General features: G+C 41.9%; 1 protein-coding gene across 1 annotated transcript; it reads right to left on the bottom strand.

The window, feature by feature from the left end:
• Positions 1–5,762: 5,762 nt before the first annotated feature.
• LOC138788992 (coagulation factor XIII B chain-like) lies at positions 5,763–40,219 on the bottom strand. Its single transcript, XM_069967466.1, has 12 exons — positions 40,038–40,219; positions 36,997–37,176; positions 31,529–31,702; positions 26,000–26,176; positions 24,175–24,351; positions 21,346–21,528; positions 18,345–18,542; positions 16,068–16,247; positions 13,240–13,410; positions 12,936–13,145; positions 8,953–9,138; positions 5,763–5,933 (listed from the first exon to the last, which is right to left on the bottom strand). Exons 1-12 carry the CDS (start codon positions 40,090–40,092, stop codon positions 5,923–5,925), a joined length of 1,902 nt encoding a protein of 633 aa, XP_069823567.1. The 5' UTR covers positions 40,093–40,219; the 3' UTR covers positions 5,763–5,922.
• Between the last annotated feature and the right edge of the window lie 22,988 nt (positions 40,220–63,207).

Here is a 63,207-nt window from a genome sequence, read left to right as displayed (position 1 = left end):
GGAGCGTCTGTGTGCTACTCCAGTGCTGCCATTTAAGAATGCAGTGAAGCTACTGTGTGTGAACACGGCCTTAGAATTGTTAGTTGTATACTATACACCTGCTGTCTATCAGATGATACAGTGATCATGTGGACCTTCTGTGTGCTGACATTTAAGAATGCAGTGAAGCTACTGTGTGTGAACACTGCCTTAGAATTTAGTCGTGTACTATGTACACCTGCTGTTTAATTACCTTCACTAAGGGTGCGTTTACACAGAAAGATTTATCTGACAGATTTTGGAAGCCAAAGCCAGGAATGGATTAAAAAAGGGGATAGATCCCAGTCTTTCCTTTATGACCTGATCCCTGTTTATAGTCTGCTCCTTGTTTTGGCTTCAAAGATCTGTCAGATAAATCTGTCTGTGTAAACGCACCATTATACTGCTATCAGATGATGGTTATCATGTGGACCTTCTGTGTGCTGCTATTTAAGAATGCAGTGAAGTTATGAAGCCACTGTGTGTGAACATTGCCTTAGAATTGTAGTGTACTGTGTAACACCTGCTGTCTGATTTCTTTCACTATACTGCTATCAGATGATGCAGTGCCCTATGAAGCTACTGTGTGTGAACACAGCCTTAGAGTTGCTAGTTGTGTGCTGGATACATCTATCTGATTACTTTCCCTAATACTGCTATCAGATTATATAGTGACCATATGGAGCTATGTGTGTGGGTACATGCTTAGAGCTGCTGGATGTGTACTGGATACACCTGCTATCTGATTACTTTACCATCAGATGATGCAGTGATTTCTAGGGAGCTTTTTTTTGCGCTGCTCCAGTGCTGCTATTTAAGAATGCAGTAAAGCTACTGTGTGTGAACATGGCCTTAGGATTGTAGATGTGTACATCTGTGTACTATCTGATTAGTACTGTTATCAGATAATGCAGAGACCTATGAAGCTACATGCTTAGAGATGCTGGATGTGTACTGTGTATACCTGCAGTCTATTTACTCTGTAATACTGTGTACACCTGCTGTCTAGTTACACTCTGTAATACTGATATCAGATGATGCAGTGACCCTATGGAGCTTCTGTGTACTGAAGGATGCAGTAAAGCTATGAAGCTGCTATGTGTGAATACCGCCTTAGGATTGCTGGTTGCATATTCAGTGCACCTGTGTGTCTGATTCCAGGCACTCTGCACTAGTCTGTTAGTCGGCCGGTCAGTCTGGCACAATTTCCATCCTTGGATGTAGCAGGATTCTGGTAACAGAACTTCTGGAGGGGAAAAAGCTTTCTTGGCGTACAGATCCTGCAAGATTCCACTTTCAGGTGGCAGGGAATTCATTTGTGGATTACAACTTTTTCTCAGAAGAGACAACGACTGCTTAAGATTTTACATCTGAATGATAATCTACAGGCTGAACTGGATGGAGTCCGAGGTCATGGCTCCTTCAGACGCACAAAGACCTTGTTCAAAATTTTTTTTCTTAGTAATTTAAAATAAATAAATAATAATAAATAAAATAAAATAAATAATTGTCTATATTACTATAGCTGAGCAGTATACTTGGCTGCCCGATCCCCACAGTTTGGAGAGTGGTCCTTTGTTGAAAGGGGGCAGATGGTCACTCCTATATATAGTTGGATCTGTATTGGACATTCTCATGAAAGTTCTTTTTTTTTCTTATGATCAGGTCCATTATCTGCCCCAGTCTAATAAGAAGAGAAGGAACTACTACTTTTGTTCCACATTCCGTAGGAATTCTAGTACGGAAGGTAAAGGAAAGAATCCTGCACAAGAAGGACCAGACTTCTCGGAGGCCTTGGGGATGGGGACAAGAACTTGTGACTACGTCTTTTCTGACAATTTATTTCCATAATGAGAGAGGTCTGTACCAGTGTTATATGATAGGAAAGGCTACCATATTGAATTTTGATCTGTGGGTCCCTCCTAGAAGGATGTTATCTGACCGTGTATACCTGTATACAGCCTCCTCTGAGAAAGCTGCTGTATGTGGGATCTATGATCTGTAGGTCCCTCCTAGAAGAAGGATGTTATCTGACCAGGTATACCTGCATGTACCTGTATACAGCCTCCTCTGAGAAAGCAGTTGTATGGAGGATTTATGCTCTGTAGTTCCCTCCTAGAAGAAGGACGTTATCTGGCCATGTATACCCCCATGTACCTGTCTACAGACAAAAGCTGCATATTCCTTTACATCAAGACCCTTTGTACAAGGCAATTGGCATTCTTTTCAATTTACAGCCCTTCTGTCTGGAATCATCTTGGCTCCATCTACAGTCACCAAGGTGATGTCTATTGTACTTTGACTGTTTGAGAAAATTGAAGCTCATCATTGTTTCTGGCATGGAACAATTCCTAGGGAGGAGAATAGATCCCCAGTCTGTGACTCTCTCTTCCTCCAGAGAGATTACAGAAGTTGACACAAGTCGGGGTTCTCGGCACTCCCCAGTTGCTGTCACTTCATCTGATACCCTTGGGTCTTATGTCTACACTGGAAATAACACCCAGAGACAAGGATAGCTTTCCCTGCTCAATGGCAGCAGTCTCCCAATGAAGTGGGTAGAGAAAACCATTGATATATCAAGCAGTGGGGCGCTTGTATGCAGGAGCAACGAGCAAAGGAGCCTCAATCCCCATTAGAGATGTTGCTGGCATCCAACATATGAAGGGAATACTAGTCCACTCCAGCACATCAATCTATGGGAAGCTATCACTATAAGATCAAAACCGCATCTAGGATGGCGCATATCGATCTTTATAGGAACACTAAATCAGTAGTATTACTACTGGAGGCAGGGGCATTTTGTCTGCTGGCAATCTATGCTGCGATGTAACCCTGTCGGAGGAACGGTCTCTGGACCAGAAGCTTTCTGGTAAATCGCATGGAGAATAGACCTATTCCTATTCAAGGTTCAAACTGGAAAACCTTTTTTTCCTCACTCCTAAAAAGCCCAGAGTCTTGCAGAATCTCAGACAAGGTTGGGCCTTGGTCAGCCTCATTTGCCCCTATTGACCCAAGAGGGCATGGTTCACAATGGTGAGCCCCCTGCCTGAGAATCTTTTGGGAACTATTTCACTCTCCCCAGCTACTGACACAGAGGAGCAGAGATTACTCCCAGCGTCCCTGCCAGGTGTGGGCAGAGTCTAAAAATCTTGCAAGTAGCAAGTCTCTGGTTTCATGATGGCCTCTTATTATCTAAAAGCATGGCGCTCTCTCCTGATGCTAATTCCATAGGAATAATCTGGAGGCTTCTGTATACCCTCAGTTAATAACTCAAGAGGGCAGGCTTGTCCGAAGCTTGACTGCCGTCAACAAGGTGGGAATTGATATGCTGTCAAAGTGGTGACCACTCTTCTGCAGTCCAGAGCCACAACTGCCTACAGAACCTACCTGAAGGTAAAGAAGATGTTTGAAGCCTGGTGGGTGAGTCTCTTCCACATTTCCATTGTTACAATCCATTACTCCTGCCAACACGGGAGAGAAGGAGCTTCATCCCTTAGATGTGGGAAGGGCTTGGAGCATGTATATTGAACGGGCAAACTCCTTCAGGAAATCTAACCACTTGTTTTTATCCTTTGCAGGGAAAAACAAAGGATGCAAGTCATCCAAAGCTTCTCTGTCCAGATGGATAAGGGAAGTCATCTCCATATGCTACCAAGAAGCGGGATTACAGGTACCTGGTGCAATCAAGGCACATTTAATGAGGGCAATATCATCCACATGGGCTGAAAAAAGATCTGTACCCTTGGAACAAATATGCAGGACTGCTTCATGGTCGTCCGTCAATACCTTTGTCAAGCACTATAGACTAGATATTCACGAGTCAACCAGTTTTTGGCTCAGCCATTCTGTCTTCTGTAATGTAATGGCCCTCCCTAGTGTGTTCTCATAGCTTGCTATATCCCTATTTGTGCTGCTGCTAAGGACGTAAGGGAAAGGATAATTTTTTACTCACCGTAAATTTTCTTTCCTGTAGTCCGAAGCAACAGCACAGACTTCCCGCCCTGATTTAAACAAACTATTATTTATGCAGCATAACTTGATTGTTTTAATGCCTTAACTAAGATTTTTATTATGAATTTAAAATTTTTTTGTAGGGCTCCTAATCAATAATCTTTTATTAGTACCATCTGTCCTACCATTGCAGGAAGATAGGATCTTCCCCATTCGTGCTGCTGCTTCGGACTACAGGAAAGAAAATTTGCGGTGAGTAAAAAATTAACCGATATATTTTTTTTATTTTACAAATAGATATATATAATAAAAATGTTTATTAAGTGTAAAAAAAAAAAAAAAGAGAAGAAGAGCTGGAATAGGGGTCATTCATTGCCATACCATGGTAACACAAATAAGTACTACAAATTTATATTAAAAAAAGATACAACGCGTTTTGAGATTGCACCGATCCCTTTCTCAAGTGTCACTTGAGAAAGGGATCGGTGCAATCTCGAAATGCATTGTGACTTTTTTTTTATACATTTTTAGTACTTTTATTTTGCCTTGCTTTTTTACCTGGACCTGCACCCGTTGGACCTAGTTGTGGAGGATTTTGTTGCTGTTACTATCCCGTTGTGGTTGCCTGGGAGTGGCTGCAATTCATATGCCTGCTGTGATCGAGTGTTGTGCCTTGTATTTCCACAACACCATTAGGTGAGAATCTCTCCATTTTCTCTTTTCCCTGATGCCCTTTTGCCGGATTTCTACACTATGGAGCGCTGTTTATTTTTATATTGCTAAAGTTTAAAGAGCCTTTTCTTGTAGGGATAGCTGAAGTGGGACTCATACCTCTCTGTAGATCTGCATCCAACTACCCCATACTGCCTGGTTGCAATGACCGGAGGTGACCAGGATTTGGAAACAGCCAAGCCAGCAGTTTGATGTTGTCTAAGGGTCCTTTTACACTGTACACTGAGCAATAATCGTCCGATTTGTCCTATTAACGCTTTGTGTAATAGAGACATTGATGAGCTGATAACAATGACCATCAGCTGATCATGTCTTTAGGTCCGACATCAAAAGTATGCCGCCCATGCGTCACTACAGTACATGTAATAGTGAATCACTACCAATGGCTAATGATTGAATAAACTGTTATACATTACCTTTCCATGCTCTTGGTCTTCTCCTGCCCTTTGCTTGCATCCGACACGGTAGCAATTCCGGCCAGTGATTGGCTGAGCAGCCTCAGAGACTGCTTTGAAGCTACAGCTGCCCGGGGAAGCAAGCAGAGGGCAGGAGAAGACCGGGAGCGTGGAGAGGTGATGTATCACAGTTTAGGGTAACAGCTGCATGTACAGCCCTTGCTAAATGATCATTAAGCCGTGTAATAGGCTCAGTAAACAAGTGCTGATTTAGCAGATCAGCGCTCGTTTACATTATTGATCGGGCGTCAAATTATAGATTATAGTTTGGCCCATCTAATAGGATCCTAAGTAACTTCTTTTCAAGTACAGTAAATGAGGGTGTGAATCAGTGAGTTAAAGGGGTTGTCCAGGATTAGAAAAAATTAAACAACATAAATCGGCCATGTGGCTATTTACGGAATTCTAGCAATCACCGGCCAACATAGCAGACTGTACAGGTCTGGGAGTCCCAGCCCTAAACATACAGATTCCAGTGTTGGAACATATTAGACGTGCAACAAGAGGGCCTTTCCATTGTACTGTGTTCCAGCTGGGTCTGATACCAGTTCTGTGGATTTAACTGGAAATGTTTAAAGCTCTCTCTGATCTAGGCATGTGCATAGGTTACAGCTCCCTCTAGTTTTATTTTATTTTTTTCCAAAAGACACATAGAAATTACAATATAATAAACAATAAATGCAGTTTATCGATAGTTGTAATTGCAGGTATCTTCTTCCTGTTGCCGGCTGCAGTCACATCCTGTGTTTATTGACCGTAATCAGACTCAAGATCGTGCTGAAAAAGGAGAAAATAGAAAAGAATAACTGCTCTGTAACTAAAGTTAAAAATCATTAATGAAGAAAACAAAGGTACTGTATATGCTAAACAAAAGTTAAAAAGGGTCTCTCTTTGGTTTACAGAAGTATTACTACCAGTAAAGTTTTTAGTAAAGGACCAGGGAAAATATACCAGAGATGGGTCAGTAAGATAAGCCTCCTATCAGAGGATAGCTGGGAGTTAGAGATGAGGGAACCGGGTTCGGGTTCGAGTCCAGCCAAACCCGAACGATCGGCACTTGATTAGCTGGGGCTGCTGAACTTGGATCAAGCTCCAAGGTTGTCTGGAAAACATGGATACAGCCAATGACTATATCCATGTTTTCCACATAGCCTTAGGGCTTTATCCAAGTTCAGCAGCCACCGCTTATCAAATGCCGATCGTTCGGGTTCGGCTGGACTCGAACTCGAACCCGGTTCGCTCATCTCTACTGGGAGTCTATTGGGAAGAATATCCCCCTGGTCTCTTTGTGTCAGGCACATAGGCACATTCGGATGACCTACTGGTGGTGGTGGGGTTTTGTATGTTGTTTTATAATGCCTATGTTTTGAACCGTATTGTTGAGGCCGACCATCGTTCAGTGAGTATATCCTATGGAATACTCTGCCCTTGGGCTCGATCCAGTTTGGGGTGTGCTGGACAACAGGTATTCTTGATAGGAATATGAACTAGCATAGATGTGTTGATGTATAGTATAGGTGGAGATTACAGCCTAGCAGGCTGGAGTCCAGTTTGTGTATATGATGTAATATAGGCATTATGGTATGTTCGTAGGGTCTTTTTTATGTATTTGGAAAAATTTGTTATATTGCATAAAAATTATACAATAAAAAAAGGTATATGCTAAACAATAATTCTCATTAAGTAATCAAATTCCTGATCTTGCACAGTTAAGGGACATAAAGGAAAAAAAAAAAAAGCTGATTTTCGGTCACATCCAGTGATGAGCGAACATCCCGATGTTCGGTTCGGATCCTGAACACGAATATTAAAAAAATGACCATGTTCGACGAATATTCACAAACAAATAACGAATGTACATTAGGAGCATACGTTTTGGTTTACGCACATGTGTTAAGATTATCGGGTACAAAACATAAATTACGTAGTTGCATACAATCGCAAGTTCAAATATGTTCGAAAATAATCGCTATAACCATTGCAAACATGGAACAAATTGTTCAACTGTTCGGCAAACACAAACAATGGATATGTTCACAAAATGTAAAAAAATAGAGAAAAGGCGTCCGATTTTAATATTTTAAAAAGCTTCAGTTTTTGCCACGATTTAACTGACTGCAATACAATGCATTGAAGTCAATGGGAAGACTGACATCCAATGCACACAATACATTTATACAACGGACGTTTTTACTGCGGACGTCAAAATAATGAACATGATCATTATTTATGGACGTCTTTTGCAAATAGTGGCCTTTTTTTATTAGTTGTTCACACGCAGTTTTTCTTTTGTCACCCTTCTTTCTCCGTTTTTACTATTACATTCAATGGACTTTTCAATTAAGCCGCATCCACGGCCAATTAGTAACCCCAAACTAAAATAATGTGCAAATACCAGTCTGCACTAAGGGGAGTCCAGACAGTTGAATGATGTCCGTTATTTTATACTCAAAATAACGGTCATCGGTTTAAACGGAGCTGAAAAAACGTTGTGTGAACATAACCAATTAGCGTCATGTTCATATATATATATATATAGTATATGTGTGTGTGTGTGTGTGTGTGTGTGTGTGTGTGTGTACTGATAAAGACAACACCTAATACAGCCCCACAGACTGAAAGATAAAGTTACAGGAGTAAGAACATGGCAATTTTAGGCACACTTATTTAAAGGGAACCTGTCACCCCCAGTGCCGGGGCAGAGCCTGGCCGACCCCCCGCTAGAGACCTTTATACTTACCCCGTGCATGAAGTCCCGCTCCTGGAGCCGCCTCCACCACCGAGATATCACCCTCTGATGCCCGGCGCACGCATCAGAGATGAGTCCGACGCTCACAGAGAATGAATAGAGCCGTCATTCTCTATGAGCGTCGGACTCAGCTCTGATACCAGCGTGTGCCGGGCTTCAGATGGTGATATCTCAGTGGCGGGAGCGGCTTCAGGACTTCGTGCACGGGGTAAGTATAAGGATCTCGAGCCTGGGGTCGGCCGGGCTCTGTCCCGGCACGGGGGATGACAGGTCCTCTTTAAAGAGGTTGTCGGGCAAAATTACCTTGTCCCCTATCTACAGGATAGGGAACAGTAGGAGATCACGGTGGGACCAACATCCGTACCCTCTGGCTATCTCCATATTGGACCCCCGGCTTCTCTTTTATAAATGAAATCTCGAGTACAGCATGTACCAACAGCTCTCTTCATTCATATGGAGCCGCTGGAAAGATCCAAGTACAGCACTTTCTGGCTTACTTGGCTCCTTCTGGCAGCTTCATAGGAATGAATAGAACCGTGGATCATGACAAAGAAGCAGTGAGTCCGATACAGAGATCAGTGGGGTGCACAAAGGTCGGACCCTGCACAATCTTCTACTTGTCTCCTATCCTGTGGATAGTGGGCAAGTTCATTTTTCCCCTACAACCTCTTAAAAAAAAAAAAAAAAAAAAAAAATATTTATATATATATATATATATATATATATATATATATATATATATATATATATATATATAAAATATATAATGTGTGTGGAGAGAGAGAGAGAATAGACAGTAAAATAAAAGGTACATGTAATTTTGTATTTACCTGTAGAATAAAGATAATATGTCGGTTTTTAACACACAGTAGATGTTGTAAAGCAAAACACCCCAAATTAGAAATGGAAAGATTATGAATGTAATTACAAAGTACAGTATGATTCTCATATGATTCTGTAGGTAGAAAAATAACAGTTATGGCTTTTAAGGAGGCAAAAACAAAAGCCAAAAAATTGCCTGTAGAGTTAAGGGGTTAATTCTTTTACCTGTGCATCTTGGATAGGACAGTGTTTCTTTAGAACATCTTCCGACTAGTCTAGCTTTACTGTAATATCCAGTTTTACATTTAAAGTATACACTTTCATTTTCTTCATAGAATATGTCACTATTACGCATTTCATCCAATTCTAGGTTGTATCTATCAAGCTCATCTTGATTTAAACGACACGTCTCTAGGGAATCAAACAGTAAACATGATGCATGCATGACAATGGTCACATAAAAATAATAATAATAATAATAATAATAATAATAATAATAATAATAATAATAATTATTATTATTATTATTATTATTATTATTATTATTATTATTATTATTATCATCAACAACAACAACGTGATATAGATCAGGAGTACTGTTAATTAAGGTTATCCAGGATTAGTAGAACATGGTTGCTTTCTTCCAGAAACAGCACCACTCATCCTCAGGTTGTGTGTGATTCTACAATTAAGCTCTGTTCACTTCAATGGAACTGAATTGCAAAACCCCACCCCAACTGGAGACAAGAGAGGTGCAGGTTCTAGAAGAAAGACACCCCTTAAACCACTGGCATAGCTATCATGGAGGCAGACCACACAGCTGCTACAGGGTCCTTTCGTGATCTGCCCTCATGGTACAGCTCACACCAGCATCCCTCCAACCTGGACACCCTCCCTGCACCAGCCCCCTGCCCCACACCCCCAGGACACCCCGGACAGCCACCAGAGCAGGGGCGGATTAACTTTACCATAGGCCCCGGGCTGTCCACCAAGCCTGGGCCCCCCCACCCCACTGTAACTATGGAAGCACTAGCCTGGCGTTCATAGTACAGGATAGATAATGTCATGATGTCCTGATTTGTGCAAAATTGCCATAAAAAAACTGTGATTTTTTGCAAATCATGGCAGAAGTGTAGCCAGGAGACAGTACACCATTGAAAGTATAAGTCTTTTTGGGTGGTCATGGGCCCCCCAGGAGCTCAGGGCCCCGGGCTGCCGCCCAAAACGCCCTTATTATAATCCACTACTGCACCAGAGGCGTTTGTTTACTGTAGTTTTGTCCCATTCACGTGAATGAGACTGATCTGCAATACCAAGTGGTGATGCTACTGTAAAGGTTGCAGATAAGAATTGCAGCCAATGAAAAAGAGTTAGAACTCAGAGCATCATAGCTCATCTGTGGTGCTGCTGAGAGTCCTGAGAATCTAAATTCCCCAATCTAGTATTGATAGCCTGTCCTAATAAACAAATATCTAAATTTATCGATAAAAAAACAAAACAAACAAACAAAAAAAAAAAAACAGAGAGAAACCAGAGCACTCTGTTGATTGGGGAAAACAGAACTGGTGTTTTATTGCATTAGGCGCCAAAAAACAAACTTTCCACTGCCTCTCGCAGATTCAAGTCTCAAGATGGCATTTGGATACTGACCTGTACTTTGTTTACCCTTAAGTTGCTGCAAGTTGTTTTGCTATCTCTACATACTAAATCTATAAGCACTTCTCACAAAAAGATATTTTGTTTGGGTTGAAATTTTAGGATGAGCCCAAAATGCCCTCTAACCCTTACAGGTGACCTTAATGTGACTTTCTGTAATCTTCTGAATGCACATACCCAACTGTTCAATGTTACATAAATTTTTGAACAACTTGCTGTCCTCTAACAAGAAGCTTCTTAGGTGGTGCTTGGTGGTGGTGTTACAGTGTTGGCAGGTATGTCTAGTCAATAAAACTGGCCTACATCTTATGAATGGTACAGTGACAAGCTCCACCTTATCGTGGTGAGGCAGTTTACCCTGTTTGCAAATAGTAACCAAGAGACTCATTATTTTTGTGGGAGTTTTTTTTGGCAGTTGGGGGGGCTGCTTTTAACTATTTTCATGACTGTGGTGGGTCTGTATCTTGCTGTTGCGGTGAGCTGTTGCATTTTTCTGTGTTTTTGTGTGTTTGCAATTTCAGCCATGGCAACGTGCTCCTGCCTGGTGTGAACGGTGTTCTAGGAGAGCTGACCAATTTTTTATTTTTTTCTGTGTTCCAGTTGGGGGAGTGGCTGCCTCTATTTGGTCGTGTACTCCACCTGTCTCACCCAGGTGGTGCAATTATTTTTGCAGGTATAAGACGGATCTTGCATGCCCAGAGCATAGGCGTATTACACGCCATGGAGAGGCCATTACAGTGTAGGGCCTGCCTCGATATGAGTTCACCTTATCGTGGTGAGGCAGTTTATGCTGTTTGCAAATCGTAACCAAGAGACTCATTATTTTTGTAGGAGGTTTTTTTGGCAGTTGGGGGGGCTGCTTTTAACTATTTTCATGACTGTGGTGGGTCTGTATCTTGCTGTTGCGGTGAGCTGTTGCATTTTTCTGTGTTTTTGTGTAATTGATGCTTAAGGGCACATGACAAGTTATTGAGACAGTGACATGTTGTTGGGGTATACCCACCACTGTTTTTGACTTTTATTTCACTACATTGTTTGAGATGAGGAAATCACCACTGCTGCTTCTCCTTTAAATGCCCCATAATATAATATCACTGTAGCCTAAACTTTTTAAAATTCTAACTTCTTTAGATCTCAATTTTTGTGAGTAGTGTACATAAATCTACAAATAATATGAGGACAGACTAGACCTTTTCTTTTTTGACAATCTATGTTTTTTTTATAATTTCATTGATTTTAAAAATAGAATGGCCAACATTTTTAAAGGTTTTTTTTTTTTTCTTGATTATAGGGGACAAGCAAGAGATCAGGGATGGGGGTATCCCCCGTCATATGCACCCAGTGTTTTGAATACAGCTGCGGGTAGGACATAAGACCCACGGCTATATTCATTCTCTATGCAACCGCTGGAAAGAGCCGAGTTGGACCCCCCCCCCCCTCCCATCTCTTACTTGTCTTCTATCCTATAGATAGGAGAAAAGTAAATTTTAATTGGAAAACCCTGTTAATAATTGCATATTTTGCACCAAGTTGTCAAGAACAGCACTTTATTTATTAAAGGGTCTATTATTAGGCTATGTTCCTACAATGTAAAAATAAGGGCAAATATTGATGATCATGATCAGTAATAAAACTTGCTGCTATTTGCTTTATTAAAGGGGTTGTCCAGTGAAAATCTTTTTCTTTTAAATCAACTGGTGTCAGAAATTGATATAGATTTGTAATTTACTTCTATTTAAAAATCTCCAGTCTTCCATTACTTATCAGCTGCTGTATGTCCAGCAAGAAGTGGTGTATTCTTTCCAGTCTGACACAGTGCTCTCTGCTGCCACCTCTGTTCATGTCAGGAACTGTCCAGAGCAGCAGCAAATTCCCAAAAACCTCTCCTGCTCTGGACAGTTCCTGACATGGACAAGAGGTGGCAGCAGAGAGCACTGGGTCAGCCTGAAAAGAAAACATTTCCAGCAGAGCATACAGCAGCTGATAATTACTATAAGTAAGATTTTTAAATAATAAAAAAAATTGTAAAACTTTCTGAAAACATTTTTTTTTAAATGGCAAAAACAAATGATGTAATTAATAAAGCGAAAAGTGGCAACTTCTAAACATAACAGTCATGTAACAATTCACATTAGAATATACCTCAGCACTCCCATACGCCCGAACTTGACCTTGTAGAGGTGTATCCTGTACTGCCTGGTACCTTTGCTACCGGAGGTGCTCCCCAGAAAAAAGGACAGTATCCACAGCTCAATCTCTCAGCAAGGAATAGTGGATTGTAAATATCTTTATTCCACCATCAGGCAACACGTGAAGTTAGCAGATGAGCACTAAGCAACAGCTGTTTCGCACGTCACAGTGTGCTTTGTGAGGTGCGAAACAGCTGTTGCCTAGTGCTCATCCGCTAACTTCACATGTTGCCTGATGGTGGAATAAAGATATTTACAATTTGCTACAACTGGTGAGTAACTCCACTATTCCTTGCTGAGAGATAACAGTCATGTAACCTAATGTTACCAATAATAATAATAATAAAAAAAAAAGGCGCTTACTTCCAGTGAAGCATTTGCGGAACCCAAAGTCTCCATCATAACATTCAATCACCAAAGCCGCTGAATTCGGTCGTCTAAATCCCAGCATACAGGTAACACCTAATTCAGTGCCGTGTAGATGAGCGCGGTCAAATACATCATTAGGATCATCAGATGGAAGCAGCTGAATATTGTGGGTACGGAGATCTTCTGGGGAGATTCTGCATGGCCCTTAAAGAAAGGTAAAAACTAGTTTAATTAATATATTAATTTTATTATTAGTGCACTTAAAAGGTATTAGGGTCTGGTTTAGTATCGTACTCACTGAGACATACTGGTAGTTCAGTCCATTCACCATTCTCACATTTAGCGTTTATAGGTCCATTTATTACATAGTCCTTCTTGCACTTTAATTCTGCAGACGAGCCTGAAACATAACTGGCCTGGCGTTCATCTCTGAGGAATCCATTTAGGATTTTTGGAGTCTCACAGCTTTCTGAAATGTAATAATGAAATTAACTTTATAACTAGTTATAGCTCATAGACAGGTGTGCGGTGGCCTTGCAAGGCTATGGTCACACGTAGTATGAGCCCGGCCGTTCCGTGCCTACATCAGAACTCCCCACTGCACACTATGGAGAGTGCAGCCGGAGACGCACCATTGTGTGAACTGACAGGGTTTTCTACGGCGCCGCTAGGGATCTTGGCTGGAGTGTATACTATGTGTATACACTCCGGCCAGGATTCCCTCAGCCTGCAGCACTATGTAAGTACCGCAGAAATCACGGCCGTTGTAACAATGGTCTAAGGCCATGTTCACACTACGTAAGTTCCGTATTAATCACGTTCGTTGTTTGGTACGAAACCTACGTTGTGGTGCAAGCCGAGGGAATCCCAGCCAGAGTGTATACACATGTCAGTTTTCTGCGGCCACTATTCATTGAATATCAGCGGCAGAAAACCTTGTCAGTGCACACTATGGAGCGAGCGACTCCGGACGGTGCTAGAGATCATCCGGCCAGTACTGCAGCATCGGCCGGGATGATCTTCTCTGAGACCCAGCCGGTCTCATACTATGTGTGAAAATAGCCCAATACAGTATATAATATTAGTTATCTGATTAATAACAATGACAGTCAATGATGGCTTTTTTTTACAAAAAGTTCTTTGCTAGAAAGATACACACTGGTGCACCAAAATGTTATTAAATGTGAAGTACACCACGGGGCACATTTATTAATTGCACCCCTGGCATAAACCAAGGAAAAGATGAAGATTTACACCCTTTCTATGTAGCATGCCCTGCTTGCCTGATGAGCGGGTAAGCTGGGGACTTATCATGGTTTACGCAAGCAGATGTAAACCATGGCAGGAATCTGCACTGGGGCATGTGTAGATTTCTTTGGCAGGCGCAGGTAACACAAAATTTACTAAAAGACGGGGTGAATGGGGACGGAGTCCGAATATTCTTATCTTTATAAATCCCCCTACCCCATGTTCTTTTCCATTGTTTAGATAATATTTTTTTGCTGCACGTTAAAGGGGGCTGTTTCTTACTGTTTTTAATAGGTCAGATTGTGTTAAAATAAATAAATAATCTGCCCGATTCACCACATACAGGAGGGCAGAAGCAAGAGGTGGTAAAGAGGGCAACTATGCAGTAGTTTTTAAGTTCTTCAAAAAACAAAAATTGCCATCATGCAAATGCAGGAATATTAGTCTACATTTCACATGTTGGGACGGGTGTAAGGTAGATGTGGTGCTGATCTTCAAAATGGACTTCAGGACTTTATCAGATAATTATAGACCATTAAGCTTAACATTCATTATAACACAGTAACATAGGTAATAAGGTTGAAAGAAGACAAGAGTCCATCGGGTTCAACCTAGGGAAACCCTATTGTGTTGATCCAAAGGAAGGCAAAAGCCCCTATGAGACAGATGACAATGGCCCCATCACAGGGATAAAATGCCTTCCCGACTCCAATAACAATCAGAATAATCCCTGAATCAATGTATCACCAGAAATCTAATGCCCATACCTTGTCTCAGTGAGACCAGCCAAAGATAACACTGGCGGCTGCTAGCTAAAGCGCTCAATGCAGTGAAATCCTAGGTGCATTGCTCGCTAGGTAACATGAATATGTAAATAAAGAGCCAGTGGAGCCTCATTTAAGAGTCTCAAAACACTAGCCAGATATTCCTCCGGGGAAGGACCCAGCCAAGGGGTGGCTCCTGGAGGCAAAGCACCAAATTCACCAAAACCAGTAGAAAGATCCCTGTACTATGCATTGATATATTTGCACAATGTGATCATATCACCCCTAAGACGTCTTTTTTTATAAACTAAATAACCCCAAGCTTAATAACCTTGGTCTTGGTCCTGTAACCCACCCATTCAACCCACCCATTCTCTTAATGATCTTGGTCGCCCTACTCTGCACCCACTCCAGTTCGGCTGTGTCCTTCTTATATACCAAAACTGTACACAGTATTCCAATTGTGGTCTGACTAGTGATTTAAAAAGAGGCAAAACTATGTTCTCATCTTTAGCCTCTCTGCCTCTTTGGATGCATCCCATTATTTTATTAGCCTTGGCAGCCGCTGCCTGGAACTGATTACTAAAAGTGAATTTACTGTCCACCGATACCCCCAGGTCTTTTTCGAATGCAGTTTTTCCCAGTGTTTTATTATTTAGCACATAATTGTACTTATTATTTCTACGGCCCTAATGCATAACCTTACATTTATCCACATTAAACTTAATTTGCCATTTCTCTGCCCAAGCCTCTAGCTTCTTCAAATCCCTCTGTAATATGATATTATCCTCCTCTGTGGTGATTACTTTAACCAGTTTAGTATCATCTGTAAAAATGGAGGTTCTACTCTGTAGCCCCTCTACAAGATCATTAATAAACATATTGAAAAGAAGTCGACCCCACACTGACCAACCTTTCATGCGGCACAGTATCAAACGCCTTTGAAAAGTCCAGATACACAACATCCACAGCCTCCCCCAGGGCCAGTCTATAACTGACCTCCTCATAGAAGCTGATCAGATTAGTCTGACAGGACCGATTCCTCATAAATCCATGCTGATGCTGCGTTATAAGATTTTTTTATTATTATTAAGATACTCCAGTATAGACTTACTTGCAGCAACACATTTTGGATAGTTAATTTTTTTCTGTTCACATTTGCCTTCCAGGTTATTTTCTGGCTTTGTTCCTTTATTACACTGAAATGTGATTGTTTGTCCATGGTCCACTATAGAGCTTTGATTGTAATGAATATTATTGGTGATCATTGCTGATTGATCTAATACACAAAAACCTGGAAAACAAATAAAATACATTTTACAGAAATGAGCTTAGAATAACGTTCAGGAGATCAGAGAAATGAGCTGCAGGCTGAGCTGTCACAGAGCTAATGTGATGGAATAAGCAATGAATGGGATCCAACAGGTTGTAATGTGATAAGACAAGTGGTTCGACAAATTCTATTTATGCGTAAATGTACCTCCCCTGACTATTTCTAATATGTTATTGATCACTGTGGACTCCTGAAACCTGCTGTGATCAGGAGATATAGCTGGGGAGAGAGTGCAGCAGCAGAGCAATCCACTCCTAGGCTGCCCCATCTATATCCCCTGATCACAGCAGGTCTCAGGAGTGAGATCAACTCTGAGAGCAATATCTTTTTACATGCCTTATGACATGTTAAAAGTTATTTTTCAACCAGACCAATCTGAACCCAAGGTAAATCAAGTGCATTGAATGGTTTTAGGTTCTGAGAGATTTACAATAAAACTCTCTTCAAAAATTCTGCTGCTCCTCAATCTATTACCATGATAGCAAGGCCTCATGCATTACCTTATTGTGGCAGTTATAGATGAGGTAGCTAAGCTCAACCAAGCCTCTCGAGTGTCTATGGCTATGTTCACACAACCTTTTTCCTGGCCTCTATTTGATAATCAAAACAACGGCCGTTGTTTTGAGTATCAAATCACGAACGTTGTTTAACACACTCTGGCGGCCGTCATGAAAATGATGGCTAGTGTACATTATTCTAGTTCAGGTTGACTGCTGGTCATTTTGTGCGTGTTTATTTTTTGAAGGCCCATTGAATTTAGTAGTAAGGATGATGAAAGTACGGTAAATGAAGAAAAATCTGTGTGTGAATACCTAAAAATAATGTCCGTTGTTTGCAAAATAACGGCTGCAAATAAATCTCATGAGCCGCGTGAACAATGGCTGATATTCAATACGCTATGTATTGGGCAGCCATCATTCTCTTGACTTCAGAGCAGATAATTATAATTCGGCAATAACAGACGTCATTAAAAAAAAAATAGTGGTCGCCTGTTCTCATTTTTTTACACAGTGTGAATATAGCCTTTTGCTGAAATCATACACCAGAGCTTTTCAGCAAACTGCCACTGCAGATTTTGTGCCAAAGTCAGAAATGGTTTTTAAATGGGATAAAAAATATAAAGGGAGGATGTGTACTTCTTGTTGGATCCACTTCTGGGTTTAGCACAAAAACTGCAGTGGTAGTTTTCCAAATAACTGTCATATGTCAAACCAGCATCTATGCTGTGAACCAGCAGTGGAGGAAACACTTTATTCACACAGTGCAGAATTATAGAAAACTATATTTATGTTAAAACTCCTGCAATTTTCCTTCAATCAAATCTGTTCTGTATAAATATGAATAACCTAAAGGCTATATGCCACAGTCTGTAGTCACATTTTTACAGGTGTGGGATCTGTCTCACAGGCTGCAGTCACATTTTTAGAGGTGCAGGTTCTGTCTCACAGGCTGCAGTCACATTATTATGGGTGCAGGGTATGTCTCACAGGCTGCAGTCACATTATTAGAGGTGCAGGGTCTGTCTCACAGGCTGTAGTCACATTATTAGAGGTGCATGGTCTGTCTCACAGGCTGCAGACACATTATTAGGGGTGCAGGGTCTGTCTCACAGGCTGCAGTCACTATTATAGGTGCAGGGTCTGTCTCACAGGCTGCAGTCACAGTATTAGAGGTGCAGGGTCTGTCTCACAGGCTGTAGTCACATTATTAGGGGTGCAGGGTCTATCTCACAGGCTGCAGTCACATTATTAGAGGTGCAGGGTCTGTCTCACAGGCTGCAGTCACAGTATTAGAGGTGCAGGGTCTGTCTCACAGGCTGTAGTCACATTATTAGGGGTGCAGGGTCTATCTCACAGGCTGCAGTCACATTATTAGGGGTGCAGGGTCAGTCTCACAGGTTGCATTCACATTATTAGAGGGGCAGGGTCTGTCTCAGGCTGTAGTCACATTATTAGAGGGGCAGGGTCTGTCTCAGACTGTAGTCACATTATGAGAGGTGCAGGTTCTGTCTCAGAGGAAGTAGTAATAAGATGCACGCGCCTGAGTTTTAGCTCTTACCTCTCTTAAAGCATTTTAGATAATCCAGCTTCCCTTGTAAACAAGGAATTCTCATTGCAGTGCCAGGAGGGGCTTCATATCCAGATTTACACTGAAATTCTATGGAGTCACCATGTTGACTATAAAGCTTTGTATTAGGTGTCCACTTTAGCTGTATATTATTTTCTTCCATGTTCTTTTGCCTTGCAGTACACGGCTCTGGAACCATAAAATTGGCATTTCACATTATTAGTTTAACATATACAATAATAATTAATAATAATATTTATTTGTATAGCGCCAACAGATTCCGCAGCGCTTATTTAAATATATAAATACATTACAGGTTATATAATAAATTATACAATGAATAAATTACAACAACAAATTAGTGACCTGCTCTCAAGAGCTTACAGGCTAGGATGACTGGGAGTAACACGAGAGGCAACAAGTGCTTTATTTGTCAATGTTCCAGTCATTGTACATGAAGTCTCTAAGTGCCTATAGGTGACTGGGCGAGCCAGTCACAAGCCATTTTCTAAGCTCAGATGACAAGGACAGTGTAACTAGCACCGAAGAAGTTATAGAGAGGGGATAGCAAAGAGAGACGAGATTACGAAATGTTATAAGCACGCCTGAAGAGATGGGTCTTCAGGGCACGCTTAAAACTGGGGATGTTGGAAATAAGTCTGAGGTCTTTGGGTAAAGAGTTCCAGAGAACTGGTGCAGCACGAGAGAAGTCTTGGAGGCTGGAGTGAGAAGTTCTGATTAAAGAAGAGGTTAGTGTAAGGTCATTAGCAGAGCGCAGAGCACGGGAAGAATGATAGGTGGAGATAAGGGAGGAGATGTATGGAGGGGAAGAGTTGTGGAGAGCTTTATGGGCGAGGGTGAGGAGTTTGAACTGTGTTCTATATTTAATGGGTAACCAGTGCAGTGACTGGCACAGAAAGGAGACGTCAGTATAGCGGCTGGAGAGGAAGATGAGCCTGGCTGCTGCGTTCAGGATAGACTGGAGAGGGGAAAGCTTAGAGAAAGGAAGACCGATTAGTAGGGAGTTACAGTAGTCAAGACGGGAATGGATCAAGGCGACAGTCAGAGTCTGAGCAGTGTCAGTGGTGAGAAAAGGACGGATTCTGGAGATGTTTTTGAGATGAAGATGACAGGAGCGTGTAAGAGCTTGGATATAGGGAGTAAAGGATAGATCGGAGTCTAGCATAACCCCCAGACATCAAGCTTGATGCACAGGGGTTATGCTAGTACCACAGACTGAGAGGGAGATGCTGGGTTTAGGTTTGTTAGAGGGAGGAAATACAAGTATATAGTGAAATTACAATTAGCCAATCAGCTCTCTAATAATACCATATAAAATACAGTATGTGTAATCACATAAATAGAGTTTCTCCCGGACTTCGCTATTTCACATCGTTCCACCATTGTACAATAAAAAGATTGTGAAGTATGGTTGTCATGATTCATAAATTTACCTTCTGTTACATCCAATGTTTTCTTTCTGTTCCCAACCTCCATTGTGCTCCTATGCCAGGGTTTGTGCATACACTTGAATGTCTAGTCTGCTGAAGAGCTTCTAGCACCAAATCATCACATTACTAGAGATGGGCGAATAGTGAGGTATTTGATAATTCGAAATTCGATTCGAATAGCTCCCGATATTCATATATTTGAACAAATATCGAACCCCATTATAGTATATGGGAGAAAAATTCTTGGGACTTGGAAATCAATATTCGACCACTAGGAGGTCACCAAGTGCCCAATGACACCTCAGGAAATGATGCCAACACCTCTGGATGCATATGGGACAACAGGGGATGCATGCATCTAACACTAGTGATGAGCAAACATCCCAATTTTCAGTTTGGATCCCGAACACGAAACAAACAAAAAAAAATGATTGTGATCGGTTTGTGTTTGTGTTCACCGAACATAAATAAACAAATTATGAATGTAAAGTGGAAGCGTACATTTCAGTCTAGTGGTATGCACTTGCGTACGTATCAAGTGCAGTATAAAATACGTAATAATGAAAATTAACGATAACTACAAATCAGTAGTAGCAAGATAACAGGTGTTATCTCGCAATCACAGTATACAGCCGTATACTGGATATATAATTGTTTTTTACAATAATAAAATTAAAGAGCTGTTCAACTTCTTTACAGGATGCAGACTGCGCAAATCAGTAGTAGCAAGATAACGGGTATTATCCCACACTCACAGTATACAGCCGTATACACTATCAGTAGATGTCTGAACACACTGCCTGTCTCACAACAGCTTCTAAATTTCTGGTTTTTATACTTTTAGCCCTAACAAGGGCTTTTGTGGGTCCCTTCCTACTTAACTTCACCTAAAAGCTTTTTCTCCCTTGTATACAGTCTGTCCCTCTCTAGCTCCAACCAGCAAGTGACACGAATCTGAAATCCCTATTCTTATATTCAGGAGGTGACATAGTTTAGCCAGCCAATCACAGTCAGAGTTTTTTCTTTAAAGTCCTGTCTATTCCTAGTGCCTCACCCCCCTGCATGTTTATTGGCTGGAAAAAAGCGCCAAGGGGGGACAAATCAAATTTTTACTGCGTTATCTTTCGAATATTCAAAAGCAATCCGATAGCGTGAATAGCGTACTATTCTATCAAATAGCTATTCGATCGAATACTGTTCGCTCATCACTACACATTATGGCTAATTTTGAGGGGACCTGAGCTTTACACAAAAAAATAAAGACCATGTAATAGGGTTGCTTTGTGCTGTATTCTTGCGTATTTGACTACATTCATTTGCCTGCCGTCTGCCCTAAATTCTCCTGTCTTCTGTGTCTGACTGAATGCCGTCTGCTTTTGCTAGCCAACTTGTTGTCATCTGCCCCTTTTCCAATCCGCTATTTCTATTGGAGACTACACATATGTTAACAGCCCCAGGAGGTCCTGCAGGATGTGGTGTATTCTTTTCAGTCTGACACAGCGCTCTCTGCTGTACATTGCGATAAAGTATAATGGACATACCTAGACAAACTGGAGCTTCATCCCAGACGCCATGCATACATCTCACAACACTGCTGCCATTCATTTTATAATATTCTGGGCATACATATTGGACAGATTCTCCAGATTTATAGGAAAATTTGCTAAAGCTTATGGTGTCTCCATATTGTACAACTGGTGGTGGACCACACGGTGCGCCGAATACTGGAAGTAAAAGAAAAGAAAGGAAAAGTAAGTAAGTAAATTGAATTGAATATATTAATTGCAGAACAAAATAAAACATTGTACGGCTATGTTTCCACAATGTCTTTTTATGTAAAATAATTATTTTATCATTGAAACAATAAATAATCATCATGATATAAGCATAATTAATTGCCACTAAGTGTCACATAACATAAGTTTCAAAATCTAAATCAACAGTAGAAGTGATATAAAGCAAGTTTGCAATATACATTCATTATTTTTTTTGTTGTTGTTATCCTGCTGTAAAATAAAGCTGAACTTACCAGAAATCCAGGTCCAGATTTTTAGACTTGTGCTGGTGGGGAAAAAAACAGACTAAACACAGGAATTCCTGCCAATACAGAGAGTCACAGCTCAATGTGTCCATCAATCACATGACTGCTTTCTCTCTGTGAGCGCTCAGATCGCCTGGGATACACAGGACTTCCTGTTTTCTGACTCTTTGAAAAAAAAAAAAAAAAATCAGAAAACAAGAAGTGCCGTGTTTTCCATGATTACTTAAAAAAAAATAATGAATGTAAATTGGAAACTTGCTTTACATCACATCTACTGCTGATTTAGATTTTGAAAGTAATAATGACAGGGACACTTTAAAAACTTTGAGAAAACTAAGTTTTTTGGCCAAGAGTACAGTGTATCATGAAAGGGTTGCTTCCCAACAAAAAGCAGCTTTTAACTGTATAGCTGCATGCATAAAGTGGTGAATAAATAAAACAAATAATGTAATAGAGTTTTGAAAATGGAAAAAAAGTTAATAAAGGTGATAAATTAAACCTACAACTCTCTTTTTTGGCCCTTCTGTAAATAAGCACATGACCAGGTCAAAATAAAAGTCACTTAAATGATTGTGTTTTGACATAGGTCAGTAGTAGCGTTGAGTAGTCCTATTATACATTTGTCAGATCATCAATCCATGTAAAAAAGATGACGATCAGCCGATGACAAAGAACATCAGCTGATTGGGTCTTTAGGTCTGGACCTAAATTCATCGACCGCCGGGCACCCATTGCTATGTGGGATAGCGATTATGTGGTCGACAGTGTAAAAGGAAAATAATAAAGATACATACCTCTCCGCGCTCCTGAGGTCCTCCTAGCTTCAGCCCGCTCCCCACAGTGTCTCAGGTGACAGGCCGCTCAGCCTATCCCCAGCTGCAGCACTGTTCCGGTGATAGGCTGAGCGGCCCTTCCCTTCAGACACTGCGGTGAGCAGGCCGAAGCTAGAAGGGCCTCAGGGAGCACGGACAGGTATGTAACTTTATTTTAGACTTATTAGGCAAGGGCTGATTATCATGATTATCGTGCTGTATATGGGCTCAGTAAGCGAGCACCGATCTAGCAGATCGGTACTCACTTACATTAAAGGGGTTATCCAGCGCTACAAAAATTTGGCCACTTTTGCACCACTCTTGTCTCCAGATTAAGTGGGGTTTGAAACTCAGTTCTCTTGAAGTAAATGGAGCTTAATTGCAAGCCACACCTGAACTGGAGACAAGAGTGGGGCAAAAGTGGCTATGTTTTTGTAGCGCTGGATAACCCCTTTAACTCATTGAGCTGCTCTTAGCCATAGGCTGCATCCATGCTTTCCAGGACTTCCTGGGGCAGCATTCAACTTCTGCAGCCATTGGGAGTCAAATGCTGAGCATTTGGGCTTGGAGAATGTTGCCGAACCTAAACAGTTTGGCATCTCATCTCAGTTTGGCATCTCATTTAATAATGTTTTAATTGGAGAGCAAGGGTTTAGCTTAGTAGTAGGTAAACTGACAGTACAAATACGCATGTTTCCAGTTACCTATTTTAGAAAAATTGCGTACTGTAGGTACCTTTATCTTTATTGTGTGATCTAGCATGTTTGCAAAAGAAGCCTACTTCAAAAAAAAAAAAACCCAGAGGCACTCACCATTCCATCTCATTTATTAATCTTCAGCATAAAACAGACAGTCCAGGCTAGAAGACCACTTGTATGCCATTTACCTCACCAAACTCAATGTTTGGTGAACGGTGTCCGCGTGGTCTGCTAGCATGGACTATCTGTTTTATGCTGAAGATTAATAAATGAGATGGAACGGTGAGTGCCTCTCAGTATTCTCTTTTTGAAGTAGGTTTATAGACTTGCTTTATTGGAGAGCAGCACCCCATAGTGTCTAAACTAAACTGAGAGACGGTACTCCTCGTGTGCACACAGCCTATGATGAATTGGGTCATGCCGGTACTGTATCCTACTACGTGAACTGTTTGCAAAAGAAGATCTTTCATGGCAGCAGTATAACAGAGGAACTCCAACCAGTGCTCTGTCTCCAGCCAAATAAGATCTGTTGAATTAGGCAAAACATTTCCTTTTTTTTTATATACCATAGAAGTTAGTGTAGCATATTATTAAGAATAAACAATTTTATAAAGAAAAGTTAAAATGAGGAAAAAAAACACTTTATTTTACAGCTGTATTTTGCCTTTATGTTACTGTGTGTAAACCTAGCCTTTTGGTTATATTATATCTACTATACATTTACTTACCTATTGTACATTAAAATATTTTTATTTTATTTCTTTTGCTATGACTCCTTAGTGTCATGTTATACCAGATTCATATAACAGGTATACTTACTAACACATTTTGGAATGTTTATCCACCTTCCCCACATGCATCTTGCTGCTGAATCTTCTCCAGGAAATTGGAAACCCTTTTTACATTCATATGTAACTTTTTCACCATGGTTGAATGTTTTTTTGGTTTCTATAACAGTACCGTGTGTAATTTCTGGAGGCTCCGCACAAGAATTGTCTAAAGATCAACATAAATCTGTTAGTTTAACCTCTTAAGGACACATTGGATTTTGACCTTGAGGACACAGACAATTTTATTTCATTTATTTATTTATTTATTTATTTATTTATTTTTTCCTCCTCATATTTTTGGAACCATAGCGCTTTTATTTTTCCAGTTACAGGGCCATATAAGAACTTTTTCCCCCAAGCAACATGTGTATTTTGTAATGGCATTTTTCAATCTACCATATAATGGATGACAAAAATGCAAAAATATTATTTATGGTGTGAATTCGGAAATTAACAATAGCCATGTTTAGCTTTTCTAATCTTTTCCTTTTTTTTTTAGAATGACCCTATAGTGACTCTCATAACAGTTTTATTTTTTTCACCTACGGGGCTGTTTGGAAACTTTATTTTTTATTGGTGCCATATTTATGTAGACATTTTGATCACTTTTTATAAAAAAAATTTTTTTACATATAAAGTCACAAATAAATCAGCAATTCTAGCAATTATGACAACTACCTTTAACTTTCTTAATTAGCCGCAGCCGCAGTGCTCAGCTACTGATAGCAGCCTAAAGTGCGGCGGTACACACCACTATTTTAACACTATGGGAAAACAACTGTTCTCTTGTGCCATTTTTACCATTTTGGCCTGTTTTTTTCACTTCTCTGCTGCTCTGGACTCTTAAATGTGGGCTCCAGTGTGATCATGTGACCAGGAAGCTGCTGTATTTTCCAGGAGCTACTTACCAAGCACACTACTCCAGATGTTCAATAGCTGCACAATGTCACTGACGTTGTAATATAGACCTGCCCCCTCCATCATAGAAGGCATACATCACAGAATTCACAGGAAGTAAGATGTTATCCACTGTTAGGAAAACATGGCCACTGTCTTCCAGAAACAGCACCATTCTTGTCTCCAGTTTAGGTGGAGGTTTTGCAACTTAGTTCCATTGAAATGAACGGAGCTTAATTGCAAACCACACCTGAACCAAAGAGAAGAGCGGTGCTGTCTTTGGAAGAAAGTGGCCATGTTTTTCTAACGCTGGATAAGCCCTTTAATTGCATTTAATAAAATATTTATTTTCCCACATACTGTAAAAAATAAACATAAAGTTAATACAGGAAACTGGTGTGGACTTTCTTGGCTAACCAAACAGTTAGACTTTGGGCCAAACTCAAGAGAAAAATTGAAGCAGCCCCTTGGTTTTGACCCTTTATCCCTCCCCAGGGTAAAGAAGCAGAACTTAGATACAAGAAGCTGACAGGTCTCCACCTCAAGAGCAGTCCCAGTGGTGTGAGTTGCAACTAGCCCAGTCGACCAGATGACACCAGTCCAAAGGTTCCCCATTCTTGAACTAGGGTGTCCAATTACTTTGATGGTCACTGTCTAGTTCTTCCATTTAGTGACCTGCTTGTTTCACTACACTGGCTTACAAAAACATTATCTTTTATGTTGTTGGACAAACACTTTTTATTGCAAAGCTGATTACTGATTTTGATTCTGAACTTTCAGAAAGACGCCCATTGGTTCACTGGATGTATAAAATTGAGTTTTGTTTTGTTTGTTCTTTAAGTCATTAGAGCATTGGAGAATAGAGAAATGTGTTATTAAACATTAAAATAACATTATATCACATGACATTAACTCACCTTCACATTTGGGTAAAGATGGATCCCAACCTTCTTCTGTACAAACACTATCCCGATCCCCAACTCTGGTGAAGCCCTCATCACATGTAAATGATACAGTACTACCAACCGGATAAGATGGCCGGTGAGGACTTAGAATAAGATTTGAACTTTGTGGAACAGTGCAAACTGTTATATCTAAAAGAGGAGAAATAAACATTTGTAAAAGACGGTACATTCATCTGAATAAAAAGAAGAGCATCACACTGCTTTAGTGTCTTAGGCTTCAGCTTCATTCCTGAAGTTCATCATGATAGCTATCAAATCATCAATTATATAACTAACAACTTTAATGCCCCCAATAGCCTGAACAATTGACCATTTGTAATGTTTTCTCCCATAAACTAAATACAATTTGAATAAGCTGTGTATATAAAGTTAAAGGAGAAGTCCAGAGAAAATTTTTATTAAAGTATTGTATTGCCCCCCAAAAGTTATACAAATCACCAATATACACTTATTACGAGCCCGGGGAGACCATTTGCCATAAACAGGCCTCAGGGAACTATATGATGTACCTTTGACAGAGATTGGTCTCAGTCAGCTTTACAGAACAGTGGCATTGACTGAAAAATACAGTACATGGCTGTTGTTACATACAACCCTTTAGTACACCTTCCTTCAGCTGTGCCAAATAGTGCATACAATACAGTGAGACATCTAGTGGTGGGGGTGCAGAATGCAACCTACAGCCCAGAGCACATACACAGAATAATACCAACCTAAACACTGTGGAACACCCGCTCTGGGACACTGCACATGGATATTACATACAGGAGCAGAGACTTTTGTTAAAGGAGGTAGGAGGTTCTGCTCTATGCATCGTAGCTTACACTCCTAAGTAGATTCACTGAGCCAGATACACTGCACAGTCAACTCACCTGTCAAATCCAAATTGAATTTTACAAGGTTAGCTAATTCATATTTTTTTCTCTTTATTCCAAACTACTGGATCAAGAGAATAAAGCAATATAATAGCTATAATGCTTAACCCCTTAGGGACCAAGCCTGTTTGGGCCTTGATGACCAGGCTCATTTTTCAAAATCTGACCTGTCTCACTTTATGCGCTTATAGCTCAGTGATGCTTTAACGTATGCTAGCGATTCTGAGATTGTTTTTTTTTATAACATATGGTACTTTATGTTAGTGGCAAAATTTGGTCACTGTCTTGTGTGTTTTTTGTGAAAAACATCAAAATATAATGAAAAATTTGGAAATTTTGCACTTTAAGAACTTTGTAATTCTTTGCTTCTAAAAAAAAGGCACATGACAAAAATTAGTTAGTAAGTCACATTGTTAATATGTCCTCTTTATTCTGGCCTCATTTCGTAAACATATTTCACTTTTTTAGGATGTTACGGGGTTTAGAAATGTATCAGCAAATAATCAAATTTTCATGAAATTTCCAAAACTGATTTTTTTAGGGACCAGTTCTTTTTTTAAGTTGATTTAGGAGGCTTGTATACTGGAAACCCCCATAAGTGACGCCATTTTGGAAACTAGACACCTTAAAGAATTAAACTAGGGGTATAATGAGCATTTTAACCCTACAGGGGCTGGAGGAAAGCATTCACAATTAGGCCGGAAAAAAATGGAAAATAGAAATTTTCCAATAATATATTTGTTAAGATTAAAGTATCTCATTTTCATAATAAACATGAGAGAAATTGCACCCCAAATTTTGTAACGCAGGTTCTCCTGAGTACAATGGTACCCCATATGTGGGCGTAAACCACTATATGGGCACACAGCAGGCCTCAGAAGGAAGGGAGCGCCTCTTAGCATTTCCAGTTCAGATTTTGCTGAAGAAGTTTCTGAGTGCCAGGTGCGTTTGCAGAGCCCCTGTAGTGTCAGCAGAATAGAACCCCCCCAAAAGTCACCCCATTTTGGAAAGTACACCCATCAAAGAATACATATTGGGGTGTGGTGACCATTTTGACCCTACAGGTATTAGAGGAAAGTATTCAAAAGAAGACAGTAAAAATGAAAAAATAGAATTTTTCCAATAATATGTTTGTTTAGTTTGAAATTTCACGAGGAACAGGGGAGAAAACTCACCCCAATATATGTAACGCAGGTTCTCCTGAGTACAAAGGTACCCCATATATGGGCATAAACCACTGTATGGGCACACAGCAGGGCTCAGAAGGGAAGGAGCACCAATTAGCATTTCCAGTTCAGATTTTGCTGAAGAAGTTTCTGAGCGCCAGGTGCGTTTGCAGAGCCCCTGTAGTGTCAGCAGAATAACCCCCCCCAAAAAAGTCACCCCATTTTGGAAAGTACACCCCTCAAAGAATACATCTTGGGGTGTGGTGACCATTTTGACCCCACAGGTATTAGAGGAAAGTATTCAAAAGATGACAGTAAAAATGAAAAAATAGAATTTTTCCAATAATATGTTTGATTAGTTTGAAATTTCGCAATTTCACGAGAAACAGGGGAGAAAACTCACCCCAATATATGTAACGCAGGTTCTCCTGAGTAGAACGATACCCCATATGTGGGCCTAAACCACTGTGTGGGCACACAGCGGGGCTCAGAAGGGATGGAGCGCCAATTAGCATTTCCAGTTCAGATTTTGCTGAAGAAGTTTCTTGGCTCTTCCCACCCTGGTGTTACCAGGCTGCTGTCGCTTGGTTTTTAACCCGGCTGGTTATGAAAATAGGGGGAATCCTTCTTCTTTTTTTTTTTTTTAAATAAATAATTTAAAAAAAAACGCATAGGGTCAGCCGGGTTAAAAACCAAGCAACAGCAGCCTGGTAACACCAAGGTGGGAAGAGCCATTGGTTTAGGCCCTCCCCAGCCTAAATCTTACCAGCCTGCTGCCGCCCGGTCCAGGAGCGCCAATTTTGATGCTCCGGGACCACTGGCACCCGGCTCTTTCCAGTACCCCTGGTGGCATTGGGTACTGGGGTAATATTGGGGGGGTTAGTGTTAGCCATTTTATACCGGCTAACACTAGGCCCCCACTTAGTAATGGATTCCGTCTATTAGACGGCTTACACTACTAAGTCTATAAAGTAAAGAAATAAAGACAAGACACAAGTGAATTTTTTTTTATTTAAATAAAAACACCCCCACACCCCTCATTGACCATTTTATTTTTAAAAATCCAAACAACCGCTGGTCATCGTCGTAGTCCATCGAATCCAACGTAATCCACAGGATACCGATATCTGGAAAATAAAAAGGGAGAAACACACAAAAACACACACAAACAGGAGCACAACACCCATCATTGTGAGCGGTGTTGTTCTCCTTACAGTATGCAGCATCTTTACAGATCGCTGCTTACAGTCTGGCCCCCAAGGGGTTAAGGGAGGATGCATTGCATCCCCCTTAACCCCTTGGGGGCCAGACTGATGTCAGACTGCACCCATTTAAGTGACCCCCCTTCCTTGCTGGGAGGGGTGCAGTGCAGGGGAGGGGGTGGGGAGAGCTGTATACTCACCCCCCATGTGTCCTCTTCGCTGGTCCGCAGCACAATGAAGTCACTGTGCTGCGGACCCGCTAATTATATGTGCGCTGAGCCGATCAGCTGATCAGCTGAGCGCACATATGATTCAAAATGTTTCTTCTAATAATGCAATTGTGATAGCATAATTAAAAGAAACATTTGATGTTTTAATTAAAGTAAAGTATTGATTATTACAGTGAGCTCTTTTTACCGGGTATAAGAATTAACGGCTTTAAAAGAGCTTCCTGTAATAATTAATATTTAATTAATAAAACACATTTTCGTTGTAATAAAATTAATTTCGTTGTTCAATAATTTAACTTAAACGAATCCATACTTCTGCAATTAAATATACAGTAAAAAAATAAATATATATATTTATATATAAATATACATTTATTTATATATATATATATATATATATATATATTTATTTTAACAGTATATTTAATTGCGCAATGATGGAATCGTTTTAACTAAATTATTGAACAACGAAAGGGACTTTATTACAACGAAAATATGTTCTATTAATTAAATATATTAACCATTAGAAGCATCGGCATTATTGCAGAGGATCGCTACTGTAATGCCGATTCCTCTAATACTGTTTCCCTGCTTTCCCAGATGCATTCCAGAGGTGTTTGCATCACTTTTTAAAGATGTCTTTGATTCTATTTGTTATTGTTATTTTAACTAGATTCGTTACGAACCTTCTCAAAGTTCGGTTCGGTGATGAACCGAACTTTTTGCAAAGTTCGTAACGAATCTGGTTCGTTACGGTTCGGTTCGCTCATCCCTAGAAGGTGTACTAAAGGGTTGTATGTGACAAAAGCCATGTACTGTATTTTTCAGTCTATGCCACTGTTCTGTAAAGCTGACTGAGACCAATCTCTGTCAAAGGTACCTCACATAGTTCCCTGAGGCCTGTTTATGGCAAATGGTCTCTCCGGGCTCGACCTTTAGAAGGTTAAACCAAAAGAATGCCAAGATAATGGATCAATGGATCAATCAAGAAGTCGCCTAGTGTGACTACAAAATGTTTTAAAAAAAATAACAGATAGATAGATAGATAGAAGATAGATAGATAGATAGATAGATAGATAGATAGATAGGAGATAGATAGATAGATAGGATAGCTTCAAACTAACAGTCGCAGCACTTGTGGTGTGAACAAGGTGCTAGATGGCCACACTAGGAAGCAAGGTGTGTAGCTAATATACACTTCAAAAGAAACCGTAGCACTCACAAAACGTAGAAGTTCAAAATCGGTGATTTACTATCCCATAAATCATTGATTTTGAACTTCTACATTTTGTGAGTGCTACGGTTTCTTTTGAAGTATATATTAGCTACTATGTTAGCTTTTGAAGGATAGGTAGATAGGTAGATAGGTAGATAGATAGATAGATAATTAAAATAATTAAAAATCCATCCCATTCTAAAAAGTTTAAATCACCCCCTTTTTCCATTGTTCAAATAAAAAAAATGAAAACAAAATAACAATAAACATACTTGGTGTTGTTACATGCAGAGTTGAAAGAAAATGTTAACCCTTTCTCAACCATGGGTCATTGATTCCTTAATGCCCAGATTGTTTTGGACTTCAGCTCATGGAATCATAATGGTCCCATAAGCTGAAGTCCCTTGCTCCGTTCCCTCTCCTCTGTCTCCTGCCGCTGTTAGAAGCCTGTAACAGCGGCAGGGGAGAGAGGGGAGGGGACCGCGTGCTGGCCTTACCTCCCTCTATTCCCTGCCGACCTCCGTAGCACCTGATCATGTCCAACCTCCGTAGCACCCTGATGGTTACCAGACAGAGGATTCACCCCCCAAAGACTACTTCTGTGATGCTTGTACAATCTGCTAATACGTGGGAATAATAGATGATAATATGCAATGCTATCACACATTTTTATTTCTATATACACATGGGGTGTAACAGTGGTAAGTAAAATAAAAAATATAAAAAAATCTATGTTTTTTTTTATCAATAACCCCCTATAAAACGAAAGCATTAATCAGTGGGTATACTGACCGTCACAAATCGGCAGAGGAGGATTCCAGCCATTTTTAGTACAAGTAATTTTGTTGGGTCCATTTAATTTAAAGCCTTCATCGCAGTCAACAAAAACTTGATCGTCCTCTCTGTAATAGAGCCTGAGTGGATTCCTTATAAGATTATGACTTTCACCAATGACACATTTAATTTCTGCAATAAAATATATTTTTGCTTTGTAAAATTTTGGCATGGTGTGACAAATCAAGTACTTAAAACGCATCAATAACTTACAATTTGCCCCTTAACCCTTTGAGGACCAGGCCCAAAATGACCCAGTGGACCGCGCAAATTTTGATCTTAGTGCTTTCGTTTTTCCCTCCTCCCCTTCTAAGAGCTCTAGCACTCTCAGTTTTCTATCTACAGGGCATGTAAGTGCTTGTTTTTTACAGGAATAGTTGTACTTTGTAATGGCGTCATTCATTTTACCATAACATGTATGACGGAACCCCAAATATATTATTTATGAAGATATAAATAGGTGAAATCGTAAGAAAGAATGCAATATGGTAACGGTTGGGGGGTTCCTGTGTCTACCTAATGCACTATATGGTAACAGCGACATGATAGTATTACTCTATAGGTCAGTCCGAACACAACTATATGCAGGTTACACAGATTCTCTAATGTTATATATATTTTTTTTTATGAAATCCTTTTTTTTGGCAATTAAATATTAATAAAATGGGCCTATTGTGACGCTTATAACGGTTTTATTTTTTCACCTACGGGGCTGTATGGGGTGTCATTTTTTCCGTCATGATCTCTAGTTTTTAATAATACCATATTTGTGAAGATCGGACGTTTTGATCACTTTTTATTGATTTTTTTAAATATATAATGTAACATAAAATCGGTAATCCGTGCACTTTTTCCCCTCTTTTCGTGTACGTTGTTTACCGGTCGCAATGACGCTTGTTATATTTTAATAGATCGGACAATTACGCATGCTATGGTATATTATATGTTTATCTATTTATTCATTTTTATATGTTTTATTTATATAATGGGAAAGGGGGGTGATTTAGACTTTTATTGGGGGAGGGGTTTTGGGGTAGTGTGTTAGTGTTTTGAACTTTTTTTTTTTTACACTTTTGAAGTCCCTTTGGGGGACTTCTACATACATTACGTTGATTTCTACACTGATGAATGCTATGCCATAGGCATAGCATTGATCAGTGTTATCGGCGATCTGCTCATTGAGCCTGCCTGTGCAGGCTCAGTGTAGCAGATCGCCGATCGGACCGCACGGAGGCAGGTAAGAGACCTCCGGCAGTCCTTTTCAACGATCGGGACCCCCGCAGTCACACTGCGGGGGTCCCGATCGGTAAGTGACAGGGGACTCCCCCTGTCACTTACACTTAAACGCCGCGGTTTAAGGGGTTAATGACACGCGGCAGCGCGATCGCTGCAGCGTGTCATTACCGGTGAGGTCCCGGCTGCTGATTGCAGCCGGCCCCCACCTGCTATGAAGCGCGCTCCGCTCCGGAGCGCGCTTCATAGCGGGAAAAACACCGAGGACGTAAGATTACGTCATGGGTCGTCTGGGGACAGACTTCCATGACGTAACCCTACGTCCAGGGTCGTCTAGGGGTTAAAGGAGTTGTCCAACAAAATAAAATAATAAATAAATAAAATAAGTATAAGGCTATGGTTCACACTGCGTTTTTGCAATCCGGTTTTTTTTTCATGTTTTTTTGCACACACAAAAAAACATGAAAAAAAAACAGATGCATTTGTGTGCATCCTTTTTGATCTGTTTTTCCATTGACTTCCTTTATTTAAAAAAAACAGATCAAAACGGATCCGGTTTTTTTACGGACACAAAAGTAGTGTCAACACTACTTTTGTGTCCGTAAAAAAAAAACTGATCCATTTTGATCCGTTTTTTTTTTATTTTTATATAATGGAAGTCAATGGAAAAAACGATCAAAACGGATGCACACAAATGCATTCGTTTTTTTCATCAGTTTTTTTTTTTTTTGGGGGGGGGGGGGGGGGAACGGATGAAAAAAACAGATTGCAAAAACTCAGTGTGGACCTAGCCTAATACACATGACCATTCTTACATCAATGGGAAAAGTTCTGTTCTCTCATGTCGCTTTTACCAGTTTGGCCTGTTTCTTCACTTCTCTGCAGCTCTGGTCTCTTCAATGTGATCACGTGAGATCACTCCCTAGTTACCAAGCTCACCTCCCAGATGTCCAATAACTGCAAAATGTCACCGATATTGTGATATAAGCTTGTCTCCTCCACATCTTGTAAGGCATGCCTCAGAGGCGTGGCTTCACATATATGTCATGCACCATTATGAGCCTGTACATAGATCCATTCTCTATATCTCTTTCTGAAAGTTATTTCTACGATTTTTTTTGCACTTTGCATACTGTTAAAATACACTTCTTTTTTTTGTTAGAAAACCCCTTTAAATAAACATAACAGAGGCAACTGGTCTGGACCTGCTAGGCTACACACAGTTTCAAAAAAGGGAAGAGGGAAGAACTCCGGTGAAATTTTTTATTAAAGTATTGTATTTCTCCCAAAAAGTTATACAAATTACCAGTATAAACTTATTACGGGAAATGCACATAAAGTGCTCTTTTCCCTGCACTTACTACTGCATCAAGGCTTCACTTCCTAGATAAAATGGTGATGTCATGACCCGACTCCCAGAGCTGTGCGGGCTGTGGCGGCTGTAGAGGATAATGGCAGAGGGATGCTCAGTGTCCCTCCACTGCCCTGTGTCCCTCAGTGTCCCCCTGCCATCATCCTCTCCAGCAGCCACAGCCCACACAGCTCTGGGAGTCGGGTCGTGACATCACCATTTTATCCAGGAAGTGACATCACCATGTTATCCAGGAAGTGACATTACCATGTTATCCAGGAAGTGACATTACCATGTTATCCAGGAAGTGACATTACCATGTTATCCAGGAAGTGACATCACCATGAATCCAGGAAGTGAATCCTTGATGCAGTAGTAAGTGCAGGGAAAAAAGCACTTTATAAGCATTTCCAGTAATAAGTGTTTATTGGGGATTTGTATAACTTTTGGGGGGCAATACAATACTTTAATAAAAAATTTTGTCGGGCACAAAGAGATCCAAATGAGGTATGAATCACTATACCTTCATCTGATTGAGTTGTGCTAAACAATAGGCACAACTTTATCTTGCCCTTATAAATCATTGGTCCACTGATACAATACAGGGTCACCAGTAATCCGCCAAAGCACAGAACTGGCTATGAGCTGATCCACATGGATCGGTTGGGCCAAAAATTCCGTCTAAAGGGACCAAGAGCAGGTGAGTGAAAGTGAAATCTGAAGCTCCAAATCTAATATCATTGTGTAGTGTAAACAGTTGAATGCAGCAAAAGGGCGTTTTGGCCCTAAAATACGACAGAGCCTTTCTCAAGCACTATTGTCATTCTGACGTGTCAATCAACAGTGACAATAGAGTGGCTTCGGATTTCACTTTCACTCACCTGTGCTTGGTCTTTTAAACGGGATTTGTGACCCAACCAGTCCATGTGGATTGACTCCTAGACACCCAAATAGTATAACTTTAGGCCAAACTCAAGAAAGGTATTAAAGCAACCCCTTGGTTTTGACCCTTTATCCCTCCTCCTCAAGAAGCTGCCAGATCTCCACCTCAAGAGCAGGAAACTGTATTCTAAACTGCACTCCTCTCACCACGATTGGTACTCACGAGAACAATACGCCACACATAGAGTTCAAGGTGAAGATGATTTTTTATTTTTTTTTATACATGATGAAAAAAGAATTTAAGCCTGCCCAGAGACTCTATGGCCTGAAGAAGGCCTGGGAGGACCAAAACGTAACAATATGTTGCCATGCAGGATTTACGGTCTCATAAACCTTTCCTCCCTTTTTCTGGTTGGAACCAGAAGACTCTGTTTTTCAACATGCATCTACTGTATAACTAAAAAAACATCTTCACCTTGAACTCTATGGGGGAAAGTTATCAAGCAAAAAAGTTGTACTTTTTGGCGTAAAACAGCTAGATGCAAAATAATTTATGCGCAAATGGCCGTTTTGCGAATAAAATATTTGCATCTGGCCATTTCACGCCACCTTTACCAGTGCGGCAGGGAGGGCGCGGACTCTGGGTCCGCTTCACTTATCATTTTTCGCTATGAAACCTACGCCAGCTCTGAGCGATCCGTGTGATCGGGATTTATGTAGAGGCAGTGCGCCTCTTCATAAAAACGCAGGACTTCATAAATGTCCCCCTATGTGTGCTGTGGTTCAACTACATTCTACCTCAAGAGCAGTCCCAGTGGTGTGAGTTGCAACAAGACTAGTCGACCAGATGACACCAGTTGAGACAAAAGGCAGGTGATGGTTTACTATGGTCTACTAAGATGGTCTACTAAGTGGAGCAATATATATTTCTGCACTGTGGTGTTGGGTTCCCACAGGTGGAACAGTATGTATTCCGCCACTGCAGTGTTGGGTTACTCCAGTTGGAGCAGCATTTATACACAATTGTCCTCTGAGAGCTCAATGATTTCATATCACAATTGCCAGCTTTTATACTGAACAGCGGTAAGCCACCAAATTGTAAACCCACCATTATATAGTACTCCAAAAAATATGGGCATATCATTGAAATATAAAAAAAAAATAAAAATATTAAAATTATTAACTACCTTTTTGCACTGATATATGGTTTCATCAGGGGCGGATAACCTTTACCATAGGCCCTGGGCTGTTCATCAACTCCAGTGTAACTATGACAGCACTAGTGTGGTCTTCATAGTACAGGATAGATTATGTCATGATGCCCTGATTAGTGCAATATTTGGTAAAAAAAAATGCTTTTTTTTTTTTTTTTGCAAATCTTGGCAGAGCTGTAGCCAGAAGACAATACACCACTGAAAGTATAATTCTTTTTGGGTGGCCATTGGCCTTCCAGGAGCTCACGGCCCGGGCTACTGCCCAAAACGGACATATTGTAATCTGCTACTGGGTTTCATATATATGTTCTTGCAACTTTTTGGATATTCCACAGATCAGCCCTACTATTATGTTCTTTGGCAGGGATGGGAAACCTTCAGCCCTCTAGCTGTTGCCTAACTCTAATTCCCATTATACCTGGACAGCCAAAGCTTTAGCTTTGGCTGTTTAGGCATGGTGGCAGTAGTAGTATTGCATCAGCAGGAGGGCCAAAGGTTCCACAATCCTGCCCGAGGGTATCCAAGTACTAAGAGGGTTACTGCCAATCCAATTCTGCCATCTAGTGACCAGCTGGTGTCATTACACTGGCTTATAAAATATCTTATGTTGTTTCAGAAAACACTTTTTATTGAAAAGCTGAATATTGATCAGACACCCATTGGTTCACTGAATGTATAAAATTGGGTTTTTGTCACTAAAACATTAAAGAATAAAGAGATGTTTTATTTAAGTGACATAAACTCACCTTCACATTTAGGTAATGATGGGTTCCAACCTTCTTCTGTACAAACACTATCCCGATCCCCAACTCTGGTGAAGCCCTCTCCACATGTAAATGATACAGTACTACTAACCGGATAAGATGGCCGGTGAGGACTTAGAATAAGATTTGAACTATGTGGAACAGTGCAACCTCTTGTTATATCTAAAAGAGAAGAAATAAACATTTGTAAAAGACTGTACATTCATCTGAATAAAAAGAAGAATATAACACTGCTTTAGTGTCTTAGGCTTCAGCTTCACTCTTGAAGTTCATCATAATAGCTATCAAATCATCAATTATATAACTAACAACTCTGATTCCCCCAAGTATCTTGACCATTTGACTCTGCTATGTAAGGGTGGGTTCACACTACGTAATCCGCGCGGATAAGTTCTGGTGGATTCCGCCGCTTATACCCGCTTGTGGTGATGCGCATACCCACCTATGCCATATACACCATTTTATGGCTGGGCCGATTCCACCATCTGCTGAAAGAAGTGACATGGCGTAATCCCCCTGTGTGTAGAATGGTGTCTATGGCACGGGCGGAGACGTGCGCGGCCATGAGTGAGTACAAGCGGCGGAATCCATCGGAACTTATCCGTGCAGATTTTGTAATGTGAACCCACCCTAACAATCAATGGAAGAGTACGTGTAATTTAAAAAAAAAAATGCATGGTTTGTTACAATAAGTCTCTGGTCAATCAAAGGACAGCGCCTTTTCCACTCTGCTATGTCATGACATAGTGCTGGTGAAAGATCACTATACTAAACAAGCTGCCACTGTGCTGGAGTATAATTTACAGTGCAGTACTAAAAATGGTAGAAGGGAGGATAGATTGGGCTTATTTGTGCACTGGATTAGCAATGTACTATGTAAGCAGAAAGGAAACTAGCAACAGCAATACAGCAAATAAGGGGTTATATCAGAAAAGCAGCTCTGTGGGGTCCCTGAGAACGCTGCTTCTGCTGCCCACCACCCTCTGCTGGGGGGAATTGATCTTAAAATAATCTCATTCTAAAGCCTAAATAACCCCCAAATGTCATTCGAAAGCCCTATGGGGTTACTGAAGCTGCAGATGGTGACAGTGTTAAAGGAAACCTATCATTTAAGTAAACTTTTTACATGTCATAGCGACATGTCATAGGTTTGTATCAGTCGGAGTCTGGGTGCTGAGACCCCCCGATTGTTAGAATGAAGGGCAGATGCGCCCCATAGCGCGCGCTCTGCCTCTTCATCTCCGTCTCACTGCTAAAGTAGTGGTAGAAGGAGTTATAATAGAACTTATAATGGAACTTCTGGTAATCACTATGCCAGAATTTCCATAGGGCTCCATTATAATTACGTCAACTGCTACTTTTAGCAGTGAGATGGAAATGAAGAGACAGAGTATGTGCTATTGTGGGCATCTGCCCCTTCATTGAACGGGGTCTCTGTTTAAGTTTCCCCGGCAGCCCAAATGGCAGAATAGGGATGCAGAGACTTTTGTTGCATTTCTACTGCTCTGAAGCAATCACTGCTGTTCCATGCGGTCTCTAGCTATGTGAGCAAATTTTCGATTTGAACCAAAACCGAAATTTGGGGGGAAAAATTGTGAATTGGCCAAATAATTTTTTTTTTTTTTAATTCGCTCTAATTATTTATCTTACAAGCACAAAATTTTAAACCTAGAAACATACAAACGTTAAAAATTCTGCCTAAATTTAAAAGTTTTTTTGTGTAACCCCCCCCCCAAAAAAAAAAAAAATGAAAGGGCACACTTATCAAGATCTGCACAAACTTGAAAAAAAGTGCAAATTTTTGTGCAAGGACCCCCCCGCCCCTTGTGCACCACAAGGCTAAGTTCACATTATGTAAAAATGACAGCCTTCTTTCATAACGGCCTTCATTGTGCAAATAACACCCATAATTTAAAAAGAACAATGGGCATTTGTTGTGCAATGATGGCTATTATTATGAAAGACAGACCTCATTTTTGCATGGTGTGAACCTAGCCTAAGGATGGAGGGGGGGGGGGGGGAGGGGTGTGTCTGTCTTGTGCACAATATGTATCACATTTTTTGCCCAGACAGTGCCAAAAACAGGTTATAAATCTACACCAGCATATACAGCAGAGGGTTCAGTCAGAGACCCAAGACACCGCAGGAGGACATTGGGGGAACATGGGGAGGTAAGAAATTTTATTATGTTGTACAGAAGGGCAGCAATATATCAAGAGTTTTTCCCTCGCTGGAGTACCCCTTTAATGCTTCTTTCTAATCTAGACCTGTTTTAGGTCCTCTCCAGCCTCCTCTGGGACCATAGGGGGAGCAATTTCCTATGATCCTTAAAAAAAACATAAACTTTGTCTTCATTCATTAGTGTCATGTGTATCACAGTAGACTGGACCACAACCTTCATCAAGAAGAGTAATCTTAAAACATTACATTTGCAGTAACTTTTGAGAGACACATGAAAAGTTACTGATCACATTGGGTTTCACTCCTGAGAACCTCTGCGATCCAAAGATACAGCCGGGAAAAGTGCATATCAGCGAATGTCTCTTTTCGGCTCTAAATCAAACCCAACTCATTTGTTTTATTAATGGCTATGGGGCATATATCTCCTGGCTGGGAATGAGACCCTATGTGATCAGTAACTTTTGTTAAGACGAAGAATATAAAAACTTACTGTAAATGACAATAATTCTATGAAAATCCTGTAGTTTCACCTGATTCTTAAGCATGAAAGGGTACCTGTGAACACAGATCCTGACAAACTAGCGGCAGAGTCGACTCCCAATCCGAAAGTTTGGGTATTCTTGATGATGCCCCAACTCGTGACGGAAATGCGCATGACCTCCTTTGTAATCTGATGGATGCTGTGCGCATTTCTGTCACACGAGCTGCATAAACATGATGCCCAAATTTCCAGATTAGGAGTCAATGTCACTTGTTCGGCAGCGGATGTTGTTCCATGTTTTTTAAAAGAAATATTTTCACCGAAAAAACACTTAGCAATTTAGAAAATTTCAAAAGATTACCTTTTTTGCATTGACCTTTAGCGATATGAAACCACGTGCCTTCTATACAGGCCATTTTAATAGATCCATCCTGGGTGAATCCTGGGAGACAGGCAAGATTTGCTACTTTACCCTGTGGGTAAGTGTCATCATTCCAGTCACCTTGTAATTGAGCTCCTTCTATAGGCTCAGGCTTTGGACAGCGATCTACAAAATTAGAAAATCGAATATATATATATATATATATATATATATATATATATATATATATATTTATTTTAATTTTTTTTTCCCCCCCTCTAAGGAACTTGTATTAGTGAGTTTGTAAATAGGAGATTGAGTACCCTTAGAAGTAACAGTTACAGACGTTATTAACTATAATTTACTGTTCCTTCCTGCACATGTCAGTTGCACATAATGCTTGAATCTATGAACCATCATATAGGCACAGAAGCTTGGTGGTTGCAGTTTATGTCAGGCAATGCTGAACATTGGAAAGTTACAGAGTATTCATGGAACATAATAAACACAGATAGAAGACATACAGAAAATCTTGTCATTGTCAGCTTCAAATGAACATCAGGGTAATTTTAATTGCACACAGTGATAATGCTACACGGCTTTGTCAGAATGAGTCACATATAATATCTCCCAGTTTAATTTTACAACAAAACTTACTGTACACATAAAAAAGTAAGGTCATTACTATTCCCAGCCCTATACTAAAGAGCCCTTCCTGATCTGATCCCTCCTATAAAAGATAACAATGGCCTTGTACTACAAGTGGGTGCAACCTGGCTACTAGATTGGCAATGGTGGGGAGGGCAGTCAGGCCAGCTGATTGTGGTCCCATAGGGAGAAGAGGTGGAGTAGTCATGGACTGATCAGGATAGTAGTCCCTTAGACAAATATTCTGTTTGAGGCTTTTGGGTGGATGCTTTAGGAACAGTAATACTAACCAAAAATGCTGGAAGCAATTAGTGTTCCTAGTGGAGATAAATGCATAGTCTAAATATAAGATTTTCTACTGGGAAGGGTATACATTAGGGTATAGCTTGCCTAACTGGGGTGAAGAGGTTCCACAGAATACCAGTTACTGGTATTGCAATTTCCTGTCGCAGAAAATAAGATAAGTAATGAAAGTAAAACACAATTGGGACATGTAATGGTGCGTTTACACAGACAGATTTATCTGACAGATCTTAAAAGCCAAAGCCAGGAATGGACTATAAACAGAGAACAGGTCATAAAGGAAAGACTGAAATCTCTCCTCTTTTCAAATCCATTCCTGGTTTTGGCTTGAAAAATCTGTCAGCCACACAACACTAACTGCAACCAGAAGTCTACAAAGGATCAGGTTAGAAGAAGAGTCCTTGCATAGCTAATTGCCTTTTTTTACAACACGATTCTTCCTCTCGGATTAGGGACATAGTGCAGCCAAGACAACATACAGTAAGGGCGGCTTAGTGACTGTAATGGCTGGAGGGCTGGCAGGGTAAGATGAAGGGGTAGTCCCTCTAAAATCAGCTGCTTCTAAATGGCTAATCTGCTATGTCGGCTAACTGCCACGGTGCCCGACTGGTGATAGCAACCGGGAGCACTGCGGTTCAGGGCAGGGTCATGGCACGACCCCTTTCTTAACCCCCCTACGTGAAGCAGGATGTGCCGGCATGTCATTTTGTGGGAAGAGGTTAAAAGAAAATTTCTACCTACTTCTATACCAAGTTTGTTTGGGTTAAAAATGCACAGTGTAGGGCTATGTTCATACAACATCTTTTTTTGGCCTTTTGCGTCGTTTTTTTTTTTTTTAATTATTATATCCTGCATTTTGGCACCAAAATGCGGCTGTTTATGCAAATTACGGTCATAATTTGCATAACAGGCTCAGTTTGGCCTCAAAACGACAGCTGCCCCCCCAAAAAAAAAAAACATCCACAAAATAGCCAAAAAGGGACGTTGTGGGAACACAGCCATAACCCGGTATTATACATGACCCCATGATAAGGTAAATGATATCTCACCATTCTCTGGCTGTGGAGCTGCACAACAGCACATTGCAGATATCAGCAGGAGGAAGAATCCTGATGGAGACATTCTGATATATCCAGAGCAGAGACTTCTCCAGCTTGTTACTTCTCTCTCCGATACTGACCAGCAATGGAGACAATATCCCTGTTTTGTTACTGGAACTGTTGAATTCTTACCGTAACTGATGTTGCAAGAGTAGAAAAGTCCATAGGTTGCCTAATATTTGTGTTGATATAATCTGATCAGACTGAACATATTTATTTTGAAGTAAATGTTTGCTTTGTATTGTATAGGACTGAAACCTACACAAACAAAACCAAGGCTAAAGAGGTAGAGAGTGTACAAAACACTGACATAATAGGCAGTGAAAATATTTTATTTCTTGTTCTTTGTATAACTTTAACCCTTAGAGGACCAGGCCAATTTAAATTTTTGCGTTTTCGCTTTTTCCTCCTTGTGCTTAAAATGCCATAGTACTTGCATTTTTTCACCTAGAAACCCACATGAGCCCTTATTTTTTGCGCCACTAATTGTACTTTACAATGACAGGCTGAATTTCACCATAAAGTACGCTGCGAAACCAGAAAAAAATTAAATGTGTGGTAAAATTGAAAAAAAAACACACATTTTTTTTCTATTTGGGGGAATTTGTTTTTACGCCGTTCATTACAACGATATGTACCTTGTATAACTTTTATTTTATTTGATGGCTTTTAAAAAATTCAAACCATTTTTAAGAAATATACGTTCCTTAAAATCGCTCTATTTCCAGGCTTATAGCGCTTTGATCCTTTGGTCTATAGGGCTGTGTGAGGTGTCATTTTTTGCGCCATGATGTGTTCTTTCTATTGGTACCTTGGATTTAATGCAACCAAAAAAGCGCAATTTTGCACTTTGGAATTGTTTTGCGCTTACGCCGTTTACCGTGCAAGATCAGAAATTAATAAATTATTAGTTTGGGCGATTATGCACGCAGCGATACCAAACATGTTTATTTATTTATTTTTATTTATAACATGGGAAAAGGGGGGTGATTCAAACTTTTATTAGGGGAGGGAATTTTTATTAATAATAAAACATTTTTTATTATTTTTTTTTACACATATTTGCTTTTCTCTGTTCAAGAAATAAGCACATACAGATCAGAAAGGATTGCAAAATTATCTGTTTTCCTTTGGTCTGTTTGCATGCTTTGCTTCCCTGCACTTTCAGTTCCAACTCAGAAAATCAATTATCTCCTGAATTGTTTATGACACTTGTAAGGTACTAAGGGATTTTATTCTTCATCCTTCAACACAGCAGTGGATAAACATTGATGACAAGTAAAGATGAGCGAACCAGTTCGGCCGGTATGGGATCCAGTTCGGATTTTTCCAAAAGTCCGAATCCAGTGGGATTTGGATTTTTGGAAGTCCTCTCTGATTTTTTTTTCTTGCTTTCTAAAATGACTGCCGCCATTTTAGAAGGCATGAAGTGCTCAGGGCGGGAAAAGTGCTTTCCAATGATGTCCGGAACACATCCAATCAGCAGGGATCTTGCACTAGCCCACCCCCTGTGTGACGGGGTATTGCTTTAAGAGGAGCGGTCACATGACCGCACAACGCAGTCTGCACTGAGAGAGAGAGGAAGGAGTCTATTACTGCACACAGCTCGTCAGTGATAAAACACTGCTGCTGCTGTATTCTGATGTACTCAGCTGTACTCTGCTGTACTGACTACTGAGAAGATATTTACAAAAGCAAAGACCACAAGATTATTAGGAAAGCGGAGAGGAGAAACATATACTGATTGAGAGGGAAAAATAGAAAGGGTGAAAGATAGATAGATTAGGCATAGGAGAGCAAAGGGTGCACAGCAGAAAAACATGCTCTACAGATATACAAGTACTATACTGTCTTCCTTGTGAGAGTGTATATGACATAGGTGTTATCCTGAGGTACAAATATACCTTGTGCATTTGTGGAGAATAAAACTCTAAAAAAAAGGTCTCTACAGATATATAAGTACTATACTGTCTCCCTAGCAAGAGTGTATATGACATAGGTGTTATCCTGAGGTACAAATATACCTTGTGCATTTGTGGAGAATAAAACTCTAAAAAAAGGTCTCTACAGATATATAAGTACTATACTGTCTCCCTAGTAAGAGTGTATATGACATAGGTGTTATCCTGAGGCACAAATATACCTTGTGCATTTGTGGAGAATAAAACTCTAAAAAAAAAGTGCTCTGCAGATATTCCAAGAACAATAGGTGGCTCCTTGTGAGAGTGTATATGACATACGTGTTCTCCTAAGACACAGATAATTTTAATATAAAGTCATGTCACAGTGGAAGCAGGAAACCTCACAAAGCGTTTTAGGCAGAGGGCAGTGCAGAGAGTCTGGCTCAAGGGGCAGAAGAGGAAGTAGCGCAGGAAGAGGGTCCAGTGGCAGGCCTGAGCTTCCTTTGTCACACCAGGGTCTTGTCCACACATCTAATTCCACAGTCCTGGAGTGGCTGGCTTACACTTCGACGTCCACAAGGATGAGTAGTGAGACAGCCAGCCAGGTATCTGTGGGTACCTCAGACACGACCCTGACTTGGCACGGGCACGCAGCTATTCCCCCACTTCCTCCATCTGACATCATCAGCAACTTCCCGCTATCTTTTGATCCGCCGCCTGCAAGGGAACCGTTGGCTTCTATGAGCAGCCAATTGCTCTTTGATGACGATGAGCACGTGGAGGAAGAGACAGGGGCCAATCAAGTGAAGGAATAGCTGTGTCGGAGGCGATATCAGAGCAGGCCCATGATAGTAGGCAGTAGACGAGAGAGGGCTGGACAGGAGCCTGATGAGGATGATAGCATCATTCTGGAACCGGATGATGCTAAATCGGATGTTACATGGGATCCACAGCAGGAGTTGGCTTATTCGACAGATTCGTCAACCGGGAATCGGTCCGCCAGCAGGTCCGCTACAACTAAGAAGCAGACAGGCAGCAGTAGTCAACTAACAAGTTGGAAGTGTAGCCAGGACAAGCAGATGACCACTGGGGAAACCTCCTCCACTGCAGGTCCTAGTATCGGCAGCGCCCACCCATCCTCGCAGCCTGTCGGTACTAGACTCTACACCTCGCCTGTGTGGCAGTTTTTTAAAAAGTGCCCAGAGGATACCTATGTGGTCATCTGTCGCCTGTGCGACAGGCGCATTAAAAGAGGCAAGAGTTGCCATCCTGGCACCAGCGCCATGGCTGCCCATATGAAGCGCCACCACCTTTCCGCCTTGGAGAAACGGGGTGATAGTGGGTCACAGCAGGCCCAGGCAGAGCCGCGCTCAACAGCAGCAGGAAGCAGCAGTAGTCAGGAGGGCCTTTCACAGAGTCAGACCTCCTCTGTGGAAGGGAGTTTGGCTTCACTCCCTTCTTCGGCTGGTGGCCCCTGTGTTGCTAGCAGTAGGCAGCCTGTCATCATGGAGTCCCTATACCGGAGGCAGAAATATTTACCCAGCATTCCCGCAGCAGTCAAGCTGAACGCCCACCTGGCCAAGTTGCTGGTGCTCCAGGCTCTGCCATTTAAAGTTGTCGACTCTGCACCTTTCTGTGAACTGATGTGTAACCATTTCAGCCATTCAAGTCGCTCTAACCACATCCTCCTCGACCTACAGAGGAGGAATGGTCTTCCCAACCATCGTCTCATTTGCGATGTAGCCACGCAGGGGAACTCCACCCTCCACATGCTAGACCGGCACTATGAGCAGAGGAAGGCCTTGACTGATTTCCTCTTGATGCAGGCGGACACGGCGACCCCCCCGTTTAACCTGGAGCTTAGGCAGTGGCAGCTCATACGTGACACCTACCGCTTGCTACGACCATTTGAGGAGGCCAACTTTCTGGTCAGTGGGCAAGACACAGGACTGAGCGCCATCATACCCATGCTTCATGTACTGGAGCTAATGCTGATGCGACTCAGTGGCGAGGGGGAACAGGTCTTGCCACTGTCGCAGCCTGGGTCACTGGAGGAAGGCTTGGTGGAGGAGGAGGGAGAGGAAGTTGAGGAGGAGGAGGAGGACCTGTACGCACAGCAACTCTTAGGGGAGATGGGTGGAGGAGAAGGAGATGAGCCTTCCTGCCAGACCAGAGGGGGGCCAGAGGAGGATATGCAGGGCTATGAGGAGGATGGAGGCAGTACCCATTTGCAGTATGCTGTGGAGATGGATGTGGGATCTCCTTCCCACTCCCTGGTGGAAATGGCTAAGCGCATGTTGATATGCTTTCGGGCTAACCCACGCTTGCAACGGATTTGTCAAAGGGACGAGTTCTGGCTGGCCACACTATTGGACCCACGGTATCGCAACAAGCTCTGTGAATTCATTTACCCTTCCCAACGGGAGGAAAAAATGAATTATTATAGAGAGGAGTTGGGTGCACAGTTAGTGGCAGCCTTTGGAACACGGGGCCATTCCCACCAGGGCCACACCAGCAGCGCTGCCTCCTCCACATCCTCCTCTAACAGCTTGGGTGGCATGAGCAGCGGCACCAAACTGAGCCTGATGTCCATGATGCACGCTTTCATGCAGCCAAAGGCCGGGGTAACAGGAGCATGCGCACAGCAGCAGGACATGGCGGCACACCTCAAACAGCAAGTCCAGGTGTTTTTGGACTCTACGTTGCCACCTAACGTCCCTGAACCCCTGGTCTACTGGATGGGAAAATTAGATGTCTGGCCACAACTCGCTGAATTTGCTTTGGACATACTCTCCTGTCTGGCCAGCAGTGTGTCATCCGAGCGAGTTTTCAGCGCAGCAGGTCATATTGTCAATACAAGGAGAACCAGATTGTCCTGTGATAGTTTGGAGCGTCTGACTTTCATCAAAATGAACGCCACATGGATAGATAAGGACTTTGTGACACTTGCTCCTGGTACCACAGAGGAGGATTTGGTCGTGTTGTTACCAAGATGTAGGACCTTTTCTGATTCTATTATGGTCTATATGTGAACTAGACCTTACTGGTCATTCCACCATTCCTGCTGCTGCTGCCCTGCTACCTCTTGCCTGTCCATGGACCTCAATATTCTGCTTCCGTTGCTCATGTCACCCTTTTACAACTGCTACTCCTGCCCTGGCCTCCATGTTGGCTACTGCCGCACCTGCCCTCCATATAGGCTACTTCTGGGCCTTCACTGGCATTCAGGTTGACTACTGGTGTCCCTGCCCTTGCCTCCATGTTGGCTACTGCTGGGCCTTAACTGTCATCCATGTTGACTACTGTTGTGCCTGCCCTGGCCTCCATGTTGGCTACTGCTGGGCCTTAACTGTCATCCAGTGTCCACTGTCATCCAAAATGTCATTAAAGGGGAGCATTGTAGTTATGGGTGACTTCAACATGCCGGATGTGGATTGGAATATCCCTTCTGCACTTACATGTAAAAGCAAGAATGTAATGGAGGCCCTTACAGGGGCATCTCTAAAACAGCTAGTGAAGTCACCTACCAGAGGAGAGAACATTCTAGATTTAGTATTTACTAATGGGGATCGGGTGTCTGAAGTTAGAGTGGAAGAGAATTTAGGTTCCAGTGACCACCAGTGTTTATGGTTTGACGTACAAACTGACTGCGTCCAATCCCATACTACAACAAGAGTATTGGATTTTAGGAAGACAGATTTTAATAAAATGGGGGAGTATTTAGATAAAGAATTAAGAGGGTGGGATAAAACATCGGGAGCGAGCACTCAGTGGGCAGAATAAAAAAATGCCATATTAAAGGCAACTAGACTATATGTACGAGAAGTTAGCAAAAGTAAAAGGAAGAAGAATTCATTATGGTTTACTAGAGAGGTTGAGGCCATTGTAAAAGGAAAAAAGGCAGCGTATAGGAAGTATAAGGAGACTGGGAATGAAGCTGACAGAGAGACGTATAAAAGAATACAAAAGGAGGCAAAGCAGATTATAAATGCTGCTAAAGCCTCAAAAGAAGAAGAAATGGCAAAATCTGTTACTGTGGGGAATAAAACCTTCTTCAGATATATAAGTGACAGGAAGAAGAAGAAGAATGGCTGCAGCATTACTAAAATAAGTAATGGGGAGAATACGTTTATTGATGGAGATAAGGTGGTCACTGACTATTTGAATAGTTACTTCTGCTCAGTGTTTTCAGAAGGCGGCCTTCACAATCACAGGATGGTTGGACACAACATTGCCTCCAGCTAGATGGGTTCAGCTACAGTGTTTTCAGAGGCTGAAGTTGCAGAGGAACTTGCCCGTTTAAAGCTGAATAAGGCGATGGGTCCAGAAGGGATCCATCCCAGGGTTCTTAAAGAACTCAGATCTGTGATTGCTGCCCCCCTGACAGATCTGTATAACCAATCCCTGCTAACAGGAGATGTCCCCGATGATTGGAGAACAGCCAATATTATACCAATCCACAAGAAGGGGAATAGAGAAGAGCCCAGTAACTACAGGACAGTGAGCCTGACATCTGTAGTAGTGAAAATGATGGAAACTCTTCTAAAAAAGAAGATAATGGATCACCTAAGAATCAACAATTTGATGGATCCAAACCAGCATGGCTTTACTGAGGGCCGATCATGTCAGACTAATCTCATTGATTTCTTTGATTATGCCACAAAAGTGCTGGATGAAGGTGGTGCTTTGGATATCGCCTATATGGACTTCAGCAAAGCTTTTGATACAGTTCCCCATAAAGAGCTGATAGAGAAGTTGGAGAAAATTGGACTTAATCCTTGGATAGTTCAGTGGATTTGTGGTTGGCTGAAGGATAGATATCAGAGGGTTGTTGTTAATTATGGTGTATATTCTGAGCAGAGACTGGTTACAAGTGGTGTGCCACAAGGGTCTGTTCTGGGTCCTATTCTTTTTAATATGTTTGTAAGTGACATAGGAGAAGGTTTGGTAGGTAAAGTTTGTCTGTTTGCTGACGACACAAAAGTGTGCAATAGGGTGGATATTCCTGGAGGTGTCAGTAATATGGAAAATGATTTAGCTTTGCTAGATAGGTGGTCCAAACAGTGGAAATTGAAGTTCAACGTTTCCAAATGTAAAATAATGCACTTGGGGAGGTGGAATCCTCTTTCAGAGTATCACATCGGCAGTACTGTGTTGGAAAAGACTTCAGAAGAGAAGGATTTAGGGGTAATGATTTCTGACAGCCTTAAAATGAGTCACCAGTGCAACCAGGCGGTGGGGAAAGCAAATCGTATGCTGGGGTGTATAACTAGAGGTATAACCAGTAGGAAGAGGGAGATTGTGATCCCGCTGTATAGAGCTCTGGTGAGGCCACATCTGGAATACTGTGTCCAGTTCTGGAGACCTCACCTAAAAAAGGACATTGATAAAATAGAACGGGTCCAAAGACGGGCTACAAAAATGGTGGAGGGTGTGAGGCATAAACCATATCAGGAAAGACTTAAAGATTTGAATCTGTATAGTCTGGAGGAAAGAAGGGAAAGGGGGGACATGATTGAAACCTTTAAGTATGTTAAGGGACTAAATAAGGTTCAGGAGGGAAGTGTTTTTAGTAAAAAACTGAGCTCAAGAACAAGAGGACACAGTGAGAGGTTAGTTGGGGGAAAGATCAGAAGCAATGTAAGAAAATATTATTTTACTGAAAGAGTAGTAGATAACTGGAACAAACTTCCAGCAGAGGTGGTTGGTAAATCTACAATAACAGAATTTAAACACGCCTGGGATAGACATATATCTATCCTAAGATAATAAGAAAGAAAATATTAAAAGGGCGGACTAGATGGACCCATGGTCTTTTTCTGCCGACACTCTTCTTTGTTTCTATGTTTCTATCCATGTTGACTACTGCTGTGCCTGCCCTGGCCTCCTTGTTGGCTACTGCTGGGCCTTAACTGGCATCCATGTTGACTACTGCTGGGCCTTAACTGTCATCCATGTTGACTACTGGTGTCCCTGCCCTTGCCTCCATGTTGGCTACTGCTGGGCCTTAACTGTCATCCATGTTGACTACTGTTGTGCCTGCCCTGGCCTCCATGTTGGCTACTGCTGGGCCTTAACTGTCATCCAGTGTCCACTGTCATCCAAAATGTCATTAAAGGGGAGCATTGTAGTTATGGGTGACTTCAACATGCCGGATGTGGATTGGAATATCCCTTCTGCACTTACATGTAAAAGCAAGAATGTAATGGAGGCCCTTACAGGGGCATCTCTAAAACAGCTAGTGAAGTCACCTACCAGAGGAGAGAACATTCTAGATTTAGTATTTACTAATGGGGATCGGGTGTCTGAAGTTAGAGTGGAAGAGAATTTAGGTTCCAGTGACCACCAGTGTTTATGGTTTGACGTACAAACTGACTGCGTCCAATCCCATACTACAACAAGAGTATTGGATTTTAGGAAGACAGATTTTAATAAAATGGGGGAGTATTTAGATAAAGAATTAAGAGGGTGGGATAAAACATCGGGAGCGAGCACTCAGTGGGCAGAATAAAAAAATGCCATATTAAAGGCAACTAGACTATATGTACGAGAAGTTAGCAAAAGTAAAAGGAAGAAGAATTCATTATGGTTTACTAGAGAGGTTGAGGCCATTGTAAAAGGAAAAAAGGCAGCGTATAGGAAGTATAAGGAGACTGGGAATGAAGCTGACAGAGAGACGTATAAAAGAATACAAAAGGAGGCAAAGCAGATTATAAATGCTGCTAAAGCCTCAAAAGAAGAAGAAATGGCAAAATCTGTTACTGTGGGGAATAAAACCTTCTTCAGATATATAAGTGACAGGAAGAAGAAGAAGAATGGCTGCAGCATTACTAAAATAAGTAATGGGGAGAATACGTTTATTGATGGAGATAAGGTGGTCACTGACTATTTGAATAGTTACTTCTGCTCAGTGTTTTCAGAAGGCGGCCTTCACAATCACAGGATGGTTGGACACAACATTGCCTCCAGCTAGATGGGTTCAGCTACAGTGTTTTCAGAGGCTGAAGTTGCAGAGGAACTTGCCCGTTTAAAGCTGAATAAGGCGATGGGTCCAGAAGGGATCCATCCCAGGGTTCTTAAAGAACTCAGATCTGTGATTGCTGCCCCCCTGACAGATCTGTATAACCAATCCCTGCTAACAGGAGATGTCCCCGATGATTGGAGAACAGCCAATATTATACCAATCCACAAGAAGGGGAATAGAGAAGAGCCCAGTAACTACAGGACAGTGAGCCTGACATCTGTAGTAGTGAAAATGATGGAAACTCTTCTAAAAAAGAAGATAATGGATCACCTAAGAATCAACAATTTGATGGATCCAAACCAGCATGGCTTTACTGAGGGCCGATCATGTCAGACTAATCTCATTGATTTCTTTGATTATGCCACAAAAGTGCTGGATGAAGGTGGTGCTTTGGATATCGCCTATATGGACTTCAGCAAAGCTTTTGATACAGTTCCCCATAAAGAGCTGATAGAGAAGTTGGAGAAAATTGGACTTAATCCTTGGATAGTTCAGTGGATTTGTGGTTGGCTGAAGGATAGATATCAGAGGGTTGTTGTTAATTATGGTGTATATTCTGAGCAGAGACTGGTTACAAGTGGTGTGCCACAAGGGTCTGTTCTGGGTCCTATTCTTTTTAATATGTTTGTAAGTGACATAGGAGAAGGTTTGGTAGGTAAAGTTTGTCTGTTTGCTGACGACACAAAAGTGTGCAATAGGGTGGATATTCCTGGAGGTGTCAGTAATATGGAAAATGATTTAGCTTTGCTAGATAGGTGGTCCAAACAGTGGAAATTGAAGTTCAACGTTTCCAAATGTAAAATAATGCACTTGGGGAGGTGGAATCCTCTTTCAGAGTATCACATCGGCAGTACTGTGTTGGAAAAGACTTCAGAAGAGAAGGATTTAGGGGTAATGATTTCTGACAGCCTTAAAATGAGTCACCAGTGCAACCAGGCGGTGGGGAAAGCAAATCGTATGCTGGGGTGTATAACTAGAGGTATAACCAGTAGGAAGAGGGAGATTGTGATCCCGCTGTATAGAGCTCTGGTGAGGCCACATCTGGAATACTGTGTCCAGTTCTGGAGACCTCACCTAAAAAAGGACATTGATAAAATAGAACGGGTCCAAAGACGGGCTACAAAAATGGTGGAGGGTGTGAGGCATAAACCATATCAGGAAAGACTTAAAGATTTGAATCTGTATAGTCTGGAGGAAAGAAGGGAAAGGGGGGACATGATTGAAACCTTTAAGTATGTTAAGGGACTAAATAAGGTTCAGGAGGGAAGTGTTTTTAGTAAAAAACTGAGCTCAAGAACAAGAGGACACAGTGAGAGGTTAGTTGGGGGAAAGATCAGAAGCAATGTAAGAAAATATTATTTTACTGAAAGAGTAGTAGATAACTGGAACAAACTTCCAGCAGAGGTGGTTGGTAAATCTACAATAACAGAATTTAAACACGCCTGGGATAGACATATATCTATCCTAAGATAATAAGAAAGAAAATATTAAAAGGGCGGACTAGATGGACCCATGGTCTTTTTCTGCCGACACTCTTCTTTGTTTCTATGTTTCTATCCATGTTGACTACTGCTGTGCCTGCCCTGGCCTCCTTGTTGGCTACTGCTGGGCCTTAACTGGCATCCATGTTGACTACTGCTGGGCCTTAACTGTCATCCATGTTGACTACTGGTGTCCCTGCCCTTGCCTCCATGTTGGCTACTGCTGGGCCTTAACTGTCATCCATGTTGACTACTGTTGTGCCTGCCCTGGCCTCCATGTTGGCTACTGCTGGGCCTTAACTGTCATCCAGTGTCCACTGTCATCCAAAATGTCATTAAAGGGGAGCATTGTAGTTATGGGTGACTTCAACATGCCGGATGTGGATTGGAATATCCCTTCTGCACTTACATGTAAAAGCAAGAATGTAATGGAGGCCCTTACAGGGGCATCTCTAAAACAGCTAGTGAAGTCACCTACCAGAGGAGAGAACATTCTAGATTTAGTATTTACTAATGGGGATCGGGTGTCTGAAGTTAGAGTGGAAGAGAATTTAGGTTCCAGTGACCACCAGTGTTTATGGTTTGACGTACAAACTGACTGCGTCCAATCCCATACTACAACAAGAGTATTGGATTTTAGGAAGACAGATTTTAATAAAATGGGGGAGTATTTAGATAAAGAATTAAGAGGGTGGGATAAAACATCGGGAGCGAGCACTCAGTGGGCAGAATAAAAAAATGCCATATTAAAGGCAACTAGACTATATGTACGAGAAGTTAGCAAAAGTAAAAGGAAGAAGAATTCATTATGGTTTACTAGAGAGGTTGAGGCCATTGTAAAAGGAAAAAAGGCAGCGTATAGGAAGTATAAGGAGACTGGGAATGAAGCTGACAGAGAGACGTATAAAAGAATACAAAAGGAGGCAAAGCAGATTATAAATGCTGCTAAAGCCTCAAAAGAAGAAGAAATGGCAAAATCTGTTACTGTGGGGAATAAAACCTTCTTCAGATATATAAGTGACAGGAAGAAGAAGAAGAATGGCTGCAGCATTACTAAAATAAGTAATGGGGAGAATACGTTTATTGATGGAGATAAGGTGGTCACTGACTATTTGAATAGTTACTTCTGCTCAGTGTTTTCAGAAGGCGGCCTTCACAATCACAGGATGGTTGGACACAACATTGCCTCCAGCTAGATGGGTTCAGCTACAGTGTTTTCAGAGGCTGAAGTTGCAGAGGAACTTGCCCGTTTAAAGCTGAATAAGGCGATGGGTCCAGAAGGGATCCATCCCAGGGTTCTTAAAGAACTCAGATCTGTGATTGCTGCCCCCTGACAGATCTGTATAACCAATCCCTGCTAACAGGAGATGTCCCCGATGATTGGAGAACAGCCAATATTATACCAATCCACAAGAAGGGGAATAGAGAAGAGCCCAGTAACTACAGGACAGTGAGCCTGACATCTGTAGTAGTGAAAATGATGGAAACTCTTCTAAAAAAGAAGATAATGGATCACCTAAGAATCAACAATTTGATGGATCCAAACCAGCATGGCTTTACTGAGGGCCGATCATGTCAGACTAATCTCATTGATTTCTTTGATTATGCCACAAAAGTGCTGGATGAAGGTGGTGCTTTGGATATCGCCTATATGGACTTCAGCAAAGCTTTTGATACAGTTCCCCATAAAGAGCTGATAGAGAAGTTGGAGAAAATTGGACTTAATCCTTGGATAGTTCAGTGGATTTGTGGTTGGCTGAAGGATAGATATCAGAGGGTTGTTGTTAATTATGGTGTATATTCTGAGCAGAGACTGGTTACAAGTGGTGTGCCACAAGGGTCTGTTCTGGGTCCTATTCTTTTTAATATGTTTGTAAGTGACATAGGAGAAGGTTTGGTAGGTAAAGTTTGTCTGTTTGCTGACGACACAAAAGTGTGCAATAGGGTGGATATTCCTGGAGGTGTCAGTAATATGGAAAATGATTTAGCTTTGCTAGATAGGTGGTCCAAACAGTGGAAATTGAAGTTCAACGTTTCCAAATGTAAAATAATGCACTTGGGGAGGTGGAATCCTCTTTCAGAGTATCACATCGGCAGTACTGTGTTGGAAAAGACTTCAGAAGAGAAGGATTTAGGGGTAATGATTTCTGACAGCCTTAAAATGAGTCACCAGTGCAACCAGGCGGTGGGGAAAGCAAATCGTATGCTGGGGTGTATAACTAGAGGTATAACCAGTAGGAAGAGGGAGATTGTGATCCCGCTGTATAGAGCTCTGGTGAGGCCACATCTGGAATACTGTGTCCAGTTCTGGAGACCTCACCTAAAAAAGGACATTGATAAAATAGAACGGGTCCAAAGACGGGCTACAAAAATGGTGGAGGGTGTGAGGCATAAACCATATCAGGAAAGACTTAAAGATTTGAATCTGTATAGTCTGGAGGAAAGAAGGGAAAGGGGGGACATGATTGAAACCTTTAAGTATGTTAAGGGACTAAATAAGGTTCAGGAGGGAAGTGTTTTTAGTAAAAAACTGAGCTCAAGAACAAGAGGACACAGTGAGAGGTTAGTTGGGGGAAAGATCAGAAGCAATGTAAGAAAATATTATTTTACTGAAAGAGTAGTAGATAACTGGAACAAACTTCCAGCAGAGGTGGTTGGTAAATCTACAATAACAGAATTTAAACACGCCTGGGATAGACATATATCTATCCTAAGATAATAAGAAAGAAAATATTAAAAGGGCGGACTAGATGGACCCATGGTCTTTTTCTGCCGACACTCTTCTTTGTTTCTATGTTTCTATCCATGTTGACTACTGCTGTGCCTGCCCTGGCCTCCTTGTTGGCTACTGCTGGGCCTTAACTGGCATCCATGTTGACTACTGCTGGGCCTTCATTGGCATCCATGTTGACTGTTGCTGTGCCTGCCCTTGCCTCCATGTTGGCTACTGCTAGGCCTTAACTGCCATCCATGTTGACTACTGGTATGCCTTCCCTTGCCTCCATGTTGGCTACTGCTGCTTCTGCCTGGCCTCCATGTTGGCTACTGCTGCTCCTTCCTGACCTCCATGTTGGCTACTGCTGCTCCTGCCTGGCCTCCATGTTGACTATTGCTGCTCCTGCCTGGCCTCCATGTTGGCTCCTGCTGCTCCTGCCTGGCCTCCATGTTGGCTCCTGCTGCTCCTGCCTGGCCTCCATGTTGGCGTTGGCTCCTGCTGCTCCTGCCTGGCCTCCATGTTGGCTATTGCTGCTCCTGCCTGGCCTCCATGTTGGCTACTGCTGCTTCTGCCTGGCCTCCATGTTGGCTACTGCTGCTCCTGTACTGGGCTCCATGTTGGCTACTGCTGCTCCTGCCTGGCCTCCATGTTGACTACTGTTGCTGATGCCTGGCCTCCAAGTTGACTACTGCTGCTCCTGTACTGGCCTTCATGTTGGCTACTGCTGCTCCGGCCTGGCCTCCATGTTGGCTACTGCTGCTCCTGCCTGGCCTTTATGTTGGCTACTGCTGCTCCTGCATGGCCTCCATGTTGGCTATTGCTGCTCCTGCTTGGCCTCCATGTTTACTGCTGTTGCTCCTGCCTGGCCTCCGTGTTGGCTACTGCTGCCCCTGCCTGGCCTCCATGTTGACTACTGTTGCTCCTGCCTGGCCTCCATGTTGGCTATTGCTGCTCCTGCCTGGCCTCCATGTTGGCTACTGCTGCTCCTGCCTGGCCTTCATGTTGGCTACTGCTGCTCCTGCCTGGCCTCCGTGTTGACTACTGTTGCTGATGCCTGACCTCCATGTTGGCTACTGTTGCTCCTGCCTGGCCTCCGTGTTGACTACTGTTGCTGATGCCTGGCCTCCAAGTTGACTACTGCTGATCCTGTACTGGCCTCAAATGACTATTGCTTGACCTCCACTGGCCTCCAATGACTACTGCTGCTCCTTCAGTGTATTTGTGACCTTTTTCCTGCATAGACCCTGTAATGGTGAGTTTCCTGCATAGACCCTGTAATGATGAATATTGAAATCTAAAAAAAAAAAAAATTGACTTTGAGATATCGAAAAGATAATGATGTTACTGACATGTAGAGCCCTAAATTCAACGAAATGCACTATCCCCGTATCATATAGATGCTTTAAACTATGAAATCCAAAGAAATCCAAAATCCGGTCGAACCGAACTTTCCGGAAAAATCCGGAAGTCCGGTCGGAACGAACTTTTGAAAAGTTCGTTCATCTCTACTTGTGACATCTTAAAAATCCCAGGAACAGTTATTGTCCAGTTACCATGCGTGTCTGGAAAAATGGGACACGAAGGATAAGATTCCTTGGCACCAGGCTTGAAACCTCACTGCTATTCTTAACAAAAAGTGAAATGTCTTCTTTGTAAAACATAGTCGTGGGGATGTGTCTGAATAATACTGTTTTTGTGGCATGGGTTTCCAGATAGTTCTTTGGAAAAGCATTAACCCCTGAACGACAACGGGCGTACATTTACGCCCTCACTGCCTGGGACTTAACGTAGGAGGACGTAAACGTACGCCCTGGCATGGTCCTGGGCTATGGAGCGGGCTCACGAGCTGAGCACCCCCCATACCGGGTGAGGACCGGCTGCTATCTGCAGCCAGGTCCTCACCCTTAATGGCGGTCGCGGCGTTTAAGTAGAAGTGACTGCGGGGTCCCGACTGCTTTTCTTGACTGCCGGAGATCTTCTCCTTACCTCCATGCAGTCACTGGATTGGTCCTCTGATTCAGCCTGCCAAGTGTAAAAAAATAAATGAATAAAAGTTTTAAAAAATGCCCCAAAGCCCCTCCCCCAATAAAAGTGTAAATCACCCCCCCCTTCCCATTGCATACATAAAACACATAAAAAATGAAAAAGTTAATTAACATATTATACACCGTAGCGTGTGTAATTGTCCGATCTATTAAAATAATACAATACTTTTCCCGCACGGTGAACAGCGTATAAAAAAGCGGTAAAAATTTGATCTAGAAATTTTTTTTTACTAATTTAAACTAGAGATCATAACGCAAAAATTGACACCCCAAACGACCCCGTAGGTGAAAAAGTAAATGCGCTATAGGAGTCACAATAGGACCATTTAGTAAAACGTAAGAAAACCATGCATATCGCCGTGTTCAGACCGGCCTATAGAATAAAGCAAAAATGCCAGTTTTACCGCAAAGTGGATTACGTAAACCCCCCGAAATTTGCCGAATCGCATTTTTTGACCCAAGTTCACCCCATAAATGATATTTTTGGGGTTCCGTCATTCATTTTATGGCAGATTGAAAGATGCCATTACAAAGAACACCTGCTTCTGAAAAAAACAAGCCCTCACATGGCCCTGTAGGTGGAAAAATGAAAGCATTATAGGTCTTAAAAGGAGAGGAGTGACAATTGTCCCAGTCCTTAAGGCCATTTCAGGCTCTATCCTTAAGGGGTTAAGCTGGTGTGGATAATATATGCGTGTGTTGGCATTATTTGGGCATGGTCACTAATTACATTTTTTTCTTTTAATGCATGCCAATTGACTATGGATATTTGTTACGGGATGATATTAAGAAATTTTTGGTGTAAAGGGTCAGATTAATTGATATATTACTTTGGGTGGGTGCATCATGGGTGGGTGCATATCATGTGCCTGGGTGCTGAATTTCGGCTAATCTTTCAATCGTCAGGCGGGGGGGTGAAATCCGCTCCTATCCAGGCTTGATGCATTTTTACAAATGTAAGCCTCTCTACACTGAGGCAAGACACCTGCTCCTGGCAGAGCATGAACTCTGAGCATGAGCTTTTCGGCCCAGAATTACACCGGGTCTGAGATATTCAGGGGCAAGAGGGATTCCAGCTTAAGAATTTAAGCTGCTACCTGATGTTAACTTCAGTGTGGGGCTTCCGGGTTTCTTCTTATGATGGCTTTATTAAGTCGCTCACTATTATTTGGAGGCTGAAATGACTACTGTGGCTACTGACGGCCCTCACACTTGTGCTACTAGTCAATGTTGTAGACTGAGCAACGTCTTTCTGAGTGGTTGGGCATATAGGATGGTATTGTTCCTGATAGGCCTGTCAGACGTTTCAAAAAAATCAGGCATTTTGCGACCAAAATGAGGGTCAAACAGAGCTCATCCCTCCTATGGATGTCCTTCACGCGCCAGTCTAAATGCAAGCATTCAATAAGGCATGTGACCATATGAACGAGTTTGACCAACTGCTGTTCCTCACCTGTGTCCTCGGTGTGTACTGCTAGAGTGCGCTATGGTCATCCCTTTCCCCAAAGGGATTCCTCCATCTCCTTGGGTGTTTCCAGGCCAGAGATGGTAACTGGTGGTGTTTGGAACACCTGGCCATATACCTCCTCCTCCAATTGGTCCATCTGCGAGCTCCAATGGACATAATAGGCAGTCACAGTCACACTGCCCCGAGTCCCTTCTGCAATGATGTTATTTAAGGCTGCCTCCATGATGTGAAGCAGGTAGATTATGTCATTCACAGCATACTTGTTGCGGCTGAGTAACAGAGTGGCTTCCTCGAATGGCGCCAGCAATCGGCAGACATCTCGCATCATCTGCTTATCGGTGACCTGTAAATTGCAGTTCTGCGAAAAGGTGCCAGAATGGGTAACAAGGAAGTCAGAGACCGCCGATCTCTGGATTCTATGTGTAATGGATTTTCTGCACCAAAACACTCTTATGCCAATGAGTTAGCTTCACCCAATTCACAGTAGATACCTTTTTTTATATAGCCACACACTTGATTCACTTTAAACACAGTGAATAGTAGCTTCCAAGAACACCCATAGACATGTGCTATCCTCAACTCAACTATCTAAATTGCCCTCTATTATCCTTTCCCTATCTCTGCTCTAAGCTCACTGGCTTTAGATAGCGAGGAGAGAGGAGCAGGGACAGGGTGCCTTCAACAGGCGTGCACTGTATAGCGGGGGGAGGGGTGGGGACTACACAGAGCGGCGGAGTAGGAATTTGTAGCTTTTTCTATGGGAGAAAGGGACTGTTAAAGGACAACTCCCACGAAAAAAAATTTTGGCTTATTTAACACACATTACAAAGTTATATAACTTTGTAATGTGGTTAAATGCCCGGTCTGGCCCCCTTCCCCCACTTTCCGACCCCCGATCCACCCCCCGGAAGTTAAAGAATGTATACATTACCTATTACGATCATCACGGTCCTCTTCTCCCGGGCGGCATCTGGTGACGATGACGTCAGAGTCGGGGGGCGGTCCGGGTCTTCTTCCTCCTCGGTGTCTTCATTGAAAGTGAATGGGACGGAAAAGGCTGCTGGTGCACATGCGCACCAGCAGCCTTTTAATTGGCTGGAGCGCATCACATGGCTTCCAGTTTGCTCAGCCCTGATTGGCTGAGCTTGCTGGAAGCCATGTGATGCGTTCCAGCCAATGAAAAGGCTGCCGGTGTGCAAGCGCACTGGCAGCCTTTTCTCTCCTATGGACCCGGAAGTAAGAGGCATCGCTGGACGGCGGACGCAGGTGACGGTGAGGTGGACGGTGGGCGAATGGAGTGGCGATCGTCACCGGAGGGATGGTGAGTATAGTGTCTGTGTGTGTCTGTGTTTTTTTTTTTTGGGGGGGGGGGGGTCCCGGGGGGGGGGGGGGTCCCGCCGGAGTTGTCATTTAATAATCCCTTTTTGCTATAGAATTACCACATTACTGAATGACAACATGGAAGGCCGCTATCGTGCCCGCCATTTTTGGTGAATTTTCAATTGAATCGAGTGAAATTCGCTTCACTGTGGGAAGTAAATTTATGCCAGGATTCGTTGTGAATCTGACTTCGCCAGATTAACTTTGCTCATCTCTACTTATGGCCATTAAAATTTGTGGCTGTAGACATTAGGTCGTATGGGTGAACGTAACATGCGGTTCCGTATGTAGTGGTGATTTCTTCAATTTTGAAGCTTTTTGTGCTGATCCAAAAGGTTCTGTGGGGTGTCCGGGGCTAGGCGAAGCTTTCCAAGTACAAGACCGCTGTCTGATCGCTACGTAGGGAGCTCGGGAAGCGTAAGTAGACTGCTGGCGTAAGTTCGCGCTCCGTACGTAACCGGCCGCAAGTAGCGTAAATCCCCAGCCAGTTTAACGCGTGTATGTCCGGCCGCGGAAATATGCGGCCAGACATATACGCAGTGTGAAGATAGCCTTAGTCTCCAATGACTAAAAGAGTGATACAAGCTGTTGGTAACTAATATCCGCAAATAGAGACTAGATTATTATTAACCACGCTTTTTCATTTCAGCAAAAAATACAGACGCAATAAGGATGGAAATTTGAAAACTATACTGACATGTGAATAGGCCCTTAGGTCGAGGTTGCTAATGTGGAGATTGCACCAAACATGGCGGAACAACTATCACTCCATTATACAGCATTAGGCTATGTTCACACTACGTATATTTCCGCTCGTAGTGCGAATCGCAAATATACGGACGTAGTTTTGAGGTTGATGCGTTCGCTTGAAAGTATACGATATACGGCCGCACAATGCACACTACGTATGAACTTACGATCCGATTGTATACGCCGCCGGGAAAAATGAACAAGACCATTGTTTGCGGCCGGAACTGTTCCAACTCACGGCCGTGGATTTCCATGCGGTCCTGTACGGAGTACTTATTTCTGTCAAATTGAACTTGATTTTTCGATCCAAAAGGTTCTGTGAGTTTTATTGGGCTGGACGAAGATTTCCAAGTAAATGACCTGCTTCAGATCGCTTCGAAACAAGCTAGGGAAGCATAACTGTACTACGGGCGTATGTCGATTTTTCGCACGCCCGTAGTTTCAGCCGCACATGTACAGCGGCGTAAGAACTGCATACGGATTCGTACGCAGTGTGAACATAGCCTTACAATCAAGAACAATGAAGAGACCAATAGTTTGGAAAGATCCAGGCTGCTGCAGCTGGAACAGGGATTCTATTATTTTAAAAGCTATATCCTCTCACTAATGAACTGGAAGGTAGGTACTTAGCGTAATATTATTATTATTATTATTATTATTATTATTATTATTATTATTATTATTATTATTAATCTTTCATTATTTATTTTTATTTTTTTAATTATTCTGACAACCTGCAAATAAATCACCAAAAATATAAATATCAGGGCAAATTATATTTTTATTGTTTTACCTACAGAAATATAGAAAATACTAAAACAATACACAAAAAATCACTATTGATCTATGTAATCACAAGGCAGAAACAATAGAAACAAGGCAGCTTGTCTACAGATATCATTGCGGGTATCTTCTTCTTGTTTTCTTGTCGCCTACAGTTCCATCCTGTGTATATTTACTGTAATATCCGCAAAGATTGGGCTGAAAAAGAAGAAAATAGAACAAAATGACTGCTCTATATGATAAAGTGTTTATTAAAATACAATGTGGCACATCTGCTGTGGATGTCACTAGTTAATTTGAAGAGCTAAAATTCACATCACAATGTAGAATTTTTTTTCTTTTTTTTTTAAACAAGCAGGTTTTTAAACCTGCAGCATTGTGTTAAAAAGACTTTGTCAGTAGGTTTATACTGTCCTGTCTAAGGGTAGCAGAAACTAGTGACAGAGAAGCTGAACAGAATGATGTATCACTTACATTGTTCTGTGCAGCTGATCCAGAGATATCCTCCTCAATAACATTGACAATAAGTAGTCCTCTCCATTATGTGCATGAGCCCAGTAGTCCTGGATATTCATGAGAGGCAGAAAACTCCAGCTGCTGATTGACAGTTATCTATCCATGCTGTGTATAGGCAGTCACCTGTCAATCAGCAGCTTGAGGGCAGGGGGAGGGGTGTGGTAAGAATCCTATTCTCCTGCATATTAGGAAAACGGCTGAACAGAATAATGTAAGTAATACATCGATCTGTTACTAGTTTATGCTGCCCTCATTGGCGCTTAGGCCCCACCCTCTCAGCCGCATCATCGGAATGAGACGACCTAAAGACACAGGCCCCGTCCCCTCTGTGATGTCATTGGCGCTTAGTCCCCACCTCATCAGCGGTGTCATCAAAATGGGCCAACCTAGAGGCATAGGCTCTGCCTCCTCTGTGACTGACATATGAGAGGGCGCAGCCTAGGCCTTTAGGTCGGCCCATTCTGATTCCTTCGGAGGGGACGGGAGCTAATCTCAGATTATATCGGACTTAGAGAGATGTACATCTGATATTGAACCATTCATACAGACTATTTATGGGGATTGGAAGACATACATAGATATGAAATCTTCCGTGTTTTTGAAGAAGCCCCTAAGTCCAAACCCAGTACTCTCTCACTTGAAATACTATATAAATAACAATATTGCACCACATATACCAGCTACTGAGGAAGAGGCCCTGGTTTTGCCTTGAAACGCGTTTAGCAACACACACTGTTACAGTCAACATATTGCATCCAAACTAATGCTGCAAGGTTGACAAACACCAGCTGGAATAAACACCGAGAACGGCAGGTGTGATTGACAGGCCGATTCCCGCACAACAGCGAACCTATTAGCGCTATACTGCATACTCCAGCGCAGTCCACAGTGGCCAGCAAGAGGGAGGACGCTTCATGCTGATCCGGCAGCCACACAACTGAAGCAGACACGGCTCTACCTAGATCCACTCACGGCAGCGGTCTCTAACGCGGAGCGGAGAACCCCCCCGCGCACTACAAGCCACATATTACCTTTGAAACAGCTGAGAAACAGAA

This window comes from Dendropsophus ebraccatus, chromosome 4, assembly GCF_027789765.1.
Source record: "Dendropsophus ebraccatus isolate aDenEbr1 chromosome 4, aDenEbr1.pat, whole genome shotgun sequence".
NCBI lineage: Eukaryota > Metazoa > Chordata > Amphibia > Anura > Hylidae > Dendropsophus > Dendropsophus ebraccatus.
Note: the sequence above shows the minus strand (reverse complement) of the source record. Positions and strands in the feature narration are given on the sequence as shown.

Excerpts from the sequence above, each read along its gene's own strand:
- LOC138788992 (XM_069967466.1), bottom strand. The coding sequence starts at position 40,092 with ATGGCCTGTATAGAAGGCACGTGGTTTCATATCGCTAAAGGTCAATGC. Across the intron at positions 13,411-16,067 it reads TCCAAAATGTGTTGCTGCAA|AAAGCTGTGAGACTCCAAAA; the intron begins GTAAGTCTATAC and ends ATTACATTTCAG. Across the intron at positions 13,146-13,239 it reads TGAACTACCAGTATGTCTCA|GGCCATGCAGAATCTCCCCA; the intron begins GTGAGTACGATA and ends CCTTTCTTTAAG.